Source organism: Nicotiana tabacum, chromosome 7, assembly GCF_000715075.1.
Source record: "Nicotiana tabacum cultivar K326 chromosome 7, ASM71507v2, whole genome shotgun sequence".
Lineage (NCBI taxonomy): Eukaryota > Viridiplantae > Streptophyta > Magnoliopsida > Solanales > Solanaceae > Nicotiana > Nicotiana tabacum.
This window is the reverse complement of record NC_134086.1, coordinates 155,545,256-155,617,344: the sequence shown is the minus strand read 5'-3', so window position 1 is coordinate 155,617,344 and position 72,089 is coordinate 155,545,256. Positions and strand designations below refer to the sequence as shown.

The 72,089-nt window shown below is 38.8% G+C and overlaps 2 protein-coding genes and 1 non-coding gene across 4 annotated transcripts in view; all 3 read left to right on the top strand.

Moving 5' to 3' along the window:
- Positions 1-15,733: 15,733 nt before the first annotated feature.
- Positions 15,734-37,766, top strand: LOC107825321 (CRS2-associated factor 1, mitochondrial). The gene is made up of 6 exons (XM_075217900.1): positions 15,734-16,386; positions 17,695-17,822; positions 18,041-18,266; positions 18,339-18,466; positions 36,947-37,266; positions 37,369-37,766. The coding sequence occupies exons 1-5, from the start codon at positions 15,819-15,821 to the stop codon at positions 37,157-37,159; spliced, it is 1,263 nt and encodes a 420-aa protein (XP_075074001.1). The 5' UTR covers positions 15,734-15,818; the 3' UTR covers positions 37,160-37,266; positions 37,369-37,766.
- On the top strand, positions 32,277-32,383 carry LOC142162530 (small nucleolar RNA R71). The gene has a single exon (XR_012693780.1). It is a non-coding gene; the product is annotated as a small nucleolar RNA R71 (small nucleolar RNA).
- Positions 37,767-52,616: 14,850 nt separating the features above from the next.
- LOC107825322 (lysophospholipid acyltransferase LPEAT2) overlaps positions 52,617-72,089 on the top strand; it is a 19,664-nt gene continuing 191 nt past the window's right edge. Inside the window, exons 1-14 of one of the 2 annotated variants that reach the window (XM_016652171.2) lie at positions 52,617-53,216; positions 54,241-54,421; positions 54,619-54,678; positions 55,579-55,742; positions 55,835-55,898; positions 57,169-57,237; positions 58,133-58,228; positions 58,913-58,957; positions 60,041-60,111; positions 67,994-68,060; positions 69,738-69,788; positions 71,079-71,189; positions 71,283-71,330; positions 71,773-72,089. The exon at positions 71,773-72,089 is cut by the window's right edge and continues 191 nt beyond it. In XM_016652171.2, the coding sequence (XP_016507657.1) occupies positions 52,738-53,216; positions 54,241-54,421; positions 54,619-54,678; positions 55,579-55,742; positions 55,835-55,898; positions 57,169-57,237; positions 58,133-58,228; positions 58,913-58,957; positions 60,041-60,111; positions 67,994-68,060; positions 69,738-69,788; positions 71,079-71,189; positions 71,283-71,330; positions 71,773-71,910 (1,644 nt within the window). In that variant the 5' untranslated portion in view covers positions 52,617-52,737 and the 3' untranslated portion in view covers positions 71,911-72,089. The remainder of the gene's footprint in view (positions 53,217-54,240; positions 54,422-54,618; positions 54,679-55,578; positions 55,743-55,834; positions 55,899-57,168; positions 57,238-58,132; positions 58,229-58,912; positions 58,958-60,040; positions 60,112-67,993; positions 68,061-69,737; positions 69,789-71,078; positions 71,190-71,282; positions 71,331-71,772) is intronic. The other variant, XM_016652172.2, reaches the window with a different exon arrangement.

Here is a 72,089-nt window from a genome sequence, read left to right as displayed (position 1 = left end):
GTCATTGCTCGCATGTACGTTGCCCCGGCATTCTTCAATCCGAACGGCATTACCCGATAGCAGTAAGTTCCCCATGGCGTAATAAATGTTGTCTTTTCCGCATCTTCCTCGTCCATTAGGATCTGATGATATCCCGCGTAGTAATCCACAAAGTATCCGATCTCGCGCCCAGCGCAATTATCGATCAGGATATGGATGTTGGGCAATGGAAAATTATCCTTGAGACTTGCTTTGTTGAGATTGCGGTAGTCGACGCACACCCTGATTTTCCCGTCCTTCTTCGGAACTGGTACCATATTGGCCAACCACTCGGGATATCGAGTGACCCGAATGACCTTCGCCTGCAGCTGCTTAATCACCTCTTCTTTGATCTTTTCACTCATTTCTGTTTTAAATTTCCTTAGCTTTTGCTTGACCGGAGGGTATGCCGGGTCAGTGGGCAATTTGTGAACCATTAAATTGGTGCTTAATCCCGGCATATCATCATATGACCATGCAAAAACATCTTTGAATTCCACGAGGGTTTTGATCAATTCTTCCCTGACATTTGGCTCAATGTGGATGCTGATTTTGGTTTCTCTGACATTATCCGCATCTCCTAGGTTTACAGCCTCAGTGTCATTTAGGTTAGACTTGGGTTTCTCTTCAAATTGGCACATTTCTCGGTTTATCTCTTCGAAGGCTTCATCTTCGTCATATTCAGAATCATTGTCACAAACGACCTCTTGTAGCATTAAGTCGGGCTCGGATTGATTTATTAGACTAGGTCGAAGATCCGTTGTGCATGCCATGTCATTAGAACCAGTAAAAAGAGAACTGTTCAGAAAGAAAAAAGAACAAAAACAAAATTAAAACGAGACAAAAGAAGAGAACTTTATTAAACTTGCGGGATAATAGGGTTCACACTTTTACAAAACAGAATGAAAATTGGGATTACACCCTGGAATAATCCGAACAAGAAAAGCATAAATCACAGCCTACTACCAAGACTCCCTCCGGATAGGAAGAGGAGTAACCGTCCAATTGTTGGTTTTAGCCTCAGGCCCCACAAACTGTATCTCCGCTCTGCTGGAACTTTCTCCAGCTTCTACCATACTGACATCCGCGAATAGCCTCTTGAAACTCTGATTCAAGTCCCCGTCCATACCAATCAATGGTCCTAGAATCTTTGGGACCGGCGACCCCTTGGCATTTGCTTTAACAAAAGATCTTGAGAGACGTGGCACCGGCTTGGGCAGAAGCCAAACTTTCTTCTTCATTTTTCGCGCTCGCTTCATATCTGCCGCAGTTGGTTTGAACCCCAAACCGAAGTTTTCCAAGTTCTTGGGCAGGGAGATAGGTTGGACAATCCCCTGAAGCTCAACCCCCAAGCCTTTTCCCGGCACAAACCCGTTGCCCATCATTTCCGAGACCATCATGATTGTTGCGGAAGCTACCCTAGGGCACCGGCTTTGTTCTTTTGGACTATTTTTTGAAAAAGTAAGTTGGGCCCGATGGGGGTTGCCTACGTATCTCACACCCCGCGATAATCAAACTGGCGTAGTTCGGGCAGAAAACATAAACCAAATTTTGGAAACAATATTTCTCATGGCAAACTATTTTTCCTCTTCTGTTTGAAAATAAGATAAAACAAAGACTTTTTTCTTTTTTTCTATTTTTCCTTTGCCTTTAATAAACCCACTAATAAGACACATTTTTCATTTTCTCCAAATTTCGGCAGAGTTTTGACCGTTTTTGGGCATTGGTTTTTTTTCAAAAATAAACAATTAATTCCCTAATCGTTATTTCTTTTTTTTTCTTTCCTCTCCTTTTCAATTTTACAACATTCCCGATATTCATAAGCCGGTCAGCATGCAAGTCTGAAACAAGTAACTGCATAAAGCAAACAGGATGTAGCAAGATGGTCATTTTCATTTTTTGGTACATCTGTCCTAGACAGACCCAACCCCTGTGTTGAGCCTCCAAAGTTAGATGCACGTGATGCAAATAAGCATTCCTACTAGGGATCCGGCATGATGCTTTGTTATGCTAAGTTTAAAACCTAGGTGTTTGTTCTAGACCTGGCTTACCCGAGCGGACAACTCGAGCCGAGGATGGGAGTTGTGTACCGGTAACCAAAAGGCCATCCAGTTTTGCAACTCCTCCGAATCCTCGTTCTATTTTGGTATATGACACTAACAGAAAGAAGTCACGACCAGCGTGCACTCCTCAAGAGAGAGAAGAGAGGGGTTCTGGCCCAGTTTATATATACAGTCCAAGTAATATCAAAGCGGAAAAACACATCATTTAGCACATTGAGCCCAAACATGTAACAAAATCAGATAAAACCAAATATGACAATTTATCTAAGCTCGAATTTCTAACCCTGAACAAGTGGTTCTGGGTTCATTCCCCAGCAGAGTCGCCAGAGCTGTCACACCTCCTTTTTCCATACTCGTGAAGGGTGAAGAGAGTTTTTTCCAATTAAAGGACAATCGAAACGGGATTTGTTTATTTATTTCAGAGTCGCCACTTGGGAGATTTTAGGGTGTCCCAAGTCACCAATTTAATCCCGAATCGAGGAAAAGAATGACTCCATATTACAGTCTGCGTACCAGAAATCCGGATAAGGAATTCTGTTAACCCGGGAGAAGGTGTTAGGCATTCCCGAGTTCCGTGGTTCTAGCACGGTCGCTCAACTGTTATATTCGGCTTGATTAATCTGATTTTATACAAATATGAACTTATGTGCAAATTTTAACTTTTTACTGCTTTCATAATTATTATTATTTTTTATAAGGACTTGCAACGTTGTGAAAACATGTATCGAACCACGTTACATCAATGCACCTGTGGTTATCGACATATCTCGACTCGGTTGAGATTTGGATTTGGGTCACATAAATGTGCACCCGAATTAAGAAAAATAAATTATTAAAGGCGCGCCTAAAGCAACCAGCGTATTGTTATTTTGGGGAAGGCCGTAAAATTCGCTAAATCGGTCTGTCCCGAATTCTAAGTATTTTAATATATACATTTAGAGGGCCCTGTAGCTTGTGCATTTTTTGTTCGTCGAGGCTCGTCTCATTCATTATTAAAAGGAATTTGCAACGTCATGGAAACGCGTCTCAAATCACGTCACAATCAATGTACCAGTGATTAGAGACACATTTCGATCCCGTTGAGATTTGGATTTGGGTCACATAAATGTGCACCTGAGTTTAAGGAGATAACATTATTAAATACGCGCCTAAAGCAACTAGCGTGTCATTATTCTGAGAAAGGCCGTGAAATTTTGCTAAAACGGTCCATCCCGAAGCCTAAGCAATTTTAAAGCAAATATTTACTGAGGGCCCCGCAATTTCGTATTTTTATTTGGTGAGGCTCATCTCATTTTTTATTTTTAAAAGATTTCTTAAAGCGACTATGTTCTTCTATTTTTGTCCGTCTCTAGAATGAAAGAGAGAAAAATATCCTAGTCCCATTACATACTTAAAGTTGTTGTAGTCGAATTCCAAACAAAAGACAAAATTTATGAGGTTCCAAATACAAGGGTATGTGTGGGCCATCCGTTGGCCAAAGCGTGGGCTTGGGTCCAACACATAGGGTATTATACTGGGCTTGGGCAGTCCTTATCCCGATATTAGCCTAATTGCTTATTTTTACGCCTATTTGTGAGTTTGCAAAACTGGAGGATAAAAATGATATTATTTCATTTAACAGTCTATTGTAAATTTAAAATAGGCTATCTGCTGTCATGAAAGAACTTTGAGATCAAGTTTTAGTCCTAATTCGAACCATTTGCATATTGAGATTAGACTGTTATGACAGTTAGAAGTCCATTTACGTGATTCAAGTCTAACATGCCTCTTTACAAATGACTGAAATAAGCAGGGTGATTTCTAGCATCATATCCCTCTAAGGACTTACCTAGGGAGTTCATAAGCTAAATTATACAGTTCCTTGGAAGGAATTACATATTGATAATACACAAAATGGCTTAAGTACAATCGATACAAAAAAAAATCAGTTTATAGCTTCAACTTCTTCATGTGTGTATTCATGCTTCAAATGTCAACTTCAAACATGGTATTACATCGACTTAGTATGTGTACCTGGATTCAGATAACAAGAACAAAAGAAGAGGAAGAGTGTCAGCAGCAAGCAACCAAGCAGCAGTCACACAGCAGTGCAAACAGCAACAATGTAACCTCTAGCTCAAGAACACCCAACAACAGTTCAATAACGATAACCCACAGGTGGTCGAGCACCACAAAACAAACCCAGAAACAGAGTTGCAACCAGCAGGAAAAACCCAGAATACTCAATGCAATAGCAACAACAACTCAATAATCACAAAAGCTCGGCAAATAACCAACAACAACTTCAAATAGCAATAAGACCAGAATCAGCTAGCAGCATATAGAAGCCCAGAATAGTAGTAATCCCACAGAGAAAATCAGAATATCCTAATGGAATAGTAACAACCCAATTAGAATAAATGACTTGGCAAAGACAGCTTGACCAACTTAATCTCTTATGCAGTTTTCAGACAGTGTTTGGTTACAATATTCTGAAATTTTCTTTCTATTTTTTCTTTCTGTTTTTTCCAACTTTTTTCCGTCCCCTTTTTAGCTAAAAATGGCTCTATTTATCATCTGAAAGAGACCCCCTAAGGTCTGCCTAGGATTTCACAGCCTCCAAGGCTGCCCATACCCTTCACTTCCCATGCCTAAGCATCTTCTTGGTGCAAGTTATTTGGTTCCCCATGCTTGGCCTATTGCTCTAATCAAGAGTCATGGGTTCATTTAAGTATTCATTTTAAACTCCCATGCTCTTATGTTTTGTCCCCACTAATACTAGATTAATAGTATTTTTGATTAAACAATTGATAGCCCATTAATCCTGAACATTTAATCAGTTTTTTACCCAACCAAAATTACCCAACAGGCCCTTGATCATTACTGCCTTGCCCCACCCTTTCACTCTATTGAATCTGCCAGTTATAATCATTCGAGAACTAGTTCGACCCCCCCCCCCCACAGCTAACAAACAAACCTATAATCAGTCCAATACAACCATTCAACAAAATCAGCCAGTAACAGTTAGGCCGCTTGTTATTTAATACTGTGAAACTAACGACAAACATGTGTCGAGTCGACTTTACGAGTTATAACGTATACTAATTAGTCGCTAATCAACTAAACTCAAAACAGAACAAACTGAGTGATTCAGACATTTTTCGGACAACAATGGAACTTTAAGACACTTAATTATTTGACGACGTTACTCAGGTCGACTATACGAACTATTATACGTAACAATTAATCGACTAACAACATAGACTAAACAGGGCACCAATTTATTTCAAAACTCGGGACATTTAACATGTAGTTTACGAAATTTAACTAGTCAACAGCATCAATCGAAGCGAATAGACATCTTATAACACTCAATTAACACTTAAGAAAAGAAATCGACCAAACAAAAGGGTCTTTGAAGATGGGGGGGGGGGTGACAGAAAAAATTAATCGAAAATCCAAAATAAATCCACAAACATATGCATAACACATAAACAAAAGGAAAGAAAAGAAAATTACACCGGAAACTTGCCTCAAAGCGAGCCAGGTTTGGTTTTCAAGGTTCTTGAACTCAGATTTGGGGTTCGCAGAGTTCTGCTTACATTTGACCGGAACCAAAGCTGATTAGGGTATGAAGGATGTTAGGGGAGTGACTAGGGTGAATTTGGGGTGGTTTGGTGTAGATCTGGGTTTGGTCTCGAATCTTCAAATCAAGATTCGAGATGGAGGGGGCTGATTCGAGGCAAGGGGGTAATAGATTTGGGTTTGGGGTGGTGAGCTGCATCAGGGGTGTTACTTTGGTGGTTACCGGTGTTGTTGCCGCCGGGTTTATGGTGAGAGCGTATGGGGGCGGCTAGGGTTCGGAGGGGTTCGTCTCTTGAGAGACGACGATGAACAGGAGGTGAGGGGGTATAGTTTGGATAGGGGGCGTGGGGTGTGATAGAGGGTTTATATACGGAAGGGGAAATTTAATCTGGGCCGTTAGATCAGATGATATCAACGGCTTGGATCCACTGGTGAGGGACAAGACGGGGTCGTTTGGTATAGAAACGGGGTCGTTTGGTTTAAGTGAAGGGTTGGGTTGACCCGAGCAAACAGGTCGGGTTATGGGTGTGAGTGTGGACCGTTGGATGAGTGTGACTGAACGGCTCAGATCAAACGCCTTATGCGACGTCGTTTTGGGGCATGCCTGATAGTTGACTAAATTGTACCGGGTATGGGGTTGCTTTGGGCCTATTTTTTTGTTTCATTTCTTGGCCCAACCGATTTTTCACCACTCTTTTCTTTTTCTTTAATTACAAAAACTCCTAAATAAATTGTAAAATAAAAATAAAGTTACACATCTATTATTAACACCTATAATAATCAACACACAATTTAAATGCATATATTTTGATTTTCATTTAACCAAATTATGGTTAATTAATTTCTAAACGTGTCCGTAATTCCTAAATGCACGCAACATGTATTTGTATTTTTGTTTACGGACAGAACGATTGTCAAAAATGTCACGCATATTCTCAAAATCGTACCCGAAGGTATCTTTTTAACTTTGAATTTTTGTGGGAGTAATTCTCATACAGAGCAAAAAATCTCGTGCTTACAACAGTGACGAGGAAGAACACAACTAGCCAGAGGAGAGATACAACAGTAGGTGAGGGGACCAGTAGGGTACCCCCAATATATGGGGCCCAGTCTGAGGCCCAGAGCGAGACTCCTACTCAGCCATTACCGGCTCCTCTACCACCTGAGAAGATTCCTAGGGATGCCGCACATCCAGCTCCCCATCCACTTCCATCAGATCAGGACTTGAGGAGTGCGATGCATTTGTTGACACGGTTGGTAGTTACCCAACAACAGGCTAGGGCATCAGCTAGTGCATGATCTTTTGAGGGGTCTAGGAGTTTAAGGGTCAGAGAGTTTATTGCTTTGAGTCCCCCAGATTTCACGGGGACAGATCAGAGGGAGGACCCACAAGATTTCATAGATCGGCTTCACAGGATATTTCGGATTATGCATGCCACGGAGAAAGAAGCAGTTGAGCTAGTATCTTTTCGACTCCGAGATATAGCCATTCTTTGGTACGAGGTATAGGAGAGGTCCAGGGGATGTGATACACCTCCAACTATTTGGGAAAAATTTTCAAATGCCTTTCTTGACCAGTACTTACTGTAAGAGATCTGACAGGCTCGAGTCGATCAGTTTCTAGCCCTCAAGCAGGGAAATATGAGTGTCCGAGAGTATAGTCTTCATTTTGAATCATTGGCCAGATATGCACCATCTATAGTTGCTACTATGCAGGACATGAATCACAGGTTTGTAGTAGGGTTGGCCCCAGAGTTGACCGAGGCATGTGCCATCGCTGCATTGTAGGATAGTATGGATATCTCCCGAATTCAGGCATTCGCCCAAAATATAGAAAGGGGTAGGCGCTGCCAGCAGGGTACAAAGAGGACTAAGCAAGAGCATTGTAAGAGGATGAGATTTCCCAGTTCTTAAGAGCAGTCTCAGGGTAGTTATAGGCCCCAATACTTCGGACGACCACCTAGGACTCCGCTACCTCAGTTACAAGGTTACAGGTATGACCGATATTCTCAGTCAGAACTAGGTGAGAGTTCACAGGCGTCGGGTTTGTATTGACAGCGAGATTCTGTGCAAACATGGTCATTTTTTCCGCAGTGTAACATCTGTGGTAGAGGACACTTGGGCTAATGCTGAGCAGGTTCTAATGCTTGTTATACATATGGGCGTCCGATGCATATGATGCGAGCTTGACCAAATAGAGATTCTGGGGGAATGGCACAACCATCGAGTTCAGCAATAGGATTATCTATGTATGTACATCCTTCAGGGCGCGAGTCTCAGTCTTCGACTGGTAGAGGTCGAGGAAGAGGTAGAGGTTCCAGTTCAAGTGGTAACCATAACCGTATCTATTCTTTAGCGGGTCGACAGGACTAGGAGTCTTCACCAGACGTTGTGACAGGTATATTGACCATTTTCTCTCATGATGCTTATACCTTGATAGACCCGGGATCTACTTTATCATATATTACCCCATTTGTCGCGGGGAAGTTTGGTATAGTGCCTGAAATACTAAGTGATTCTTTTGCTTTATCTACACCGGTCAGAGAATCGATTATTGCTAAATGGGTTTACCAAGGTTGTACGATGACAGTTTGTAATCGTCAGACCTCAACCGACCTAGTTGAGCTAGAGATGATGGATTTTGATGCTATTATAGGCATGGACTGGTTGGCAACTCGCTATGCCACAGTTGATTGCCGAGCAAAGGCAGCCAGATTTCATTTTCAAGGTGAGCCAGTCCTTGAATGGGTAGGTAATACAGCGTCACCCAGAGGTAGGTTTATTTCTTATCCAAAGGCGAGGAAAATGATCGCAAAAGGGTGCATTTATCATATTGTGCGAGTTAGAGATGCAGACGTTGAGATACTTATACTTCAGTCTATTCCCATAGTCAAAAAGTATACAGATGTGTTTCCAGATGAGCTTCCAGGTATTCCTCTAGAGCGAGAGATTGATTTTAGCATCGATTTGCTTCCAGGAACTCAACCAATATCCAACCCTCCGTATAGAATGGCACCTGCCGAATTGAAGGAGTTGAAGGAGCAGTTAAAGATTTGCTGGAGAAAGGTTTCATCAGGCCCAGTACCTCACCTTGGGGTGCACCGGTACTGTTTGTGCGGAAGAAAGACGGCTCATTGAGGATGTGTATCGATTATAGGCAGTTGAACAAGGTAGCTAGTAAGAATAAGTATCCACTTCTAAGGATTGATGACTTGTTTGATAAGTTGCAGGGTCTAAATGATTTTCAAAGATATATTTGAGGTCAGGGTACCACCAAGTCAGAGTTTGGGAGAAAGTCAGGACCCGATATGGCCACTTCGAGTTCCTTATCATGTCCTTCGAGTTGATGAATGCACCCGCCATATTTATGGACTTGATGAATAGCCTATTTCGACCATTTTTAGATCTGTTCGTGATAGTATTTATTGATGATATTCTAGTTTATTCACGTTTAGAGGATGAGCATGCGGACCACCTGCAAGCGGTACTCCAAACTCTCCGTAACCGTAAGTTGTATGCTAAGTTTTCTAAATGTCAGTTCTGGTTGAAGTCTGTAGCATTCTTGGGACATATTGTGTCATATGAAGGTATAAAGGTAAATACTCAGAAGATTGAAGTCGTGAAATATTGGCCTAGACCTACCACTCCAACAGAAGTTCGTAGCTTTCTAGGCTTAGCAGGATACTACCGGAGGTTCGTAGAGGGTTTTTCTTCCATTTCGGCACCATTGACGAGGTTGACGCAAAAATCAACTAAGTTTCAATGGACGGAGGCTGGCGAGCAAAGTTTCCAGGAGCTTAAGAATAGGTTGACCTCAACGCCAGTTCTAACACTTCCAGAGGGTCCAAAGGGTTATGCCGTGTATTCTGATGCCTCAGGTGTCAGGTTAGAATGTGTCCTGATGCAACATGAGAAGGTAATTGCGTATGCTTCAAGGCAGTTGAGGAAGCACGAGAGGAATTATCCAACCCACGACCTCGAGTAAGCTGCGGTTATCCATGCACTTAAGATATTTCGGCATTATTTATATGGTGTTAATGTTGATGTATTTACAGATCATAAAACCTACAATATATCTTCAAGCAGAAAGATTTGAATTTGCGACAGAGGTGATGGCTTGAGTTATTGAAAGATTATAATGTTAACATTCTCTACCATCCAGGGAAAGTTGATGTTGTAGCAGATGCCTTGAGTCATCAATCTATGGGTAGCTTAGCACATGTAGAGGTCGAGAAAAGACAATTAACTAGAGAGATTTGTCAATTGGCTTGTTTGGGGGTTCGGTTAGTAGATTCTGGCGATGGTGGAGTTGTACTCCAAAACACTGCAAAATCATTTCTCATAGCTAAAGTCAAGGAAAGACAGTACGAGGACCCAGAGTTGGTCGAGTTGAGAGAGCGAGTTCTGCAGCATAAGAGGCTGTTGTTAGAGCTCAAGGGAGGTGGTGGGTTCTCAGATACATGGGTCTTCTATGTGTTCCATATATAGCAGGGCTATGAGACAAGATTATGTCATAGGCACATTATTCCTGGTACTCCATTCATCCTGGGAGACGAAGATGTATCATGACAATAAGGATGTGTACTGGTGGAACGATCTAAATAAGAACATTGCTGAGTTTGTCGCCAGTGTCCTAATTGCCAGCAGGTGAAGGTAGAGGACCAGAAACCCAGAGGGCTAATGTAGACTATAGAGATCCCCACGTGGAAATGGGAGGCGATAAACATGGACTTTGTCACGGGTTTACCTCGTTCTCATCATAAGTTCGATTCTATATGGGTGATAGTCGATAGGCTCACGAAATAATCTCATTTCCTACCGATCAGATCTACATATACAATAGAAGATTATGCAAAGTTATATATTAAGGAGACAGTGCGGCTACACGGAGTGCCAATATCTATTATATCTGACCATGAGACCCAGTTTACAACACATTTTTAGAGGTCGTTTCAGAGAGGTCTAGGGACTCAGGTGAATCTCAGCACAACTTTTCATCCACAGACCAATGGACAAGCCGAGCGCACAATTCAGATGCTTGAGGATATGTTACGAGCATGTGTGTTGGATTTTAAAAGAAGTTGGGATAAACATCTACCTCTTATCAAGTTTGCATATAATAATAGTTACCACTCCAGTATCCAGATGGCTCCGTACGAGGCTTTGTATAGGCGTAAGTGCATATCTCCTATAGAGTGGTTTGAGGTTGGAGAATCTGGTTACACGGGCCAGACCTGGTTCAGCAGGACATAGAGAAAGTAAAGCTTATCCGGGAGCGACTGTTGACAGCTCAAAGTCGTCAGAAGTCATATTTTGACGTGCGACGATGAGACTTAGAGTTCAGGGTTACCGATTGGATATTCTTAAAGGTATCACCTATGAATGGAGTGATGAGGTTTGGCAAGAAAGGCAAGCTTAGCCCATGGTATATTGGGCCTTATAGGATCATTCATAGAGTGGGCCAAGTATCATATGATTTAGAGTTGCCCTCAGAATTGGAGTCTGTCTATTCGGTTTTTCACGTATCTATGCTACGAAAATACATTGGCGATCCTATCCAAGTGGTGCCCGTGGATGATGTATAGATTACGGAGGACTTGTCATACTCGACAAATCTGTAAGCTATGAAATAAGGAGGTAGCCTACGTGAAGGTTTTATGGAGAAGTAAGAATATGGAAGAGACCACGTGGGAAGTAGAGGAAGAAATGAAGTCTAAATACCCCCACCTATTTCAAACTGAAGATATAGCTCGAGATAGGATGCTACAACACAGCTCTATTCAATCCAGTAGGTCATCAGGTAAGCTCTTATTTTTTACTTTCAGTATTTATGATTTACGGCTATGTGAGGCAAAGTGTTGCTATTTAAAGACATTGGCCATGTGTGGCATGCATAGTATGTTTTCTGGTTGCGTGCATGTCAGTTTTAGTCTAGTGTACGGAGGAGAATCTGGGAAAAAATTTATCAAGTCTCTTAGAGTAAACATTTGAGGACGAATGTTCCTAAGGGGGAAATGATGTTACACCCCATATTTTCGTACGTAAAAGTGCATCGTAAGCAAACTAATATAGGACTAAAAATAAGATAATATTTGAAAGTATATAAAGTAAGTTAATCATGTTACCTCAGAGGTTACAAATATTGAAGATCATGAACAACAAGTGCAAAGAGAGTTGGAAGGTTTAGAAGCTAAAGGAATTGAAGAAAATAATATTTCGTCGAAAGTCGACAAGATGTGAATGTTATAACATGTACTTTTGGGGTGAGACTAGGGTGATTAATATGTTAAGGAGGTTATGTTATGAATTAGTTTAGTCGTATGATAGTCGTGTGTTATGTTTTGAAGTCAAGCGAGTTGTGGAACAAAAGTCGACGAAAGTTATCACAAGTTGCATTTATAAGTTTTATTGAAACTTTGGGTCAAATGTAGCTGCGATTTTCTCCCAATATACTTAGAGTTATGGGGTGTTCCACCCATAAAATTGAAGATCTATGAGTCTATTTTCTAACGCATTAAACCGTTTGTCAATATGACATTGGAGTATAAAGATATATACATTTTTTGCGAGGCTGCGCAGACTGCCAGGTGACAAGTAGGTGTGTCACCTACTTGGTTAAATAAGAGTCCAAAAAGAGGTAATTTCAGGTCAGCCAAAGAGCCCATTTAAGGGGTTATCTCCTAAAATATAATCCTCATTATATATCACAAATAGCCAGACCTAAACCCCTGCAATCTTCCTCCCAAAAATTACCCACAAATCCTAGTTGATTTTCTCTCCCTTTCAAGTTCTAATTGGAAGTAAAACCTAGAGTTTGAAGAACCAAGACAAGAGCTGAGTTATCCAACAAATAAGGTAAGTTTACTGCTCTCTTTCATCCATTTTTTATGTTGTAAATTCATGGTAAGTCGTTCTATAGTTATAAGAACTCATGGGACGGTGATTGGAAGCCATGAGTTCTAGTTATTCACTTGTAGCAGATTATTTTGTGGACTGTTTTGTATTGTTGTTGGGCTGCGTGTTTTACTACTGTTTTATTGAGTTTTGTAGGAGGAAAGGTGTGTATAAACACCATATAGATGTAGTTGGTGGTCTGGTCATTCGTCGTAATATTTCTGGGTCGTTTGACACTACTACGGTGGTCGTTTTGTGTATGAAGAGATTATAGTGTGTTGGGCTATTTTGTAGTATTTTATGGTGTATATAAGTCTGAAAAATAATGTATATATATATTGTTGTTGTTGTGTTCTTGTGTTGTTGGTGTTATCTTGAATTTTGAGGAAGTAAGGATTATAAGGAAGATGTTGCTCATTTTTACACAAAATAAGCTTGTCGTTCGTTGTGCGATAGTTGTACCTTTCGTAAATTAACGATAGTATTATTATCATTGTTGTAGATTAAAGTGCGAAAAGGCGAATTCAACTTGGTGATTTGAAAGATTGTGATAAGGTATGTTAAGGCTAAGCTGTTCCTTCATTTTGGCATGATCTCGTAATTACATGTGTTTGATAACAAGGCATAAAGAGAAATTCATACTCCCGAATTTTTATACACTACCCTAGTCTCATAAATTACAGTATTCTCTCTTCTCGGGACTTTATATTCAATTGAGTATTGTCTTCTTCCAGTCAAGAGAGCATATGGTCTATATATATACAGTATTATATTATTTTCACCACCATCGAGCTATAATCGATGGGCAGGCCCCTATTGGGTAACCCCTGATCAGATGGTAAGTTATATACCGAGCCTACTATGGTCGGGTGCCTATGAGCGAGCCCAGAATGGCTGAGATACAGAGCCTAGTATGGTCGAGCGCCTACAAGCGAGACTACTATGGCAGAGCAGTTACATGTTCCGAGCATTATAGGGCCGGACATTTATTTTACTTACTGTAGTGAGAGAGTTGAGTCAGTATCAGCAGGTAAGTATATCTCCGGATCATCTTTGACTCCCAGTTGCTTTCAGTTATCATAATATCAGTTTAGTTTCAGCTTTCGATTATTTTATTGCCTTACATACTCGGTACATTATTTCGTACCGACGTCCCTTTTTCTGGGGGCGCTGCATTTCATGCGTGCAGGTTCAGACAGACAGACGGGTAGACCTCCTCATTAGGTGTTCCCCCAGTTCAGCTTGATCGGTAAGCTCCACGTCCTTCGGAGTTGCTGGGTCTAGAGTTTTGTGTATATACGTATATATGTTATAGGTAAGTCGGGGCCCTGTTCCAATCACAGTACATCCATCACTAGAGGCTTGTAGATATATCATATTAGTTAGTGCAGTATGTTGGGCTTGTAGGCCTTGAATGTATATTTTGATGAGTTGTTAGGTGTAATAGTTATGACGGCCTTGTCAGCCCAACTTTATATTGATGTTTAGTCAGCGCTAATTTCCGTTTAATTTTATATTTTTTATTCGCAAATTGTCTTGCAATGTGGCCCCATGGCCAAAGTATGACATTATATGTTTAGAGCCCCTTAGTCGCAAGTTGGTACGCAAGGTTAGGCGAGACACCGGGTACCGGTCTCGGCCCCCAGGTTCGGGGCATGACAAGTCATTTTTTTCAATTTCCATTGTTGTAATATTCTTCATCTCTAGCTCATAATTTGACAATATCCAGTCCCAAACAACATAAACTCACAAATTTATTTCATCCTTCTAGCAATCATACCATCAATTGGCAAAATATTCAAGACACATTTTTTCCCCATAAAGTACTTAAGCTTGTATTTATCCCAGAGTCCACATAAAATCCCAAATGTTCTAGGAAAAAAGTGGAGAATAGATTGAGCATTATTGACTCTTTCCTTGTTATCTATTAGTAGTGCCTTTACGAGATGATATTTCGATATAATCTCGTATATTTTTAATTTTTATAATGTCAAATTAGTCTATTGGTTGTGTCAATTATTAAAATCAGAATGGACTAAATGGTACTTAACGTCATGAGAGCAAAAGAGTCTGTCAAATTCATATTGAATCTTTATCAATCTTTTTATCGATGAGGTGGGTCGCCATTAAATTCATATTTTTACAATAATAAGCTTTGAACTAGACGGGAACCATTCAAATTAGGAATCCGAAGAATTTTTTCACACACTTATAGCCTGTTTGGCCAAGCTTCTCAAAAGGCCAAAAGTGTTTTTTCCCCCAAAAGCACTTTTTTCCGAGCTTGAGGTGTTTGGCCAAGCTTATTTGGGGAAGAAAAAGTACTTTGGGGAAGAAGCAAAAGCAGTTTCAGAGAAACAGAAAAAAGTAGCTTCTTTCCAAAAGCAGAAGTAGAAATAGTTTTGGCTTTTCTTCTTACCTAAAATACCCTAAACAAAATAAAGTATATACCAAAATAACCCTTAAACCTAATACTTAGGATATTAATTTATAAATATTTCTTCTTATTTTTAGGAAAACTTTCTAATATATAGTGACTTCAGGGGTGAATACTTTTATATTTATTGAAAGAATTTTAATATATTTAACTTATGTTAAAAGAATTAAGTACTTTTTAATTTTATTTTCATATTTTACTTAAATAAAATGATATTTTTTTAATTATTGCATGTAATAACAAAATTTTGAGATTATTTATTTACTTATAATATTAATTATTAAGTAAATCTATTCATGTCCTTATTCGTAATTTGACACTTAAAAGCACTTTCTAAAAAGCTTGGTCAAACACAAATTATTTCTCAAAAGTACTTTTTAGGCTGATTAGCCAAACACAAACTGTTTCTCTCCAAAAGTACTTTTTTCAAAAGCACTTTTGAAAAAAATACTTCTCAAAATAAGCTGATTTCTCCAACTTGGCCAAACAAACTATTACTCTACTCCGTTGGAGACCCTCCATCTTATCCTTTCTTTGTCTTGATTTAATCAAAAGTGTCAAACTTTTATAAACATAAAGGACTTTTTATGTTTACAATAATGGATAAAGGACCAAAATTGAACTTGATCCGTTGGAGACCCTCCATCTTATCCTTTCTTTGTCTTGATTTAATCAAAAGTGTCAAACTTTTATAAACATAAAGGACTTTTTATGTTTACAATAATGGATAAAGGACCAAAATTGAACTTGATCCTACACACAAGGGACCGTTTTGATTTTTACCGCTCAAATCTCCTCATTTATATTAGGAGAGGAATTAACCCGAATGCCTCTGCCCCGGCACAATGCTCCACTTCTTCTCCCGCCAGAAAAAGCAAATTCTCCTACTCTCAGTCACGCGCCACCTCTTCTCCACTGCCGCCCCCGCGGCGACAACCACCACCGCTTCTTCAAATCTCTACTCAAAATACTCCTTCGTACCCCCACCTTCCCTTAAACCCCAAAACCCTAATTCCACTCAACCCCACTCTCAATCACCATCCAAAAAGCAGCCCAAACCCCGATACCGTCCGCCGTCATCACTGGACCGGACCGGCGAGAAACCGGTTCAGTCCAGGTTGCCATTCGACTTCCGTTTCAGTTACACAGAGAGCAGTACGGAGGTGCGGCCCATTGGGCTTCGAGAGCCTAAGTACTCACCTTTTGGGCCTGGAAAGTTGGATAGGGTGTGGACTGGAGTTTGTGCGCCTGTGGTTGACCCAAAAGTAGGGTCTGCTGAAGATGAGAAAACTGTGGAGGAGAAGAGGCGGGTTATGAGAGAGAGAATTCAAGGAGAGCCTTTGACGAATGCTGAGAGAAAAGCTCTTGCGGAAACATGCCAGAGGCATAAAACCAAGCGCCAAGTCAATTTGGGTATTCACTTTTTTATATAAAAAACATTTCTTTTGTGATTCCACAGAACGATTGTAGAAGATTCATATAGGTGACCCAAATGCATAGTTGATTGATTGATAATCATTTATTTTTTGATTAGACAAATTATATAATACCTGCATTGGAAAGAAATGGGTCTAACGTAGTTGAATGACTACTGACTAGAACTAGTTTAGTATTGAAGCATAATATTGATTGGGTTGATCATTTCTTTTCTGATTAGACTCAAAGTTAAGGTACTATATTGGATGAGGCAAGTTTTGATTTATTGTCTTTTACTGTTATTATGTAATATCTGATTTGCAAAATTATTTAAGTGGAGTTGAGAAGGTAAATATAGGTACTTTACCTTGGCACTTACTTGCTATGCCACGGGATAGATGTCAAAGACCATTATGGTCTTGGTTTACATCATTGCATATTCTAATTGCATTAAATGGAAGTGGTGAAATTCTGCACACAGATTGGGGTGGTTTGCTGACTTAAAGGTGGTACTCAGCTGGGTTTGGTATTAACTTCTTATTGCAGTGGCATGGTTGCGCGTGTACGGCTTGAAAATTAGTATCATTTCGTAATTCCGTTGGAAAATTTGACAATTTAAACTGCATTAAACTTGTTTGCCAAGCATACATGATTAGATTATTCAAAGAAATCAATGTTGATATTCTGATGGCTTTGGTATGGCTGCCATCTAGATGCATATAGAAATGCTTTACATAGGAATCAACTCACCGTGTATCTTGAAGAAAGGGAGTTGAGAACAGGATGAATCAAATGTGTTATTAGGGCTAAATTTTAATCCTATATGGTTGAAGATTTTTAAACAATAATCACTAAAGTATTTTCTGAGTAATGGCTTTTAGGAAAAACTCAGGGAGGCTCTGAAAAGTGGTGCGTTGCCTAATATTTGGAGAGGGAATTTGGTGAAACAATTTAGTAATTAAGGCACTATGCATATTCTTATCAGTAACTCAGTCGTCATATGCTCTTGTAAAAACTGCTTGCTACACATAACACCTTCGTGTTCTTTTATAATACAAACCACGCTTGAGTTCTGCTATTTGCATTTATATTTTCTGTCATACACTGGGAAATTTAGTGATGTGATGTGCTCCATTTGGCATTAGGATCTTAGCCTTGTAATGACAATGGCATCAAACACTTCTTTCCTTCTCTACTTTATTGAGAGACGAAGTTGAATATCACTGGATGTAAGTTTCTATAGCGGGATTATGATAGCACATGATTGGAATACCTGTTTGCTGATTTTTCATCTTTGTTCTGCAGGGAGAGATGGCTTAACACATAACATGTTGAATGATATTCATAACAACTGGAAACATGCTGAAGCTGTAAGAATAAAATGTATGGGCGTGCCTACAGTTGATATGAAGAATGTTTGCACTCAGTTGGAGGTATCTCCGTCCTTCAAATTCAATGACATCCACTTTCTTTGCTTCTTCATCCCTTCATGTTATTGTTCTTCTTCTGAATTAAGTTGCTTGAACAGGTATCTGTTTACTTTGTTTATGGGGTTTATTCTCCAAAAAATATGGTTCTCTCAACTTAGAATCTCCTTTTTATGTTGTGCTGTGCCTTTGATTAGTAATGTGGATTCTTGTATGTCTCCTAGGATAAGACATTTGGTAAAATCATCCACAGACATGGTGGTTTACTTGTGCTCTATAGAGGAAGGAATTATCATCCCAAGAAGAGGCCTGTTATCCCCTTAATGCTGTGGAAACCTCATGAGCCTGTATATCCTAGGCTTATAAAAACTACTATTGATGGCTTGAGCATCGAGGAAACCAAGGAAATGAGAAAAAATGGATTAGCTGTTCCGGCATTAACAAAACTTGGTATGCTTTCTTGTCAACTGTGTTTGATGAGGCCATCTAGATTTGGTATGTGAAATGTATGCTACTATGCAGCCAAAAATGGTTACTATGGCAGTCTTGTACCGATGGTACGCGATGCTTTTCTCACCGAGGAGCTGGTTCGGATAGATTGTAAAGGCCTCCCAAAGAGTGATTACAAGAAAATAGGCTGCAAACTGAGGGTAAGAATTTCCCCCTTCTATTTTGTGTTGGACTTGTACTTGTTCATGCTATAGTTTTTCTTGTATCTTTCTTGTGGAGTACTATGATTTACGAGAAGAGGTGTAGTTTCTGTTATTCTTTTAAATACAAGTTATTTTCAATGATAATTTATTTGTTGAAATCTAGACTCCCTGGTTTGCCAATAAGGTGCTCCAAACCTTATTGACCCAATTGTTTAATAGAGGATGGCCTGAGGTTTGGGTTTTATGTGGCGGGGTATGGGGCTTATTTATCGTTGCAGGAAGAGAAAACCCGGGTTAGTATCCATTGGGGTTCGACTGCTGAGATTTGAATTTTAAATCTCCACCCAGAGATAGTCTGAACATGCGGGTCTCTTTTATTGGCAATTCATGAAAAGAGCCCTTCCCCGTGCTTCTTGGGTCAAGCAGAGGCATTTGCTTTATTGTATCTTTTCCAGTGACATTGCTGGCTGCTGCAATAGGCAAAGCTGATCTAGAAGGAATTTGTGAGCATATGGGGCATGATTCCGCCCAAACAGGGATGGCCCATATAGATCCCCCGATTTCGATATCGACAAATTTGAGGATTTTATGAGGGGAGATTCAACTTGGATCCTGGCCCATTCAACAAAGCTTCAGTCACTGTTTGCAGTGGTCAATGGCTGTGACTAGGGGTGTTCATGGTTCGGTTTGGATCGTTTTTTCCCTAAAAAGAAACCAAACCAAGTAAGTCGGTTTTTCAAATATTAGAACCAAACCAAACCAATTAAGTCGGTTTTTTCTTGATTCGGTTTATGTCGGTTTTTTGTTTTTTTCGGTTATTTATCGGTTTTTTCTTAAATATAAGACATACACTACCAAACACATATTTCGGCGACCACATTTACAACGTAACACTATCAAATCAATTGCCCTTTGAGAAATCTATTATTTACCAAGATATATTGATGATAATTGAATCAAATAGTGATAAATAATTTAAGGACTCAATTAAAAATATACTATTTTTAACATGAAATAGATTCTTACACTTAACAAAAGAAAACTATCAATCAAACTAGAATGTAAAGGTAAAGACCTGTACTAAAAGTGCAAACAATTAACATTTACTATAATTTTTTTGAAACTTTGTATAAAAGTATACATATATATAGGTGTAATAATAAATTTAAAATAACTACTCCTATATTCGGTTTGGTTCGTTTTTTTTATTAAAACCAAAACCAAACCAAATTTGATCGGTTTTTAAATTTCAAAACCAAAACTAAACCAAACCAAAAAGTATTGGTTTTTTTGGTCGGTTTGGTTTGGATTTTTATGAACACCTCTAGTTGTGACCCCCTCCCCCCCCCAAAGAAATTTCTGGACCAGATATGAAGAGGAACACCACTGAATTTGATCCAAGTGTTGTTTTCTGTCCAATTCTACTGTGATTTTCCAATTTCATCTAAAGAGAGTGGGGCTGTTATAGGGTTGTAGGTTAGGAGATAGGCGAGTCTTACTTTACTTCGTACCTTTGTGAAACTAGTCTGGTAGGGGCTTTGAGTAAGATAGCTAGTGACAATGTTGTGTCTTACTATTTCACTTTTCAATGCAGGACATATTTACTAGCTAACGCTTTTGCTTTGCATCTTTCTTCTGGATTTCATGTTGTTCCTATTTTTCCTATGATTTCTGTAGTGATACTAATATTGTCTCCTTTTGTCCTTTTGTTTTCTTGAGCCGAGGTTCTTTCGGAAACAACCTCTCTACTCATTCGGGGTAGGGATAAGGTCTGTGTACACACTATCCTCCCCAGACCCCACTAGTGGGATTTTACTGGGTTGTTGTTGTATACATGTAGAGCGGGGCTTTATAGGGAAACTCCCAACTAAACATCTCGAGATATAGTTGTCTAGACTTAGTAGACCTTCTATATTAAAGCCTATTTTGAGTGAAGCTCCAAACATAAGAGATTACTGATCACACCCAACTATGCCTTATAAAAAAGACAAAGCGGTCCCTGCAAATATATTCCGGTTAACAAGTCCGGAGTCGAATCCCACAGGGAATTAACCTATCAATCACAGCTATTGGACTCACAGAAATTCACGTATTCAATCTTCAGGGATATTTAAGTAACATATTGGGCGTTTACTAACTAAATATTACGAAATGAAAATACAGTAATTAAGAACTAACTATGAACGGTTTGTAAACAAGAATTGGAACGATCTAAGGTTCTGATTTCCCCTGTTGTCGGACTCCTTTCCCCTATGTTTGCTATAAATTCATCTAAGTCTTCTCTATCGATCATGAGCACTGTGATTGTCGTAACTCTCTCCCGAGTAATTACAACAATATACTAGACATATTCTCCCGAATTACGCTAGCTATCTTTTAAGTACAACTCACTTAGATCGCACCCAAGGTTTCGTTATCCCTAATCCCATCTTTAAACGCTTCGTATTGATCCCTCATATACGTTAGGAGTGATGATGTTCAACAACTACTTAAATATGAACTCTCTCCCGAGTAATCCACACTAAATAGGAACAGTTAATTGAGGGCCCATCAATCAACAACAATAACCATGTAGTTGAACAAATAGATATAATACTATGGCAAATTTATATTAACATAACGAGAAAATCATCCTTCAACAAGTTCCATCAAAACCCTAGATTAGGAATTTAGCTACTCATACTCATAGTAACAATTTCCCAAATAATTTGCATAACTAAATTACAAAGCAAAAATGAAAGAATGAAGAATTCGATGCTAATCTCCTTCGAAAATTGCTCCAAACTTTTTCTCCCTTCCGAAATAGTTTCCCTAGGTTTAAGATATGTCAAAAGTCCTCAAAACAACATTTTTATATGTATTTATACCAAGTAGGGTCGAGCCCAGACGAAACACCCTTTCCTGCGCGAAATAGGACTTGGCTCTGTAAAAAATGTACAGCTGCGCCGCACCATGCGCCGCGCTAATGGACTTTGTCTGCAGCCTCTCACTTTTCTTGTCAGGCAGCCTTTTACACTGTTGCGTCTCACCTTGCAGCGCCCCATGCGGCGCGACAGTGTAATTTCCTCGAAGTGAACTTATTTTATCCTCGTTTAACATCCAGACTTGGTACACGACCTCCGAACACGATCCCGACTTAATGTATTGGGCTTTTACTCAGACTTCAAAGCTCTGGATTGATTAATTTAGCTCCAAATTAACTTTTGAGCTCAGGATCACCTCCTGCAAGGCATAAAACACGTACTAAGTGTAATTCAGTATCATTTGATCTCAAACATACGCAAAAATGCAGTAATTGGAATGTAATACTATGGCTAAAACACGAGCTTCTAGCCTAACATCAACACCCCACACTTAGACCATTGCTCGTCGTAGAGCATTTGAACTACACTACACCTAAGGGTAGCCTTTCATCAAACAACCTCCCTGATACACCATGCCAAGAATAATTAAAGTAGACTGAGCACCTTATCATAATATCCCACCCTCAAGATTCGACTCAAAAATACCATGCATTAGTCACTCGCCCACTTACTCTAACACAGAGGTCAATGGCATTACCTTCCTTCATAAATCATGTGCCCTCACACAACAAAAGAGTGTAGTTCCATACACAATAAAATTTAAGAACAATTAGGAACTCAAAATAGAAAGAATTCACTCACTCTCAGAAATAATATTCATATGCCACAAAAGATGCACCATAGGCTTGCCTGTAGTGTACTACTCTACTAATCGAGCTCATTCAGTCTAGGATGAAGTAGGACTTTATTTGGTTGTAATGTAGGCTGAGGGGCGGTAGGATACATTTAGATATAAGAGTGGCTACACCTCCCTAAGCACTTTAATACATACATTTTAACATTCAATCCCATACTTATGTCAAACCATAACTCCGCCTTCACATCAATGTATATTACCCCATACTTCTTTAAGCACAATTACATTAAGACTCATGACTTATCAAGGAATATATACCTTTTTTTTTTCACAGCAATACAACTATTTTTCCTTTCTTTTTTTTCTCTTTTCAATTCAAGTAACTCTTACTTTTTCAAAACAATGCATCTTTCTCCCTATTTCATTAGCTCAACTCAAAAGCCAAACCAGTCACCCCACACTTTAATCCTTTCAAGGTTCATTACAATTCAAGTGCTCATGAGAGGTAAAAGGGTTCAAATATATAGTCAATTCAAACAATTGGGTAAGACTTGTAATGTGGTTGCTAAAAAAACAGGATTACAGGTTCAAAAGGGTTAACTACGTTACATAATATTAGGCAGGTAAAATATACATATCTGGTTCAACAAAGAAACGCCTATATCATTTCCAAGACTGAACAAAACTACTATTTCGCTTTGCAAATACACGGGGCAAGTTCTAGACATCAAATGCAATGCACCGAATAATACAAAATCTTACACACATATGACACATAACTCACTCAAGATCGGACTCATCAAGACACTCTAGCCAAAACCGTTAAGCACAGTTATAATTACACAATTTAAGGCACTTATTTAATAGTCAAGAATTGAGCCTAGGTGTCACAATTAAGGCGCTTACCACTCTCAAGGCATATGTAGTTAAGGGAAATTGATCCTTTAAATTAGCTTCATGAGTAAAGATTCTTAATTCTTAAAATAAAAAGATCTAACTACACCCGGTTCAAGCAAAACCCTTGGAAAAGAACCGCGGCACAAAGAAAAACCAAGGGGGAATTGTTACATTACCTAAAAAGAAACTAAAATAAAAGACATATTTTTGAATTTTCACACACACACACACACACATTTTGCTAGCCTACTACATGGTTGTAGTAGGTTAGCATTGTATACATATTTGATTTGCCCAAATTAACCTTGCCATTTCTTCTAAGTTCTTTGGTATGTCATATGTAATTGTGTCATTTTATCAAAACAAAATAAGAAAATTGCAGACAACTCCTTGTTATCATCCAAAAGCCCCCCCTCTCGATCTCTCTCTCGACACAGTAGCGCAAGGCAGCTTCAGCTATCTCTTGAAAGAGAAAAGTTGAGTGACTGAATAAGAAAACTAAAAATAATTATTTTTCTGCATCTCTCAAAAATTCGCCCAAAAAAAAAAAACAGCAATTGTTCAAGATGGTTTAGATGGAGAAGCATTTTTTCGGGGTTATCTTCATATTTTTTTGCATTTTAAAAATAAAATTACGTTGGAATCTCAACCTTGCAACAGAGCAATCAACTAAAGATGCTCATTCTAACAAAACGAAATGCAATTAGAAGTTTGGAACTGATCAACCTTGAAGCCTTAATTATGTGTTCAATTCTCAAATTTGATCTTCATATTTCAGACATTTTTGCGGTATCAAATTTTGAGGAACATGAAAATTAGGGCAATTTAGGTGAAATTTCATGGAAGATTTAGTTGGGCTTGCAAATCTAACGTTGAAAGTAAAACACGAAGCTCAGAATTTTCTTCGACTTCATCTTTGCAAATATACATGACTCCATTTCCCTGATTTCTTCTTCAACTATGGATAGATAGAGGAGAGAAGAGAGGTGAAGGGGTTATGGGAAAGAATTCTGGAAATTTGGGATTTATTTTTGGAAAATGTAGAGATGAAATGTGAATTTTTTTTTGTAAAAGGACAAAATGCCCTTAAGTTTAATGTAGTGACAGTAAATAATGGGGGCATTTTGGGCAAATCAAATATGTATACAATGCTAACCTACTACAACCATGTAGTAAGTTAGCAAAACCCTATATATATATATATATATATATATATTTTTTTTTTCTTCTTTTGACTCATCTCCCTCAAGAAACCAATCGACGAAATTCATCGTCGGGAAGAGTCGACTAAACACTTAATTACTAGTTATTACATACCAATAGAATTTAGAATTATAGTTTACAGACCACAATATCTATGAAAGCAAGAAACAAATCAAACAAAACCAATTGGCAAAATAAAAAAAACAAGTACAATCAAATAGGAGCACCCCACCCCACACTTAAGAGATTGCATTGTCCCCAATGCAAAACAGACAAATCAAGAGTGAAAAGAAGGTGACTCCGTGAGGCCCAAGGCCTAATCATCAGCACCCTCGAAGGTGCTCAAATACTCCTCATCATCTGAGGGAATGGAGTTCACATCCTCATCGGGTGGCAGCTGTCCTCCTCTCGTCAACCCCAACCACTGTTGAGTGATAGCAGAAAGAGGGTGATCTTGCTGCAAGAGTTTGATTTGGAGATCCGTGACCGAAAGGGAACGAAGAACCAAGTAGCTGACCATTTATTCAGGCTGGAAGGAGTTGAAAAGAAGGTTGAGGTAGAAGAGATTCTGGAAACTTTTCCAGATGAACAACTACTAACCATGAGTCTCGAGGAAGCGCCATGGTATGCAGACATTGCAAACTACCTGGCGAGCGATATTTTTCCTTATGACCTTTCCTCTGTTCAAAAGAAAAAGTTCTTTCGTGATTGTCGCATGTATTATTGGGATGAGCCTTATCTGTTCAGGATTTGTGTTGATAACATGATCCGGAGATGTATCCCCGAGATAGACCAGTTTTTTATTTTGCAGGCTTGTCATGCATCACCATATGGTGGGCACTTGGGGGAGTGAGGACAACTGCGAAAGTCTTGGAGTCGGGGTTCTATTGGCCAACACTGTTCAAAGATGCACATCTATGGATAAAGGGGTGTGATGAATGCCAACGAACCGGGAACATTTCCCATAGACATGTTCAAGCATGATTTTACCAAGATCGAACCGCATCCGAGTTAACAGGGCATAGATCAAACACACTTTCAGTCGGGGACATCAGTGTCACTTTGAGTGGGTGTGATCTTGGCATTAATCAACCGCAAAACAACCCTGGCTGGCCGCTGTAATGTTGCCTTCTTCATGTCCTTGTGGAATTCATTCACATCCTGTGTCCATGCGGCAGAAGAGTTAGCGCCACATAACAGGCGGCGGATAGTCGGATAGTCTGGCCAACTCTCTAAAAGAGCTTGTGGGAATGCTCTGTGAATCCCATAATCCGATTGGTCACCCGGGAGGAGAATGAAATCACTTTACCCCTTACCTGCACTTCATAAACTGCATCCAGGCTGGCTTCAGGTTGCCAGTTAGCATATAATTCTTTGACTAGGTTCACGTTCACCGCATCACCCGGATGGAACAGACTGCCGAAACCCAAAGCCCGAATGTTGTTGTATATTTCACCATATTTGCGGGGCAACTTCCCATCGTCAATAGCAACGTCAGGGTTCGGGTTCACCGATGGGACAAATGTCTGAAACCAGTGTCGAGCATGGGTGGGGACAACCCATATACCATATTTGCATGCTGGCACCTCATCCGCATCAAGGTCAATGCGCTCCTCTTCTTCCTCTACTGGGGCGAGGGGAGATGCACGTCTCCCACCACGACGGCTACTAGAAGCAACCTCAAAAGAAGCAGTGTTAGAGCGTTTGCTCGAGCGGCGAGACATTATACCTGCACAAGACTGAACAATATTAGCCACAACACGAAAACCAAAACAAGACCAAACGGGGTAACCACCCGTCCACCCCACACTTATGTTATTGGCATGTTCACAAGTAAATGTATATCAGGGACTCAGATTACCCCATTGGAAGTGCGCCACAAGCAATCAACAATCCCCCAACCGCCAACATAATAGTACAACCACAAAAGCATGGACTATACTATCTGAAAATACAAAATTAAGAAGCTAATCTAGTAACTATGAAGAGAAAGAAAAGAAGTTATACTAATGCACTACTAACAAACTTTAGAAAGTACAATACAACACTACACAAGCACATAGAATGAATCGAACATTCCAATTGCACCTAGCACCACCTTATCTCATAACAATTATCCTTTACTAAGCTACAATGTCACCTTCTGTTTCATTGAGGCATTTAATCAAACACATGGTATTCACCAAAGTTACTTCATAATTTCAACTTTAATTCTTCCAAGATTACTACACAACCATACCAATCAACCATCTTACAACCACCACAATGTAACAAGGGCACAAAGTGCTCCAAATTTGCACAAATATTCCACATATTTTCGGCCATAAGGCACCTTCACCCAACTTCACCATCAAACCATTCTATAAGCCTCAAGACATAAAAACTCTTCCACAATTAGAAGCACAATGGAAACCCCACAAGTTAAGCACCACGCATGGCCAAAATAAGCAAAGAAATTAAACAAAAGAAAAAATTTAGCACAACTACACTACCTAGGGCTTAGTTCAAAATAAACTAATACTACTCAGCTACAATAAATTACTCAAAGAAAAGAGATGAGAGTAGAGAAACTTACCTTGAGGATGAATGGAAAGGGTGAGAGGTGTGTGTGGGAAAGGAATTGAAGAAGAAAAGAGATTGGGAAATTGGGGGAAGGTCTGTAGCGTTTGGTTTGGGTAAAGAAAGAGAAAAGATAAAAAAAAAAGGGTGGGGTGGGGTTTATCTGAACGGGTTAGTAGGGAAAACTAAAAAAGAAAAAATTATTTTTTAAAATTTTTTATTATTATGTACTATCGCGTCGCAGGGTGAGGCGCCCCATGCGTCACGGCAGTGTAAATTATCAGACCCATGCACTTTTGTTTCTCAGACCCGGTTGGCCTAGCGCGGCGCATGGCACGGTGCCCCATGTCGCGTGTTAGGCCATTTTTCACAGAGTTCACTTTATTTTCGACATTTAGCTTACGGGTTGCACCCCAACTCTATTAAGTACTTATTTTATGTCCAATTCATGCTTGTACCTACCCAATCAAGTCACAACTCCTAAATTCTAATAATCTTAAACTACAATTATGGGTTAGTGAGGTTAAAAATTGGGTTGCCTCCTAACAAGCGCCTGATTTAATGTCGCGGCACGGCGTAGGTAAGCGCATTTAAGGTACGCTCAATATCGGAGGCTCTGTCATATGGTCTCGGACACTCCTTTTGCCTCATCCATGCCCACATAATGTTTCAACCTGTGCCCATTGACTCTGAATGTGCAAGAGTCATTTTTCGCAGCAATTTCTATGGCACCAGTGGAGTGAATTTCAACCACACGAAATGGCCTTGACCATCATGATTTCAATTTGCCCGGAAATAACCTTAGTCTTGAGTTGTATAGCAATACCGTATCTCCGGGTTTGAAATTCTGCTCAATAATATTTCTATCATGTATCATCTTCATTCTATCCTTATACAATCTTGTGCTCTCAAAGGCGTGATATCTGAACTCATCTAGCTCGTGCAACTCCGTTACTCTACTTGTGCCCACAGCTTCAATATCAAGATTTAACTGCCTCAACGCCCACCAAGCTCTATGCTCCAACTCTACGGGTAAATGACACGACTTCCCAACACCAACTTTTATGGCGGCGACATGCCAATTGGAGTTTTGAAAGCGGTTCGATACGTCCAAAGTGCATCATCTAACTTCTTTGCCCAATCTGTTCTAGTTGCATTCACAATTTTAGTCAGCACATTTTTTATTTCTCTATTCGAGACTTCTACTTGCCCGCTTGTTTGTGGATGATATGGGGTGACCACCTTGTGGCGTACATCATACTTCTCCAACAACTTTGTAAAGGCTCGATTGCAAAAGTGAGTGCGTCTGTCACTGATTATTGCCCTTGGGGTGCCAAATCGGGTGAAAATATTCTTTCTCAGAAAACCAATTACCCCCTTTACATCATTTGTAGGGAGTACTGCAGCTTCTACCCATTTGGATACGTAGTCCACGGCGACGAGTATGTACTTGTTGCCATATGAGCTGACGAATGGCCCCATGAAGTCGATCCCCCATACATCAAATACTTTTACCTCTTGAATTGGGTTCATGGGCATCTCATGTCTGCGGGAAATGTTCCCGGTTCGTTGGCATTCATCACACCCCTTTATCCATAAATGTGCATCTTTGAACAGTATTGGCCAATAGAACCCCGATTCCAAGACTTTCGCAGCTGTCCTCACTCCCCCGAAGTGCCCAACATATGGTGACACGTGACAAGCCTGCAAAATAGAAGACTAGCCTATCTCGAGGATACATCTCCGGATCATGTTATCAACACAAATCCTGAACAGATAAGGCTCATCCCAATAATACATGCGACAATCACGAAAGAACTTTTTCTTTTGAACAGAGGAAAGGTCATAAGGAACAATACCGCTCGCCAGGTAATTTGCAATGTCTGCATACCATGGCGCTTCCGCGAGACTCATGGTTAGTAGTTCATCTAGAAAAGTTTCCAGAATCTCTTCTACCTCAACCTTCTTTTCAGCTCCTTCCAGCCTGGATAAATGGTCAGCTACTTGGTTCTCCGTTCCCTTTCGGTCACGGATCTCCAAATCAAACTCTTGCAGCAATAGCACCCATCGAATCGGGCGCGGTTTTGACTCCTTCTTTTTAATTAAGTACCTGAGAGCAGCATGGTCAGGATAAATAATTACCTTTGAGCCTATCAGGTAAGACCTGAACTTGTCAAATGCGAACACCACTGCCAGCATCTCCTTTTCGATCACAGTGTAATTTAGTTGGGCTCCACTCAACGTCCTGCTTGCGTAGTATATTTTATGCATGATTTTATCTTTTCGCTTCCTAAGCACTGCTCCCACAGCGTAGTCACTCGCATCACACATCAGCTCAAACGGTTGCTCCCAGTTGAGGGCAACTATGATAGGTGTTGTCACTAGTCTCTTCTTTAATTCCTCAAAAGCTACCCTGCAGTCATCAGAAAACACAAAAGGGTGATCGTTTTCAAGCAATTTACACAAAAGGGTTAGCAATTTTGGAAAAATCTTTTATAAATCTCCTATAGAAACCGGCGTGCCCAAGAAAACTTGTGATTGCTTTGACGGAGGTGGGTGGTGGAAGCTTTTCTATCACATCAACTTTTGCACGATCCACCTCAATACCTTTACTTGACACTAGGTGCCCCAAGACTATACCTTCCTGTACCATGAAACAACACTTTTCCCAGTTGAGTACCAGATTAGTCTCGATACACCTTTTCAACACTCGCCTCAAGTTCACAAGGCAATCATCGAATGAAATCCCCACCACTGAGAAGTCATCCATGAAAACCTCCATTATCTCCTCTACCATATCTGTGAAGATGGTCATCATGCACCTTTGGAATGTGGCGGGTGCATTGCATAGGCCAAACGGCATTTGCCGAAAAGCATAGATTCCGTAAGGGCAGGTGAACGACGTTTTCTCTCTATCCTCTGGGGCAATGAAAATCTGATTATACTCTGAGTACCCATCTAGGAAGCAAAAATGAGACCTCCCTGCCAATCTATCTAGCATCTGATGAATGGCAGTTGGAAGTGGTCCTTCCTGGTGGCTAAGTTCAACTTCCTGTAGTCCATACAAATTCGCCAACTTGTGACTGTTTGTGTAGAGATCAACTCATTCTTCTCGTTTTTCACTATCGTCATACCTCCTTTTTTTGGTACACACTGCACTGGGCTGACCCAATTGCTGTCAGAGATAGGGAATATGATTCCCGCATCTAACCATTCAATCACTTCCTTTTTCACCACTTATTTCATGTTGGGGTTCAGCCTTCTTTGATGTTCTCTGGAAGGTTTGTGCCCGTCTTCCAGCAGAATCTTATGCGTACAGAAGGCCGGGCTGATCCCAATGTCTGCAATGGTCCATCCAATTGCAGTCTTGCACTCAGTTAGTATCTGCAAAAGTTGTTTTGCCTGTACATCTAACAAACTGGATGAGATAATACAGGTGGAGTTGAGTTAGGTCCTAAGAATGCATGCTTGAGATGATGGCAATGACTTCAGTTCCAGCTTTGGTGGCTCTTCTATTGACGATTTAGCTGGAGGAGTTTTTCTTTCCTCCAAGTGCAAAGGCTCAAATTCAAGCTCCCTTTTCCAAAAACCCTGGCCTTCAAGAGCAAGTACCCACTCTGCCAAGTCTTCACCATTAGCTTCGTCTAAGTTCATGAGACAGGCTGCTAGAGGGTCTTTAATGTTCAATGCTGCATCGTCCTCCTCCAACACTACATCCACCGCATCTATTAGAGAGCAATTGGCAAATTCACTGGGTCTGCGCATAGATTTCTGCACGTTGAATGTTATTTCTTCTATCGTTTAATCTCATTTTTAGCTCTCCAGTTTCGCAATCAATTAGAGCTCTCCTAGTGGCCAAGAATGGTGTTCCCAAAATTATAGGAATTTTCTCGTCAACCTGACAGTCAAGGATGACAAAATCTGCTGGAAACACAAACTTCCCAACCTGCACCAATACATCATCTAGAATCCCGGAGGGCCTTTTCATAGTTTGGCCAACCAGTTATAGTAGCATAGACGTGGGTCTAGCTCTTCCAATGCCTATCCTTTTGTAGATAGCTAGGGGCATAAGGTTTATGCTTGCTCCCAGATCACATAGTGCCTTAGCAAATGCAAAGTTGCCTATTGTGCAAGGGATTGTGAAACTCCCTGGGTCAGACAACTTCTCAGCTATGGGTCTCGTTACACCAGCACTACAGGTCTGAGTCGGTGTAACCGTGGCCAAGTCTTGGAAGTCGAACTTGCGGGACATCAAGTCCTTCATCATCTTTGCATACCCAGGCATTTCCTTTAAAGCATCAATTAATGGAATGTTTACTTGAATCTGCTTCAATATCTCCAAGAATTTCTTGTACTGCTCATCTTTTTTATACTTAACCAATCTCTGTGGGAATGGTGCTGGAGGTCGCTTCTTCCCTGTAATTTGGTTTTTCTCTTATTCGGGCACTGCTTCTACTGTTGGTTCCGGTGAAGCTTCAGTCTCTTTCTCAACCACCTCTTCGTTGTTGGTGTTTTCTTGCGCATTTGGTACCGTCACCTTAGTTAAACTTGCTGAATCATTTATCTCAATGGGTACTGGCACCAATGTCTCAGTCGGCCTACTTTTGGGAGCAATTTCTTGCTCCAGATCTAAGTCCCTACCATTTCAGAGACTCACTGCCATCAGCTGCTTCAGGCCCTGCTCTTTTGGATTGATTTGGGTGTCCCATGAGGACGATTATTTAGGGCCATGAAAATCTATCCTAACTAGATCTCAATATTCTTAATCGCTGACTCATGTGAGTCTACTCTGTCAGCTAGTTTTTCGGTGGTCCCAATCACTTGTTGCATCATACCCTCGAGTTTAGCAAACCCATCTTGATGTCTCACAATATGTTGTTGTTGAGGTTGTTGATAAGCCTGTTGCTGATTTTGCTGGTTGTATCCTTGTTGCCTTTGGTAAGGCACCATTTGCCCCTCTAGTCGCATAGCCCTATGATTATTGTTGTTATTGTACTGCTGCTGAGCTTGTCTGTATTGTTGATTTTGCTGACCCCAATTCTGACCACCTGGTCTGGGTCCCCCGTAGTTGGCCACATAATTCATGTTCTCCTGATATTGTTGACTATCACCTTCAACACTCCATGAGCAGACATATGGTTGGTTAATGCATAATGTACATAGACCCCCATTGGTTGCATCAACTATGTGTACCTGCCGCTTTTGGCCTGATTCTTCAACCTTTTTGGTGAGGATGCTCATTTGTGTCATTAGAGTAGCCATATTTTCAGCTATGGAGTTAGCTCAGTCTAGAGCCACCGAGTGAACCACAAGAGTGATGGAAACGTTCCTTGTTGTCCATCCTGAGTTTTGTGCCATCTTGTCAAGCAAGATCTTGCTCTCTGTGAATGTCTTGCTAAAAAATGCTCCACCTGCCGAAGCATCAACATTAGCTTTCAAAGTATCTGCTAAACCCATGTAAAATCTCTGCCCCAACACCTGCTCTGGAATGCCATGATGTGGACATGTAACCAAGAGACCCTTGAATCTCTCCCACGTTTCATGCAGCGTCTCAGTGGGTCTCTGTTTGAAGCTCAATATCTCATCAATTTGTTGAGAAGTCTTGTTGGGTGGATGAAATTTGCTCAAATATTGCTTGACTAATTCCTCTCAAGTAGTGATGGAGTTGATAGGGAGTGAATTAAGCCAAGTCTGGGCTGCTCCTGTCACTGAGAATGGAAACAACAACTAACGTATTGCTTCCGGTGTCACATTGTGTTGTCTCTGTGTGGCACAGATTGAGAAGAAGTTCTTTAGATGTTGCTGAGGATCTTCAACGTATGACTCAGAGAGTAGTCCCTTGTTCTGCAACAGATGTAGCATGTTATTTGTGATCTGGAATGAATCTGCTTGTATCTGAGGGACTACAATAGCAGTTGCTAAGTTGTCAGTTGTGGGTTGTGCCCAGTCATATAGTGCTGCTTCTGGCACAAGAGGTGCCACACCTCGATCGATTGGATCATTTGCGTTGTTTCTGCTATTTGGGTCATTCACGTTGTCCCTGTTGTTTAGATTATCGTCTTCCATGTCTGGTTCAATTCTTTCGGTCGAGTTCTGTTGTTGTTTGCCTTTCCTGTTTGCATGGTTCAATGCCTTGAACACCTTCTCAGGATTTGATAATGCTTCGAATAATTCTCTAGTTCTTGAGGAGTTTCTAGGCATGCACCTGTAACAACCACGACTACAAACGTTAGAATTTCAATAATCAGTTTAAATTGAAGAAAATTGACTACACTAAGAATTTTTGCACTTCTTTTTAACTGCAATCAATAACATCGTTAATTCCCCGACAACGGCGCCAAAATTTGATCACGCCCAACTATGCCTTATAAAAAAAACAAAGCGGTCGCTGCAAATATATTCCGGTTAACAAGTCTGGAGTCGAATCCCACAGGGAATTAACCTATCAATCACAGTTGGACTCACAGAAATTCACGTATTCAATCTTCGGGGACATTTAAGTAACATTGTTTACTAACTAAATATTACGAAATGAAAATGCAGTAATTAAGAACTAACTATGAACGGTTTGGAAGCAAGAATTGGAAGGATTTAAGGTGCTGATTTCCCCTTTTGTCGGAATCCTTTCCGCTATGCTTGCTATAAATTCGCCTAAGTTTTCTCTATCGATCATGAACACTCTAACTGTCGTAACTCTCTCCCGAGTAATTACAACAATATATTAGACATATTCTCCCGAATTACGCTAGCTAGCTTTTAAGTACAACTCACTTAGATCGCATCCAAGGTTTCATTATCCCTAATCCCACCTTTAAACCCTTTCGTATTGATCCCTCATATACGTTAGGAGTGTTGATGTTCAACAACTACCTAAATATGAACTATCTCCCGAGTAATCCACACTAAATAGGAACAGTTAATTGAGGGCCTTTTCAATCAACAACTATAAGCATGTAGTTGAACAAATAGAGATAATACTATGGCAAATTTATATTAACATAATGAGAAAATCATCCTTCAACATGTTCCATCAAAACCCTAGATTAGAAATTTAGCTACCCATACTCATAGTAACAATTTCCGAAATAATTTGCATAATTAAATTACAAAATAAAGATGAAGGAATGAAGAATTCGATGCTAATCTCCTCCGGAAATTGCTCCAAATGTTTTCTCCCTTCCAAAATAGTCTCCCTAGATCTAAGATATGTCAAAAGTCCACAAAATAGCGTTTTTATATGTATTTATATCAAGTAGGGTCGGGCCCATACGAAACACCCTTTCCTGCGCAAAATAAGACTTGGCTCTGTAAAAAATGTACAGTTGCGTCGCACCATGCACCGCGCTAAAGGACTTTGTCTGCAGCCTCTCACTTTTCTTGTCAGGCAGCCTTTTACACTGCAGCGTCGCACCTTGCGGCGCGGCAGTGTAATTTCCTCGGAGTGAACTTATTTCGTCCTCGTTTAACGTCCAGACTTGGTACACGATCCCGGCTTAATGTATAGGGCTTTTAATCAGACTTCAAAGCTCCATATTGATCAATTTAGCTCTAATTTAACTTTTGAGCTCAGGATCACCTCCTGCAAGGCATAAACCACTTACTAAATGTAATTCACTATCATTTGAGCTCAAACATACGTAAAAATGCAGTAATTGGAATGTAATACTATGGCTAAAACACGGGTTTCTAGCCTAACATCAATTACCTTTGGCATTTTTCCTCGGAAGGATATGAGTTCTGTTGGGATGGATTAAATTTTCAGTACTTTTAAGAACTTGGAGGACTATCAGTGGTTATCTTGTATGTTATAGACCATTTTGATCGAACCCAAACTGCAGGGACTATTTTAGGATTTTTCTTGAAAAAAAGCCTGTCAAGGAAAAAACTCTTGTACTCTTCCTCTTTTAATCTCTCGCTAGTCTTATAATTGCGCGTGTACACTATCTCAATAAGAAAGAACTATAAAATACTGTATAAATAATATATTAAAATATTATGTTTGAGTGATAAATAAAAGTTTATTTTTCCTAAAATGATGAATCTTCATACAAGTTCTCAATCATTAGTCAATATGTTTAACTAAAAATTTATTAATTCAATCATTTTAAATTCATAAGTTATCATGCTTCTTTTTCAATTTCAGCAATCACATATAATCCTTAAAAACATAAGAATTTTTTGAATTTTTTTTTTGAAAAGTTATTCCCTAGTTCATTTTAGAAGACTCAAACAGGAATAACAAATTGATAGAAAATAATAATTTTGTTTTCAAAAAAAAAGAATGCAACCGATTTAATTTTTTAATTAATAATAAATACTATATGAATTATTTTAAACAAATTAGAAAATGAATAAATTCCCAGACCCCTCCTGCTGGGATCAAACTGGGTTTGTTGTTGTTATAGAAAATGAATAAATTATTGTAGCTCATTGTATAATCAAATTACATAACTTATACGAAGAAAAGGTGTTCTGAAAAAGAAAAAGAAAATAAATAACACTAAACCTAAAACTTTTAAAAAAGAAAAAAATAGAGCACGTCAAGGACTCTTAAACAAAAAATTTCACAACAAAAAGATAATTATATGATTTCTCATATCAAAGTCCTAAATTTTGGGCTATTAATTAAATGTTTGTCCCTAATATTAGAAAAATAATTAATGACAATTCCTGCATATAAGGAAAATAACTAAAATTACTACTCTGTCCAATATAAAATATATTCTTGAAGGGTAAAAAAGGCGAACGACATTTCGCTAAGGGCTTTCGTTCTTTTAATATAGTATAGATATAGATAGATAGATATAGATATAGATATTCCTGTTTGCTCAAAAAAAAAACTTCTGTTTTGTTAGTTTTCGTTGGCCTGTTGGCCTCTTTTCTTTTATATGAACCACCTAAAAATCATATTTTTTGAGAATTCGTGAATATTATGAGAATCAAAATTTTTATTTACCCATAACCTATACGTGAAAGAAACTTAAAAGTAAGATGTTATTACTTGGCCTAATTTATAGAAAATTGCGAGGTAAAATCTTACTCAATCTCTAATTCCTAATAATTAGGAGTTCTGCGTAGATTAACTAAGAAAAAATTTAATAAGAAAAAAATTATTTGATTACCCAAATATTAAAAAAATAGTTAAATTACTATCTTGTCCAATGTGAACCCTATTTTTAAAGGGCAAAAAAGGCAAACGACATTTCGCTAAGGGCCTTCGTGCTTTTAATATAGTATAGATAATGATCATAAACTATTTCGGACTATGAATACCTACCAAGTATCCAGTACGATACACGGAGAACTTGATATGGAGACAGGTTTTCGATTCGTGGACCGTATGTCCACCTGGCTAATCCAGTCTTGAGTTCAGGAAAAACAGCCATTTTTTTCTTGAATCAACAAATACATTGGTTGATAAATTCTTTTCCAATAATGAAGTAAATAAATCAAGAATTAATAAGAAATATTCACTTTAATTCAACTATAGAATAGTCACATTTATTGTATGCTGGTAAAAAAAGAAGTTTCATATTTTGTTGGCAGACTCAAGCTGGTAACAGTACTCATTTTGTACCTGTGCTATGTCGCTATTAATGTCTCTTCTGTTTCTTTTCATTTTTTTCCCCTCTTCGAACAATTGATCTTTGCCCTAATTTATTTATCTTCATCGTTAACCAGCGGTGGTTGCTCTAGTGGTGAGAGTTCTTTAGGAGTCTGAATCACCAAGGAAGAAAGTGGTGAAAACCACTCTTGGCCCCTGGGAATGGGGGTTTAGAGGGGTGAATTTACCAAATCAGAAAAAACGGATGAAACAATCATGGTCATCACTCATCTTCTACTTGTTTACTTTTAGAGTTCTTTGCCTTGATTTAGTGGTGTGTTAATATTCCTAGAACTGCAGTTAATTGCATATTAGTTTGGTTGTCTACCTCCTTCAGTTTACTTGCTTTGCTACTTGAAATAAAGACCTCAACTTAGAAGGGCCAGATATTTGGAAGAATGCTGTGATATCCATTTGGAAAGCATAGTGATTGGCATGCTTTTAAGACCAAAATTTAATTGATGTTCAAAGAATGTTCTGATATCCATGTGGATGATATAGTGATAGCTTGCTACTAAGACTATGTTTGAGTGGATTACCTTATGTCATGGCAGGATTTGGTCCCTTGTATACTCGTAACGTTCGATAAAGAGCAGATCGTGGTATGGAGGGGTAAAAACTACGAACCTTCTGCGAATGGGTTCTTCCTTACAGAAAGAGAACCATTTGATGACTCAAATAATGATTCTGATAATCGTGAGGAAGAAAACGAAAGCAGAAAAGGAATTCCTGGTGACAGTGATTATGATTCTGGCGATAGTGATTAGATCTTCCATTGATAAATTATCTAAATGTTGTTGGCTTCAAGCAGTTATATTTACTGCAAGTCAAGCCAAAGGAAGTAACAATATACAATACAACGACCAAATGCAAGGTAATGGTTTATATATTCTTTTTTTAATAAGGAATAGTTAGATGTCCATCTTTATATTCTTGTCTAAAGATGTATCTGACTACGTTTTGATATTATTTACAGAGAACACTTGCAGATCTTAGGGAAGAATCAAGATATGCATGATTAAAAAAATTCACTTCGCTGTCATTCATTGTATATAGATAACATGTATTTTTGTTAGGTGAGAGTCTCATGTGTGGCAACACATCTCAAGTGTTGGCTCTTCAAAAACTTGGAAAATTACCAGCCCCTGCATCCCTCAAAAGGTAGGGATTGGCAACTTGGAATAGGTGTAGATATATTGACTCGCACATGGTTTTGCCAGGAGTTCATAATGTCACACTTGCTTGCTACTTTATGGTGATTATTTAAGTCCCAATTCCTGCCAATGTAGGTGGAAGTTTTTCCTGCAGTATTATACTAACCTGACAAATGTTCTTGGTGGATCTCAATGCAATCAGATCCTAAAATCACTATCTTATATGCACATCCCGATGTTACCCTTATGTCTCAGGAATAATGTTTGTCTTGATTTTACATCAAACTATATTAACTTATTATGTTAATGTGATTAAAGAATGTGAGAATTCTCCCACCTACTGTTATTTCCCGGGGAAACCTTGTTCTTGCTCTTTTGGCCAAAAATTTCATTCACCGCCCTTTGTATCTGAAAGTTGTTAACCAAGATTCAGTGTGGCAGTTTCCTTGCTTCTACCATAACTTTTTTTTAAACGAAGAAAGTTTCCTTTTACAAATAAATTTGTCTGGTTTTGAATAATTCAAGTAAATCAATTGCTTTACGTGTGGGGTTTCTCTTTGCTAAAAAAATTGCCACGCGAAAAATGGTAACGTCGAAGGGGTTAACAGATTATGTGAGCTGGTAGGTTAACGTTGACATGTTGATAAAAGTAGGACTATGAACTTCTGATTAACGTTTGAGGGTGCCACACGTACAAAAATTGTATCTTTCATTTAGTCATTTCAATTATTATGTCGTATATCCCAATAACAACCACCCAGTATAATTTCACTAGTGGGGTCTGGGAGGGTAGTGTGTACGCAGACCTTACCCCTACCCTGGGGTAGAGAGACTGTTTCCAAATAGACCTTTGGCATTCTTCCCTCCAAGAACTCTCCACCTTGCTCTTGGGGTGACTCGAACTTACAGCATCTTGGTTGGAAGTGGAGGTTGCTTACCATCAAAGCAATCCCTCTCGTCTAGCAAGATAACCTTATGTCGTATAACGCCTCTACCATAAATGAACTTTCGTTGAACACGATAACTAACCTTTATCTAGCAAGATAACCTTATTTTGGTCACAGTTGTGTCATTTCAATTTTGTATCATAGACTCTACTAGATAGCGACTTGCAGAAGCTAGGATTCTGAATTTAAATTGAATAGGTTCAACATTGTAATTTTTCTTAGATATATGCGTAAAAGTTAATGCAATATCATACAGTGATCAAATTATGGAAAACAACTGAAGATATCCGTGGCATTTCAAACAATAGAAGCATTTTAACATATTTTTTTTCAAATCAACATTTATCAAATTATTAAATTTGGCACTTGGAACCAAGCTGATTAGCTGAATTGTATTAGTTTTCCGAAACTATCAACTTTTACATGTAAATTATCAGAGAGTTGATTGTATGTTGGTCATGTTTTTCTAACGCGTGTAATTTTTCTATGGTAACAATTACTCTTGGAGGGTGTTTATTTGAACTAACAAAATATTGCTTTCTGTACGACATATTTTCTTGGTCCATGTAGTTTAATTATTAGTGCTATTATTGTATACGGCAAAAATCGGCGGTCCGATATTACGGTCACCAAGGCGCCTCGAAGAAACTACCTCCCTAAGGCTCGAGGCTATGGTCGAGATTCATCCCCGAGGGCTATCGACGCCCGACCTCGGGGCAGTATAGATCAACGGTTATGGTGAAAAAGTGGGAAGTTCCCAAGGCGCGTAGCTAGAGCCAACAAAGTATGTCATGCTAGTCTAAGCCCGCATCATGGCATTAATTGGTTGTACCATCTCCATATTTTTGTAATAAATGTATTTGTACTATGTTGTGATTCTCCCTCATATATAAAGGGGATCCTTATCATTTTGTAGGGGTCGGATGCTCAATATTGAATACACAAGAACATTCTCTGCTCTAAAACATATTCTCTTGGTCTCATTACTTCCATTTATTGCGTATATTCGTTGTGTTCTATTTATTGCTTATCACTGATCATAAAGAGCCACCACCGTAGCTCTCATAATTGTTAATCTCCGCTCGGTCGCCTGAAGTTGGCCACCCGACTCGACCCCGAGGCCTCATACACGACAGCTCGAGGCCCCGATCTCCAGCCGTCTGGTTTAATTATCACATCGTTTTTAAGCTATAATTTTGCCTTCTAATCTTTTTCCTTAGCATTCATTGCCTAACAACTATCATAAAAATAGATCACGTATTTTTAGAACCACAAGATCAAATTTAATTGTTATTACCATTTTTACGGTAAACAGTTTGGCGCCCACCGTGGGGCTAAAAGTAATAGTGATTGTTTTCTTATTGGTTTAACTACATAACGCAGGTTACCTTTCACACTTTTTTCTTATCCAAGATCTTTGATTTCAGGTCAAAAATATCTAACTCAGTAAACAACAATCTTGAGAACCATGGGGAGAATGGTGTGGATGTTCCAGGTGTTGGCGTACCGCCACGAAACCCTGACTCCCTGAGAATGCACCAGAACCTATTCCCGTGAACGCGGTCTCACGCGATGCCCAACACGTCATTATAAGCTCCCACACTAACAGTAGCGTACATCAAGGAGATCAAAAAGAAGTCCAAAAATCCCAACTAGGGAAGAACGAGAGGTTAGCCTTCACGTTATTTTTGAAATGTTAGAGGCACAATAGCTGGCGATTGCTCAGCTGCAAAATCACCAGAAAACTCCCAGCACGGTAGCACTGGGGACGGCTCCCTCAGCCGAGCAGGTACCAGAGAGATCAACAACGGGTCAGAAGCCGAACCCGCCATCGTAAAGATGCTCGAGGACCTCACAAAGAGGATTGAGTCGGGAAAGAAGAAGATATAAGCCAATGACAAGAAGGTAGAGACCTACAATTCCAGGGTCGATCAATTTCTAGGCGCACCCCCGATTCTGAAAGGTGTAGATTCGAACAAATTTGTGCAAAAGTCATTCCCGCAAGAAGCGGCCCCAAAACCCATTCCAAAGAAGTTCAGAATACCCGAGCTTCCGAAGTACAACGGAACCTCAGACCCCAACGAGCACGTCACTGCCTACACTTGTGTAGTGAAGGGCAACGACCTAAGGGACGACGAGATCGAGTCCGTCCTGCTAAAGAAGTTTGGGGAACCACTCTCGAAAGGGGCCATGATGTGGTATCACAAACTAGCTCCTAATTCTATAGACTTATTTGCAATGCAGGCAAATTCTTTCATAAAGGCAGATGTCGGTGCCATCAAAGTAGTAACAAGGAAATCCGACGTCTTCAAGATCAAGCAGTAGGGAGAATGAGATGCTACGAGAGTTCGTATCTCGCTTTCAAATGGAACGAATGGAACTACCACCAGTCTCTGACGACTGGACAGTGCATGCATTCACTCAAGGTTTGAATGAACGAAGCTCGGTGGCTTCAAAGCAGCTGAAACAGAATCTGGTTGAATACCCTGCCATGACTTAGTCGGACGTCCACAACTGATACCAATCAAAGATCGGGGTCGAGGACGAACAATTAGGAGCCCACTCGGGCTCGGTATACCCAAACATGCTTCTGGCGAATGAGTCGAAGCCGAATAAAGAGAGATACCAACCATACACCAAAGATAGAAGAAACACCCCGAGGCATAACATACCCCGGAATGATCAATGAACAGACCTAGGACAGAACCCTCGGGGACTCGTCAGCAGAGCCGGGTTTGATAGGCACGTAGGGTCGGCGAAGGTACCGCACTTGTCGGAGTACAACTTTAACGTCGATATTTTAGATATCGTGTTCGCCATCAGTAAGATCAGAGACGCCAGGTGGCCGAGGCCTGTACAGTCAGATCCTTCGCAAATGAACCATAACTTAACATGTGAATTTCATGGCACACACGGTCACATGACCGAGGATTGCCACTAGCTCCGGGAAGAAGTAGCCCGACTACTCAGCAAAGGTCACCTCCGAGAATTCCTCAGCGATCGGGCCAAAAATTAGTTCCGGGAAAGAGAGGCGACCAAGAAGAACGAAACAAATGAGCCACAACATGTCATCCACATGATTTGGGAGGCATCGATGCCCCATAAGAACCCATGATCAGAAGAACAAAAATATCCATCACCAGAGAAAAGCGAACTCGGGGTTACATACCCGAGGATGCTCTCACATTCAACGACGAGGACACCGAGACCTTGTCTCATCCTCACAACGACGCACTGGTAATATCTTTCCTTGTAAATATATTTCAAATTAAATGTGTACTTGTGGATTCAGGTAGCTCGGCCAACATTATCAGGTCGAGGGTGGTAGAACAGCTCGGACTGCTTGACCAAATTATGCTCGCCTCTCGAGTCCTCAACGGATTCAACATGGCGAGCGAAATAACGAAAGAGGAAATCACCCTCCCAGTCAACGTAGCCGGCACAACCCAAAATACCAAATTTTATGTCATCGAAGGAGACATGAGATACAATGCCTTGCCGGAAGGCCATGGATACACTGCATGAGAGCAGTACCATCAACCCTTCATCAAATGATGAAGTTCCCAACAAAGGACGGAATAAAAATCGTGTACGGGGAAAAACATGCAGCAATGGAGATATTCGCAGTACACGACATGGCGCCGACACCAGTACCTCCACCTTCGAAGGAGCCAAAAGATAAGCAAATAGTAAAATAGCAATAAAGCTACACTCTCGGCTACCCCCGACTAAACAAAACAAAGGACCGTACCGAGTCCTCATAATAAACAATTGAATAACATCGAGATCCGAAGCGCCATCAGCACTAAGGTATGGTCGTCTCCCTTTCTTGGCTACATTTTATACTAACCTGAATGCAGGTATCCGATTGAAACGGCCGAAGCGCTTCCCAACTCGAAGGCCTTAGGTTTCAAAATCATGCATTGCACTCTTTTCCTTCGACCGGTTTTTTATCCCAATAAGGGTTTTACCGGCAAGGTTTTTAATGAGACAACATCTATATGCTACCTAAGGAAGACCCAACAAGTATTCAAGGCTTCTTTTGCAATCAATCTCAAATACTAGGGGGCACCCCCCGGAATGTCACCTACTCGGAGAAGCCAAATTGCACTAAATAGGGTCTCGGAGAAGCCAAGATGCACTAAGTGGGGTCTCTAGGAAAATATTGTACTGGGCCAAATGGTCGAACGAATCGTGTCCGCATAGAAAACTGAGCCCGTAACAACAAAAATGTGTATACTTATACCAATTAATCAAAGAACACTTTCCCCTTCATCAAAGTATCTCGCGTTTCAAGGAAGCTCGATATTTTTTACAAAAAACGACCCCAGAGCAAAAAAATGTCCCGAATACTCGGGGACTGGCGTCAATAACTCAAAATCGTATGGCCCCTAGGTCGGAGCTTTAAATTCGTATGCCCTCAATGAGGCAACATCAAGTTCACAAAATGGCTCCAGAGTCGAAAACGTCTCGAACACTCGGGGACTGGTGTCGAAAACTCTAGGCCACATGACCTCCGAGTCAGAAACCCCGAAATCATCAGCCCTCAATGAGGCAATACCAAGTTTACAAGTAATGGCTACGACTTATCAAAACCCGAGGCCACAAGACCACATGTGGGCAGCCTCAGTCTTGTAAGACCTATATAAGGCAATATTTGTAACACCTCAAATAAGGCATGAACCACACTTGTACCATGTGACAATATTTGTAAGACCTCAAGCAAGGCATGGACCGTACTTGTCCAAGTAGCCAAACTGTGAGACCTCAAGGGCATGTAAAACTTGTAAGACCTTACTAAAGGCATAATTCCGATCTTAAAGTTAAGGCTATATATCGAACTTGTAAGACCCCTAAAAAGACATACCCTCGATATAGATGCCGAAACTACTTCACTTGGGGACTGAAAGGCTCCGGCCAAACACAAATGACTACGGTCACAAGGCTATACCAGCCAAACTAACGCGACTCGGGGACGCCCGACCGTCGCTATAAAATCACAGACCTTCATTTACTTCGAAAAGAACTGGTTAAACAGGATACCCTAGACATAGGCAAAAGAGCTTCGACTATGTCAACTCCAAACTATAGGCTTCGAGATACTCAGCCACCGAGCCAAACCTCTCGAGGTGCTCGATCATCGCCATATAATGACTCACAATCGAGGTTTTAATCGAACCGTCGAAGAGTTAGGCAAACACAATTTTAAAAAGTCCTTAACGAGGGAAAAATAAAGCCTGTATAAAAGGTCGTACCGACCCAATGCGTAAGAGCTACTGTTGCCAGCCCATACAAAGATTGTACCGACCCAATGCGTAAGAGCCACTATCGCCAGCCCATACAAAAGGTCATACCGACCCAATGCATAAGAGCCATTGTCGCCCGCCCATACAAAAGGTTGTATCGAACCAACGCGTAAGAGCCCAAGGACCATCCTTAAATTCAAAAACTTGAGGGTCGAATGAGCTCGAGTCGAAACCCGATTTGGAGACTAAACCCAAAACAGTTAACTAGATATGACTAAGAGCAAGAGCATAAGAGCTCAAACGTCGGCTCACACTAAAAGATCATACCGACCAAGCACGTAAGAGCCTACGGGCTAGCCCAATAAGCCCAGGGCCATACCATGAACCTGAGGATTCCTTTTAACTCGAAGACCAGTTCACCTGGCTAAAATCAAGGCAAAAGGAAATGCATGAAAAATAAAAACCGCGAGGCTTCCTTTTATACATATATGTGAGGGAATACAAGCTTCATTTACAAAGTTCTCTGAAAGCACTCTACGCGAAACATGAAAGGAAATGCCTAATTTGATCTACGTCCCCTTGGGGGACTATGGTCCATCAACTTCTTTCTCGCTATCTTCGGCATCAGACAGAAAGAACTTAACATCATATTCTTCCGCCTTCACCTGTTTTATGTCTTCCGAGAGATCGAAGCCCCTGGCATGAATTTCCTCGAGGGTTTCCTTCCAAGATTTGCACCTCGCGTACTCTTTATTCCTACTCTCCTGGTCGAGAGCCCCCCTTAGCTCAGCACAAGCATCAACAACTTCCTTCAAATAGGCAGCCACATTCTTATCAACCTTAGCTCGGATTATTCTGGCTTCAGCCCGCGCATTCACAACTTCGGCCTTCATCTTCAGGAGCTCGGGCTTAAGTCTTGGAATCATGTCCATTCGGACCAAGCTGTTCTCGCGAGCATTGCGAAGTTGCACTTCAAGGGCGGAAGCCTTGGCCAAAGCATCTTTTTTAGCCGATATCTGGGTGTCCACCCAAGCCTTTAGCCCATCACGCTCGAACTTGGCTTGACCAACTTCGTTCCTAAGGCGTTCCAGGTCCTTCGTCTTTTTCTTCAGCTAATGTAAATGAAACATTAGCCTCGGATGATAGAAGAAGAAACGTGCACTCCCATGAAACATAAATTACTTGTTCCTCGAGGTAGCTTTCGTAGTTCAGACTGTGACTCACCTCATGCCGCAAGTGTGCCAACTCGTCTTCCCTTTCATCACAAAGAAACCTGAGGGATTTCTCCCTATCTATGACTTTTCGCAATCTGGCCTTACGATGAAGCAACTCTGATTTGAGCTTGTTAAAAGCATGTGGAAGAGAAACGTGGTAAGAAAGCGAACATTACAAAAGTATAAAACCAGTACGAACGGCCAAAATCTACCTCCGAGTAAAGTCGTTGAGCTTCCTCGAGAGTTGAGCGTACATCTACTGGTCTGTCTCCATCTACCCCGGTAGAACCGCCTCAATTTGGGACACGATCACCCAATATACACGCCCCTTGGCATCGAACATCCCCCGAAGTGCCTTCGACGGGAGAAGAAGCCATCAGTAGAGAACCCTCGTTCCTCGAAGTACCTTTGACGGTAAAGGAAGATGGCAGCGGAGGAGGGACCATTTTTCTAATACAAGAAACCTCGAGTGCCGCATGTTCGGTTGATACACCCTCTCTGAGCCTCCGGGCCGGACTCGTCTTGCTACAATCATTGTCGCCCTGCAAAGGTCTTTTTTGCTTATTGTTATTATTATCCCTCGGTCCTAAAGTCGACGATCCTTCTCTCTCTCCTAGAGGGCATGATCCGGCTTCAAAAAACTCCCCAATGTCTGCGATAGTAGAGTTAGTGTGCAGAAAGAAAAAGCGCCCTTCCAAAAAGGGGGAAGGGGTGCAAATCACATAGCACGTCCTGTGGTGTTTTGTCGCCCACCTATCCTTAGACAAAGCTCGCCACTTACGCTCATTATAAGTCGAGTGGGTCACCAACTTCTGAGCCCAATCTGGCAGGTCAGGGACCTCGCACGACATCCATGAAATTGCTGCAAAAAGGGAAATGAAGGCGCATTTACAGAGCCCGCCTTCGCCATAATTAAATAACTACAAAGGCACGAGTATACCACTTATGTGTAAAATTCTACCCCTCAGGAAATGGCAGAAACTCCACATAGATAATATCGACAGTCTGTACTCGGACGAATTAGCTCATCCACCCCCGATCTCCGTCTTCTCCATCATAAACAACAAAAACCGTGGTGGATCGGCATCACAGGGTTATCATACCTCGATGGTAAAAAGGCCGGTACAACTTGATGAGATGGCTAAGAGTAAATTCAAGCCCTGCTTTCTCAGCAAAGAACCTCATCATCAATACTATCCGCCAAAATGACGGATAAATCTGCGCCAAGGTAACCTGGTACTTTCGACAAAAGTCGAGCACAGCCCTATCAAGGAGACCCGGCGTAAAAGGATATGTGTACACGTTCAAAAAACCCTCGGCACGGTCCATGATGCTCTCTTCCGAGGAAGGTACCCGCAATACTACCTCTTCCCCCCATCCACAATCCTTCCTCGCCGATTTAAGAAGATCTCCCCTCGAAACAAAATGCCCAGAGGCGGAACTCCTTTCTCCTTGCCGAGTGGACCCTGACATAACAGCCATAACTGTGGTAAAACTAGGGGATTGGAGCAGGAATTTGAGCAAAGGCGTCAAAATTAAAATGATGGAGGACCTAACACAGGAAACGAAAACTCTGCGAAAGAGGATAACTACTCAGAATAGCGGAATCTTCAAAAGGGCGAAGACAACCCTATATATGGAAAAAGCGGCGACTATCCGCCAACCTCAAAGGCCGATTATAAAACTGGCTAAAGCTTTTATCGCTTTGGGAAGATGTGCCGGCGGGATCGCCTCAGTCATTTCGTAACCATGTCATATACCTGACGCCGCCATACGATGTTTTGGGGTCGGAGACCCCCACATCAATTAAGCCTCAAGATGGTACCCGATCTCGAAGGCCTCCGCCAAAAAGAAGAAAGGCTCTAAGGAGCCATCAATATCATTGCAAGTCCCGAGATGGTACCCGATCTCGAGGACCTCCACCAAGAAGAAGACAGGCTCCAGGAAGCCAATGGCATCACTACACGTCCCAAGATGGTACCCGATCTCGAGGATCTCCACTAAGAAGAAGGTATGCTCTAAGGAGCCATCGATATCATCCTAAGACTCGAAATGGTACCTGATATCGAGGTCCTTTGTCAATAAGAAGATAAGCCCTAAAAACCTACTCATATGGGCTTGGCCTAGAGGTGCCATCTAAACTCGGGTAATCCCTCATCCAGAATATATCTGCAATGCCTTAAGGCTATCTACACTGAGTTCGGAACAAGTTTCCAGGTCGCCCGAGCTTGAGCGAACCCCCATTCGGGGACTGCTCTCAAAGGCCTAGAGGCTATCATTATTCTCAGGCATCCGAGCAAATTTCCCCTCGAGGACTATCACGGGGTCTAAAAGGCTAAGTCTCGTACTGAAAGTTCGAAACCCTACTCTCATTCAACTCGAAGTCGGGGATCCCGACGACCCGAGTTTATCAATCCAATTCGGGGTCGGTCCAAGGAACGACAAAGGGTTCTACGGGGAATCGTGTTAATCAATCAAGGGCTAGAAGAAATACTTTCACCCGGGCTCGATATTCGCACCAATAGGTGGAGTCATGCATTTAGATTCTCCACAAGCGCAGATAAAAAGAAATATAGCATAAATCATAGACAAATTGAAGAAACATCTTTGTATTCATGAGCACATGATTACAAAAGCCAACGAAGGGTCCTTGTATATGATTATAAAAGCCCATGAGAGGTCCCTACTTAGAAATAAAGAAGCAAAAAAATACATATATAATAAAAGCCAAGAGTCTAATCTATTCTTGGGGGTGCATCCTTGGCGGCAGTATCTTTGAGCACCGCCTCCTCGGGGGCCTTGTCTCGATCTTCCAAAAAGGCATCTTCAAGGGAGAAGATGGAGAAGAGGAAAGTGACGTAGAAGAAGCAGAAAAGGATGAAGAAGTGGCTGGGTGAAAAATCTGGCTAGTATGAATTTCGCCAGCACTACTATTGTGAAGCCATTTTTTGAGACGTTACACAGGTGCGAGATGCAACATTTAGTAGATAGTACCACCTCACTCCGCGGAAAGCAAAATGAGTGAGGCGCCGCACCGGTAGTTAAGAGAGATGAGTAGAAGTTCATAGTCCTCATATCCTCTAATGCGAGGATAATTTGAGATTTCTCTCTCATCACCTTGGGTCAACAACAACAACAATAACAACAATAAATCAGTACAATCTCGCTCAGTAAGGAAAAGCCATGGAAAAAGGCCATGGCGTAACTGATGAGAATGCCGCCATGTAACCTTAAGGCCATAGGCCTCAAACATGGGAAATAACAATGGATGAGGATGGAGAGAAGAAAGGGTTGAAAGTCTGTTGAAGAACATTTGAATGCAGAATTGGTTCCAGGAGGCTCCCATTAATAGAAAGGGTGGCAGCGTAACCGACGACGCCATCAACGTCTTTGAATGACGTATCGGCAGGCGCAAGCAATGCGTTTTTGGGAGCTGGACCGGCAGTGACATTATCACTTTGAAGAATAAGAATCGGCAGTGCATTGAATGATTCTGGAAAGATGAACCAACGGAACGCCTCGGTTATCGCAAAGGCTCACATCATAAGTATGACATCGTCACGAGAAGTTCGAAGAGACGGATATCAAATATATTTCTTATCGTTTCACTCTAAGAAACGTGGGGACTATCTATATACGGTGAAAATCAGCGGTCCGATTTTACGGTCACCAAGGTGCCTCGAAGAAACTACCTCCTGAAGGCTCGAGGCTATTGTCGAGATTCATCCCCGAGGGGCTATCGACGCCCGACCTTGGGGCAGTATAGATCAGCGGTTATGGTGAAAAAGTGAAAAGTTTCCAAGTCGCGTAGCTAGAGCCGACAAAGTCTGTCAGGCTAGTCTAAGCCCGCATCATGACATTAATTGGCTGTACCATCTCCATATTTTTTTGATAAATGTATTTGTACTATGTTGGGATTCCCCCTCATATATAAAGGGGATCCTTATCATTTTGTAGGGTGGATGCTCAATATTGAATAACAAGAACATTCTCTCTGCTCTCTAACATATTCTCTTGGTCTCATTATTTCCATTTATTGCTTATATTCGTTGTGTTCTATTTATTGTTATTCATTGTTGCTTATCATTGATCATAAAGAGCCACCACCGTAGCTCTCATAATTGTTAATCTCCCCTCAGCCGCCCTAAGCCGTCCACCCAACTCGACCTCGAGGCCTCATACACGACAGCTCGAGGCCCCGATCTCCAGCTGTCTGGTTTAACTATCACATCGTTTTTAAGCTATAATCTTGCCTTCTAATCTTTTTCCTTAACATTCATTGCCTAACAACTAACATAAAAATAGATCACGTATTTTTAGAACCACAAAGTCAAATTTAATTGTTATTACCATTTTTACGGCAAACAAATAAAAGGATCTTCAAACGTTATAACATTAGTATCAATTTAATTACGACTGATGAAGCAGGTACGCTATGGGTGTGTTTGATATGAAGGAAAATATTTTCTGAAAAATATTTTTCAATTTTTTCATGTTTGGTTGGTTTAAATATTTTGGAAAATATTTTCCTTATCAACTCATTTTCCTCCAATATTTTCCTTATCAAGAGAAGGGAAAATATTTTCCAAAACTCCTTCTCAATCCCACCAACCCCCACTAACCCACCCACACCCCACCCTACCCCAACACCACACTACCCCTACCTACCCACCCCACCCCTACCTACCCACCCCACCCCATCCTATATAAAAATACTATTAATAGTATTTCTTTTCATGTTTAGATAATTTTTTTTTTTCATTTCAACAAATAAGTATTTTTTTCTGGAAAATATTTTCCACTCATCAATCAAACAAAGAAAAATAAGTGATAAAATTACTCATTTTCCATAAAAATATTTTCCTTCATGGAAAACATTTTCCTTCGTAACAAACACACCCTATAAGTCCTTTTAAAAATTTCTCTACGACCATGTGGTTATGTTTTTAAAATAGGACTGCTTTTAGTACACTTTAATTGAAAAGCGTGAGCTGAATATTCACCAGATTGGATCCAACATGATATATTATTTTTTTTTAAGGTTCAAGATCTTGCATAAGATTCTTGACAATCAACAGGGGCGAAGCTTATTTCTAGCCATTGACTAAGTTCTCATAAAAGTACTTTAGGTTGATTTAGGACCTGTTTGTCCATCTTCTTTTTCGATTTAAAAAAAAAACGTGTTTGTCCCTAAAATTTTGCAAGTTTTTAGAGATTTTTTGAAAATGAGTTTTTCAAAAATTAAAAAGTAATTTTAATCATTTTCTCAAAATTTTCAAAATTTTTTTGTTCCCCCACTGACATTCACAAAACTGCAACATTTTTTAAGTGAAATGCATGTTCAAACATAATTTCAAATATTATTTTTTAGCTTAACTCCAAATACTATTTTTTTCAAAAATTTATAATTTTTTTATGTCCAAACGCATGTTTAGTTATATTCAATATTAAAATTCCAATAATACACATACGGAGGAACCATGTAACCTAGAATGTGTCTATGTGTGTGTAGTTTCTGAAGTATAATTAGAGTAGTTTATTTCATGAATCGTAATTAAAGTTGCAACTATTTGTTAATAATACGCTTATTAAACATGTATTTAAATTTCTCACCTCTTTTATTATAAACGTTTCAAGTTTTGATTGTTACTAAAAAAGGTTGTCTAAATTGTGATCTAACGTTCATTTAAAGGATAAATAGTGAATTATTTTAAAATCTTATTATAATATCTACATTAATTTAATATTATTAGTATTTGTTGGTATTACATGCAATGAATATACATTTAAAATTGTATAGGGTAAAATTTGTTTATATTAAATGACTAAATGGCGGCGTGACACGTGGAATCGGAGACATGCGGAAAGACAAATAAGAATCAAGCCCGCAGACAACAGTTGCGCTTGGTATCGGATAGAACCTGAAGGGAGCATAACCAACGGGAGCGGGTCAAATTTTTGTCACCGGATGACATTTAATGGAGAATATTCTCTAGTACTAAATAGGCATGTGTTGCAGAGAATTTTGACATTCATGGCATGCCATTACATATTCATCAATGGCCTCCTTTATTGTTATTTAAGAGGAGCTTGATCCTAAGATCTTGTTTCCTAAGTAAAACTATAAATAGTAGATCCAACAACCATTGTAGAGACACGAAATCACTGAAAAAACTTATGCGACATTCTGTTCTCAAGTTAAATAATATCACTTTACTTTTTCTTGCATATTGTTCTTATTTCTGTCCTCGGATACGTTGCTCTCGGAGCCAAGCATACCATTTTCTTTGATTTTAACACTAAATCTTACCTTTAATCTTATTTATTTATTAATTTTGGATTAAATCAATTCGTTTGTCTATAAACCACGTAACAAATTCAGCTGTACCATTTTATGGGTAAACAAAGATATTCTCGTTCTTCTTGTTTCGATCACGTAATAGAGTTTTGTGCAGTGAACTTATATGCTTGATTACCCTTAAACTTTATTTTTACTTCTAACATAATATTGATTTGTTCTAATTCCTATGGGTAAGTCTCTAACATATGTTTTAAGAAATGGAGAAAGAGATCATTATACAAAGGTTGGTGATCTAGAAGATAAATATTTAAAAAACACTTTAAGAAAAATGAAGTTTATGGTGCTATATGCAACTTTTCCGTAGTACATTATATTGCTATTAGGAAGGAACCAAATAGCTGATCTACTAACATAGTATAAGAAATTAAAAGGAAATTTCATATGAAGTTGTCTTATATTGCCTAGGCACGAGAGAGCTGCATGGAACATTCACAACTTTTCATATTCTAATAATTCTTAATTAAGTCTTAGAAGAAACCTACATTCCGTAATTTTTTGTTACTTTTAGAAGAAACCTACACACAAGCACATAACAATATACTTGCCTATTCTATGTATCATCACTCTTTTATCAAATTGGTTCGAGCAATTTCGTATTAGTCTGATTCACAAGGTATACTGTTCTTATGAGAAGAATTTGTGGTCAAAAGAATTGGATTTATCTTGGAAAACCATTTTTACAATTACATATTTTTAATTAATCAAAAAACATATGTTAAGTAAGTTTCTAAATTAAAATATAGAACAAACTATGCCATTTGATAAACATATATTCCCTTCGTTTGCTTTTAATTGTCCATTTTGAACTTTTCATGCCTCTTAAAAAACAACAACAATATACCCAGTATAATTTTACGGGTGAGGTGTGGGAAGGGTAGTTGTACGCAAACCTTATTCCTATCTAGAAAGATAGAGATGTTGCTTCTGATAAATCCTCGGTTCAAGAGTACGAGAGAAGAAGAGGAAAGAAGGGGGAGAAAGAATGAAGAAGGAGGCAAAAGACCATAAGTAAAGAGACCTCTTAAAAAAATAATAAATAAAATATATATTTTATAATTTTATTTAAAATAATGATAATATTTTCAAAAGCCTCGGGTATGATTTAGGGAATAAGTAACTAATAATAAGGATAAAATAGGGAAAAAATATTATTTTTTGATTGTATAATGAATAAATAGTAAAAGTAAAAATATTTTTTAAGTTTATCCACCGTAAAATCCAAATGAACAAATGAAGTTACCCATCTGTCCGACTTTGTCGCGTAATATTTGTCTGATAGGTTAAAAAAGAAAGATTTATAGCCACAGAAAATCGTTATTTGTCGGAGAGAGTGTTTTCCCCTCTGACCTTTTCACTCTCCATTTCTCTTCTCTTTCTCTCTCTGTACGCTCCGCTTCCGGCCACCGGCAATCGTTTCCCGGCAATGTCGGACCACACTGTATCCGCTCCTCTTTTACCTTTCTCCACCCACCTCTCAGACTCCGATCACGATCAGGCGCCTGAGCCGCACGTGATCGTTACTGTTGACGACGATGATGGGGTCCACCAGCTACCCAACGGCGATGATCATCAATTGGTTACTCATATTTCGGAGGTGGATGATAACCCATATGCGTTTCTTGGAGCGAAACGGTTCGACATGCCTGGATCCACTACCGTTGACCCGTTCAGGAACAATACACCTAGAATCGAAGGGGTCTATGAATGGTTCAAGATTGTCGTGTGTTTGCCACTTGCTTTGGTGAGGTTGTTGCTTTTTGGGTTGTCTTTGATGGTCGGTTACGTGGCGACACGTGTTGCTTTGTACGGGTGGAAAGATAAACACAATCCTATGCCTAAATGGAGGTCCAGATTGATGTGTGTTACCCGGTCTAGTGCCAGAACCATCCTTTTCTCTTTCGGGTATTTATTCAAACAACGACCTTTTTTGGCTTTCAACTATTTGCTTGCAAATTTGGCCAGTCAAAGAATATTAATAGTACTTTTGTTTAATTAAAGGAGTCGGATTTCTTGAGTTTGTGTCGATACAGATTGCTTCTTTCGCAAGATTGCTTTCTTGTGAAAGGGTGAAGGAGAATTTTTTTTTTGGTTACTTGTGTTTAAAGGTGAAAAATAATAATTTATACGCCTTTTTTCTCAAAGAGAGGTGCTATTAAGTTAACTTCATTGAGCTTTCATTTGTTGCATCGACCCATCATATGCATTGAGCCCTTGACACACCCGTTGGGGACGGGTGTGATTTGAGTTTGAGTCTTTCATGTGGATCCTTCAAAATACATAAACTTAACAAAAGAGCTAGATGTACTTGCATTGGATACTTATACACACCTGTATTGGAAACTGATTCATCTAGCAGGAGAGTGATTAAATGAAGCAACAATCACAGTAACCTTGAGATTTTGACGGAGTGGATAAAAAAACCTGTTTACTATGTAGGTTGGAGCTCTTGGGAAATTTAGTGGCTTCTTTACGTTATTAATGAAGACCTCTGGCCTTGTTCATGCCACTAAATAAGCTTACCTGTTCAAATATTTCTTTTATTGTTAATTATACCCTTATGTATCCTACTATTATAGTATTATTCCTTTCCCAAGTATTTAAGTTTTCTGTTATTCCTTTGTATCTTGTAGCAATATTTAGTTGTCATGAATTGACAAGATTAATGGTTTCATCTTGTATATCAGAGGGGTATAGAACATGCCAATAATTGTGAATTCAATGTGGACAGTAACTTGTTAATTGAAAGTCATGCAGTTTGTGCTGTCAAAGCGAAACAGGTCTTTCCATGAAAAGAGGTCATGTCATACTCCTATTAGTATGCAAACTGCTGTCCGAGTTCAAGGAATTTGTTTCATTAGATTTGCTTTCCGATCATTGCGTCCGACAAAATATCTTTTTTTCATTCCTTTCCTATTTACTGTTCCAGGTACCAATGGATAAGACGAAAAGGAAAACCTGCACCAAGGGAGATAGCTCCCGTTGTTGTATCTAATCATGTCTCTTACATAGACCCTATCTTCTTTTTCTATGAGTTATTTCCTACCATTGTTGCTTCCGAGTCCCATGATTCCATGCCTTTCGTCGGAACCATTATCAGAGCTATGCAGGTATTTGTCACACAACAACATTATCTCAAATTTTATGTGTACTTGTTCTAGTACGTTATGTGTTGTCTTTTTCTGGCAGACTTCATTTGATTCTAGCTTCGAATTCTGGAATCCAGTTTATTCTGCCTCAAAATGCCTGGTATATATATCTGTACTTAAGACATTAAACTTGCTTATGCCTTCTCCCGTTTTTGCAGGTGATATATGTTAATAGATTCTCTCCCACTTCAAGGAAGCATGCTGTTAGTGAAATAAAGGTAAATAGTATCTGTCTTTGGTCTCTTGTTTATTCTATTGATACTTTGGATGGCAGGCATTTTTTTGTTATTATGTTAGTGCATATCATTCTGAGTTTATTTAAATCTACTTCTTACACTTAGGCTCATGGTCGCTTGTTCGTAGTTGTATGTATGTTTTCAAGATGTGCTGTTGAGGTTTGCCCTAGAGCACATGAAATGTTTTGTGCCATCCCAGGCAGAGCTTGCTCCTTTAATTCCATGTTTGGGATCTAGGGTTGAGCTCTATACTCCATATAGATGCAGATCAGTTGAAGTCTGGGGGTAGTTTCCGAGCAAATTTTGCTCGTTCAACTGCTTGCCAACAAGTGCAAAGAATTATAGAAGACCGGGAAATTAATATGTGTGGTCCATAGGAGACTCTTGATCCTTTTCATCAACAAGCATTTTGCCATTTCTAAACTTCCTATTAATATATTAATAATCTACCCATTTCTCTTTTGTCTCCTGATTGCCATCTGGGTAATGACTTATTATTATTCATTTGATATGAAGTAAATATTTGTTTAGAATAAAGCTGACACATGAGAAGGTACCACTAAAAGAAAAGAAATGTTAGCAAATTTTTTATCTCCGGAATTCTATGAAGTCCATGTACTCTCTTAATCAGTTAAATAAGGCCCGAAGAAGTACCATCTATTACACTCCCTTCATGGGGAGTATTTGGTGCCACATGTATATGCAGAATATATACAAAAGTTTTACTTTGTATTCCGCTAGTGCATAAGAGAATTAGAAATAATGAACAGCTCGGTCCACAAATTGTAAGTAGATTACATTCTTTCCTGAATGTATAAATATAAAGTGTTTAGCAATATAGCTATTTGATACAGAAATATGCTTTCAAGGATCTGAAAACAGAGAAAGGCTTCTTGCAATCAATTTCCCCGAGTGCTTTTATTTCCTGAAGGGACTACAACCAACGGAAGAGCTATTATTTCCTTTCAACTTGGTGCATTTATCCCAGGATATCCTATCCAGCCTGTTATTGTGCGGTATCCCCACGTACACTTTGACCAATCATGGTATACTCTTCCTTCTCAGCAAGTTCTTTTGGGCTGATATGATTGTTTATTTATTTATTATCGCCCTCATGTGGGGTTTCATTGTCGTGCAGGGGGAATGTTTCCCTTGGAATGCTGATGTTTAGAATGTTCACTCAGTTCCACAATTTCATGGAGGTATGTATGACTCACAGTAAGAAAAGAAGTGACTAAATGTTCATTGACGTGTATGCACTCTTCAATGTGTGACTGCTCCTCCAATGTCAAGTTTCAAATCTATTATCTGCTTTTCTGCTATGTGTCATATATCTAGAACTCTGCTCCTTTCCATCCGAAAGTCTGTGCTCTTTTACATGTATATGCATTCCTGTTTGGGCTCAGTTCGTGATGGTAATATGACTGCTAGCTGTTCATGGAAACTGTGACTCTTCTTCAGGTCCTTTTTAATTTGTGGAGTGATCTGTTGAATGTTGCTTAACTTTGGTGCACTGATATTTTTTGATTGTTGTAGATCTGTGTCTGATAGAAAAACTTATCTTCATTATGCTTAATTGAGAAACCTGCTGCTGTTTTCTCTGGTTGTGTTGTAGGCCCATCTGCTCTATTTCATTAGCTTTAAATATTTTACATTATGTTCTTGTTTGTTTTAGAAGCTGTAGGCCTATTTGATTCATTAGTTGTTAAATTTAATGGGGATCATGTTATTATGTGCTTTCAATCAATAGTGTGCTTGTTTCATACTCTCTTATTTAAACTGTGCTAATATATTCTTTAAAATTATAAATATTTCACAAAATATGTCTTACAAGGGAACTCCAGAAGTCTTAACTTCTAAAACTTTGGGATTCCATAAAACTTCCACTCCCCTAAAACTTTTTGGAGTTTTGCTTCAATTACTATTCTAGCTTCATATGCTTAGAATATTCCGGCAACCGTGGATAATTTCGTGTATTCGTGTTTTATTCTCTTTTCTCTAAATCATAATTACACAATCTAGTACAACAACAACAACAACAACCCCCAGTATAATCCCACTTAGTGGGGTCTGGGGAGGGTAGTGTGTACGCAGACCTTACCCCTACCCTGGGGTAGAGAGGCTGTTTCCAAATAGACCCCCGGCATCCTTCCCTCCAAGAACTTCCCACCTTGCTCTTGGGGAGACTCGAACTCACAACCTCTTGGTTGGAAGTGGAGGTTGCTTACCATCAGAGCAACCTCTCTAGTAATAAAATTAATTTGCACCCGAAATTTGTCCATGGTTTTTCTCATTAACTTTCAATTTTCTTCTCCTTCTTTTTCGCTTCCTGTGTATGGTGGTCATTATTGGGCTGGGGAGTGGATTTGGTGACATATGTGATTATTACCCTTGGAAATACTTAACATATTCTTTTGCTGGTGTCGATATTACTGTTGAAACTATTATCTCACTTTGTTTAGTAATGTGCAGGTTGAGTACCTTCCTGTTGTATCACCTCATGAGAATCAGAAAGAAAATGCTGTACGGTTTGCTCAAAGGGTGAGTCGAGTCTAATAACAGAACTTATTCCTCTGCTGACTGGACAAGATTTTATTTTTCATGTGTTGTATGTGTTGTGTACAAAAACTTCTTGAATGAAAAAATATGCAGAGTTCATGCTTTTTCTCCAGCTTGTTTTAATTCACGTGCTTGTTCTTCCCATTGTAGAAATCCGACCTGGTAAATTGCTGGAGATTTCATGATATGTAGATTTTGTGCTTTTGTTATGTTACATGGATTCTTCGTTAGCCTTTTAAAGTCAATAAATGCTACACCAAGATGGTGGCAAAAATATGTGCAATGAAAAAGGAGTGGATTAACCACATGTAGCCCACAAGTTGTTCCAATAAAAAAAGAATGATATACAACATCTCTTTACAAGCTGTTCATGTCCCTCTCACTAGACTGGACTTGTCTTCTTTTAACTTCCATTCACACTGTAAAATGAATGAACACAATGGCGTTGTTCTTAAGGAGTTGGGGGGTGACATGGGTGTGAGTAATTCATACCGGATTCTTCAATTACACTAGAATAGCCGCATAGCTGCATTATGAGGTCAGTGTAAAGGGATAAGGGACAATGCTTGTTGAAGTTGGGTGACTGTTTTTACAGTTACAAGGCCAAATTCATCTAAATTTTCTCCTTGCAGCTTCTGTAGCGGTTCAGATTTTAGTGATGAATAAGTTATGTTTGTTATATTTGAGACTCTTGTAGTGACTTGACACACACACAAAAACAAAAGAACAAATTTTGTGTGCTTGTGCAGTTGAATGTCATTTTGTGGATAACGTGTGTAAGTAAATGTTACTAAAAGTGTGAGCTTGTCTAGTCAGCTATCATCCTTTATTCATCCTATTTACGGAAGCTTGATCCTTAAATTTTCTATCAATACAGACTGGCCATGCTGTTGCAACTGCCCTTAATGTTGTACAAACATCTCATTCTTATGGCGATGTACTGCTTCTCGCTAAGGCATTGGAGGCCAATCAGGTATATGGTTCTTTTCAATATTTGCTAACTAAATCACATTCAAATTGCTTATATTTATGTATCAACTTTCTTTTCTTCCTCTTGGGGTGGGCCCTGCCTTATTCTTAGCAATATTTTTGAAAGATTTTCTTCCTAAAGAGCACATATAGCTTATCCGAGACTAATATAAACCTCATATGCTATTAGACTGTCAGCAAATACACGTGGATGCATGTACAGCTGCTTATAGTACTCCACATGTCACCAATCTGCTACATATCTGGTCCAAAGTGCTGTATATTTAACTCCAAGTGTGCCCTCTTGATACTGTAATAACATTTTTATTATCTGGGTTACTGTCAGCACTATGGGACTTATGAACTGGAAGCGTGCCAATTTTCCCTGCATTTGGAAATTCTTGTGGACTTAAATTTAGTGCCGTTTTAACAAGGAATTTTCATATTTGACGGTGGAGAAAGAGTTTAAGTTCAGTCTAAAAGAAAGGCTGCTTCTTTCCCATGCTGGTGTGCAATGTTGAATCATTCAGTATAGGTGCAATCCCTTGGAGTTTTTTCTATGTTTTTTTTTGCTGAGGAAATGATGAATACTTTCTACTTGCTGATCAAATTTGATATCTATTTTGCTTGTACAAGGATTTCAGTTGAGTGTATCACTCTGGAGTAATGTCTTTTTATCCGTTTCCAGGAAAATCCATCACTCTATTTTGTTGAGATGGCAGCGGTTGAAGCGGTGAGTTTACTTTCTTTACTTCTCCTGAAGAAAGCAAATTCACCTTTCTTAGCTATTTGCTTAGAGTATGACAATTTTGAGACATGATGTGTTTATCAGTTAATTGTGAGACAAAGCTTGGCATGGAAAAGTACCATCATCATTTCTCAAAATGCAGAACTTTTAGCCTCATTGCCCCTTTTATTTGTGTTAATGCTCAAATATAACTTTTACTTTTGCCCCATAAGTTTAAAGTAGACCCAGTTGGTACTTTTCTATAGTTGATTCGGATACTACGAGGAAGTTAGGTGTACAGTAGCTCAAATGGAGTCCACTGTTTTTTATTTACTTTTAGAGTACAGAGAGGATTGCGATCGATATAGGTATCGGATGACTTTTATGGAGAACAATACTATTGTATACATTTTCTATACTGGGATTTTCCCCTTTTGCTGCCAATGAGAACATCAACAAAATATCATTGCTTTGGGTCTGAGCGGATCTAGTTTTTGTATTTAGTTTTAGTACATCTATTTTAGCATTGCTTTGGTTGAGGATAATTGCATTTTCGTTGTGATGTGATATAATGTTGATTGTTGTTACAGATTGATGTTGGGGAAGGGTAGAACAAGGGATCTGAATGATGTAGAGAGAAGTTTGGAAAAATGAGTTGACTTTTGTGTGCGTAGTGTTACAAAACAGAGAACATCATAGTATCACAGGCACTCGTTGTCTCCAAGCTAATATTACCTGTAGTAATTGGTAAAATGATCTGGTTCAAGAAATAATTGGTTAGTCTTTCTCGATTCCATTCAACCATAACTTGCAAATACAACAAAATTGTGTAATTATGTACTCTATTATTGATTAACAACAAAAGAAAAAAAGGTATTCTTCCCATGAATGAACTACCATTTTTCTGAAGAAGCAGTCCAAAACTTGTACTGACTGACAAAGTTATTCAGTGGCTTATTAAGATAGTTGAAGCATATTATAACCTAATATGCAGATTTTTGTGCCTTTGCAGCAATGTCCTTTTCCAAAATGTGGACTTAACGTGATAATTGAAAGGATATATGATCCTTCTCGTTTTCTTGTTTTTAGGCATTTCATTTGAGCTCTTTGGAGGCTGTAGAGTTTCTGGATGTTTTCCTTTCAATGAACCCAGACTCCAAGTATGTCATTTTTCTCGTTTTCAAGCATTTCATTTGAGCTCTTTGGAGACTGTATATTTTCTGGATATTTTCCTTTCAATGAACCCAGACACCAGGTATGTTGTTTTGGCTTGTGGAAAGGGCATGGACTTTCTGTTACAAACAGTGTCCCCTTTCTGTCCGATACTGATTGGTTATTGTGAATTATTTGTCAAGGAATTTGACACGAGTTGAGGTTATGGACTTCCGGTAATTAAGTGGAAGAGAAATAATAATAGTAAGGGATAAAACTTATCCTTAACCATTGTGGCTTTCAATCAGGAGTGCATAGGTGGGCCACACTGCTTCAGTCCTCACAAGGCTATATAGGCTTTTTTTTTTAAAACATGAGAGCACGTGAAATGATAACTTTCTAGATCTAGTTTTTGGCATTTAACTTTTTAATACACGTAATATCCACACACAAATAACATGTAATATCCAAATATATTAAAATACAGAGATTGACAGAGTGATGGCTCTGGTAAATATTTCCCCCCGATGGCTCTGGTAAAATTAAGCTATTTGAAATGTTGGATTTCATTTTCGGTGTGTGTGTGTGTGTGTGTGTGTGTGTTCAAACCTATCATATACATGTCTTCATGTCACACAAGGGACTTCAAGCTGGATAAAATATCTGGGTACGGGCCTGGCAGCAAGGAAGCTGGTTGTCTGTATGCATGTATTTTGTTGACTAATAACTTTAGCCGTTAGGCGTTCTGGTACAAACTTGGTGAAATTTAGATCGCTGTCCTTTATTCTCTGTTCTATTCACATTGATCGTACGTAACGATTAATTACTTAAAAAAGTACCATCAGTGTTGGATATACTTTTCCTGACTTTATAAAGAGAAGGTTAACATGTCCTGACTTTGTGTGATCCGGACTTTTCTTTTTTGTTTGTTCGTGAACTGATTTAAGTCACATGTCTGCATCGCTTTGGTCAATTTCATTGGTTTTTCTTGTTAGATGACTATGTCTAAATGTAATTCTCTTTCTCACAATCTCTATTTATTGTGTGAGTTTCTCCCATTCTCATGTTATACGGGTGTTTTATTGAGATGTCATTATACCCTCCTCCCTACTTTATGTGGTCTCAATAGAAAATTTGAAAATATCCACAAAGTTGAGTTGGCCATCCAGATCTAGCTGTTTAGTACCTTTAAAGGTTGGCGGTAGTCCGCACGACCAGTAAAGATTCGAAATATACAAAAATTTTATTATAGCTTTAATGACTGTATGGAAGGATCTATCCTTTTACCCAAGCAAGGGGCCAGTCTACATCTAATACATACTCTTATTGAGCCCATGTGTCTAGTTGTTCTAACTGTGAAAGAGAACGCCCTTTTAACAACTTTAGCGGGCTTTAGTGTCACAGCTGGCTAGACGGAGCCACTAAGGCAAAGCTAATACGAGTAGTACTAGATTTGACTGTACCACCATCTTGGAACCAAGCCAAGAAGCTATATTAAAATTCTTTTATATTTTGATAGAGTCTGGATCTTTCATGGTTAATATGCAAGAGAAGTTAGACATTTAACATAGATATGAATCTGTTTAGCCGGACATAGTCACGGCTGGGGAGAGAAACGAAGTAATAATACTATAAAATAAATAAATACCTCTTAAGTCGGGATGCAAGGCCTGAAGATGCTGAACTTTAAATCTTTATTTACTTTAAATGCTTACAAAAGAGAGGGATTTACAGTAGAGAGAGATTAGAGAGAAGAGAGAGAGGTTTTTCTTCTGATGCCTCCTCAAAATGAGAGAAGGATCCTACTTATAGAAAGAAAAAAAAACATAAAGAATCTATACACAGTAAAGTGGGTCCCTTATCTGGGTCCCTTACACAGTGTATTTACTGTATATACAGTGTTTCTACTATGTAAACAGTGTTTCTACTGTTTGAATGGGGTCCTTAGCGGTTTTATTATTGATCACAACCCCCTTTTCTCTAATTCTTTCATCCGATGGAGGAAATCTTCCGCTTTGTCTATGGCTTTATCAGATAATATCTCTTCTGATTGCATTTGCTGGGAATCATCTTCTGCAGTATCATCGTTGCTTGTTTCACTTTTCATTGAAGTGTCAGATCTTTCATATTGATTAAGAGATTGAAGTAAATTTCTTTTTACTTCTTCCAAATATTGGTTGATCATTTCATTCTTATCTCCTTCTTGAACAGAGATTCTTCTAGCAATATGTTTGACTGAGTTATCATCAATCATTTTCTTTTGAGGAGTGGCTGAATATTCTTGGATTTTTGTTTTAATGGAATCTAAGAGTTCTTGACCGTATAACAATTTTGTTTTGGGATCCGTTTTCATCAATTTATCCTAGAAATTATTATAAAACACCCTATATAAGCAAGGAATTTGGTCCTCAGTGAATCCTAGTTCTGGGGTCCATTTATGAATCCATGGAATTGAGAATTCAATAAAGAAATATATTTGGTCAATTTTTTCCAAATAGCAGATATGATCTGTGTGGTATAACTCGTTCAAATCTGGCGAAACTTTAGCCCATTCTTTGTATAATGTAATAAAAGAGTCAGGCAAAATCTTTACCGTTGGACCATGGTATGACCACCAATTTAGGAACCAATTAGGAATGAGTCCTGCAAATATCTTTGAACATACTTTTATGAACCAAGTATGCTTATGTCTTTCATTATTATAATAAAACACTTTATCAAAGGCTTGGATATAATCCCAGTAGGTAAAATTCATAAGAGATTGTTGGGGCTTATCTGCCTTTTCTTCATTGTGGAAATCCCCATATAATCTGTTTAATAATAATTTTTGAGAAGTTATAAACATTCTTATTTGTGTTATAACCAGAAAAGTGTTGAAATTTTGCACTGCTTGTGCTGGTGAGAATAGTCCCATAATAAGAACGGGTTTTGTATGACTCACCTGGATAGTATAATCCATTAATCAAATACCTTTGGAATATCTTCCATGGCTCATTTTTCCTCTGAATCTCAGAGTTTTCTAAAAGAAATATCACTTATTTATTTGGTAGTTTTTCATAGGACTTGATATCATCAGTGTCCTCTTCTTTGGCAACCGAAGCAAATGTACCACTTTGCTTTTGGGCGGCCAAATATGCTTGCAGATGACCGTATAACAGACTGTCTTCTGGAATATTTTCCAGGTTAATAGAAGGGGTTGGCGAAGATTCGCCTTTGAGAGCTAATTTTGAAGAGTTTATCAAACTCCTTTTCCCATTTGTATTATTGGGGAATTGGATGACGATCCGTGAGAATATGATTTTCCTGGGGAGGATCTTCCCCCTTTCCCTTTGCCTCTACCTCTGGCCCACGAAGGGTCCATGCTGCACATACAACAATTCATTTTATTCAGAGAAATAATAATCTTGCATATCATCTCTAATTTCATCTGAGTAATCATGAATAGAGAATTCTTCGCTATAATTGAAAAGGGGGTTGTGATCAATAGTAAAACTGCTAAGGACCCCATTCAAACAGTAGAAACACTGTTTGCACAGTAGAAACACTGTATAAACAGTAAATACACTGTGTAAGGGACCCAGATAAGGGACCCACTTTAGTGTGTATAGATTCTTTATGTTTTTTTTTCTTTCTATAAGTAGGATCCTACTTGGACTTTAAATTCGGTTATATCCCCAAGTTAGATCACTAACGACTTGTCAAACAGTGAATTTTTGCATGTTACTCAAAATCCGGATGGTAGGATTTGTATTCAATTTGATGATAAGTCTACTATTTATAATAGTCATTCGTTTTCTAATCATAGACTCTTACCTGCTATTCAACATATTTCTCCTGTTGAACCAGTGTATGGTCCAGCCCGAAATCGTGCAGCCTCTTTACACACTATTTCTACCAAAATTAGTGATAAGCCGGTTGAAAGGGTTAAAGTTAACCCTCAAACAAATATTGTTCAGGATAATGATAATATTTCTGATAAGGATATTCCTTCTGTATCCGAAATGGATTTCGACCCCAATGTGATTTAATGATTCCACACCAAATTGATTTTAGCCCAGGGTCGCGGGCAAGAAAATATATTCAAAAAGAATTTTTTAGTGATAAATGGAACCAGTTTAAAACTTGTTTTTTCGAAACTTATAATAAAGATGGGAGTGGTAATATTGTTAAAGCTGTATACCCTCCCCAGGCACCTTTTATTTTACCTAATAATACTGGTATCACGTTTTCTGCCTTACAAAAATTTATTGATGAAAATGTTGCAGCAGTCAGCGTCGCAGAGATTAATAAATTAATTTCTCAAAACAATTATTTAGGGTTATATGTAAAAATTTTGGGTGAACATATCAGTTCTCTTGACAAAAAAACTTGATGTATTGACAATTTTGATAAAAGAAATGAGTACTAACAAAAAGACAATTGATATTGCCTCCACTTCAAGAAGCAAATCAAATGATCAAACTGTTCTTACTCATGTTCAAAGACCTCTTGAGATTTAGGATTTCAAATTTAAATCTTTCGATGATTTAGAAGAACTTCTTGATAAAAAGCTTTCTCGTTTAAATAATAAACCAATTGATTTATCGAAAAATTTTGCTGATAAAATTGAGACTATTTCTGATTATAAAAATGAAACTTGGTCAGAGTTTAATAAACTCAAGGGTTTAATTAAACCAAATAGTAAGTATGCTGACAAACCCAGAATGCAAACTTACTATTATCCCCGTCCTACTCCTCAAGATGTTTTGATAGAGGAACATGATTGGAATCAGACTAATACATCTTACAACGGTTTCGAAATATATGAATGGAATCTTGATGGTTTAACTGATAGGCAATTAACTATTCTTGTGCATAGAATGCTTATGTATGCAACTATCTGTAAAAGTGTAAAGAATACGGATAGAACTATTTGCAAAATCATTATTGCGGGATTTATTGGCCAACTTCGTGGTTGGTGGGATAACTATTTATCCACTGAGGAAAAAACTTTGATCATTAATGCAATAGCCACTGACGAGGGAGTTGATAACTTAGGCAGGACTCTAGTAAAAAATAGAGAAGATGCTGTTTATACCCTTGTCCTTACCATTCTGGAACACTTCAATGGTAGATTTATCAACCAGCATGAGACTGTTCGCACTCTTCTAAATGGTCTTAGATGTAGGACCCTTAGTGAATTTAGATGGTATAAAGATACCTTTATGAGTAGGGTTATGGAATTACCCGAAAATAAGTATGAACATTGGAAAGCTAAGTTTATAGATGACCTTCCCTCCTTATTTGTTGAGAGAGTAAGAAAAGCTTTAAGGGGTAGTTACGATGAAATTCCGTATAAGAATTATACCTATGGAAAACTAATAGGAGTTTGTACACAAGCAGGATTAAATTTGTGTAACGAGTTAAAATTATCCAGACAACTTAAGATAGATAAACTTAAAGGAAAAATCTCAATTAGGAGAATTTTGTACCCAGTTCGGTTTACCCGAAACTTCTACTCATAGTAAGAAAAAGAAAAATAGATATCATAGATATCTTAACCCTGATAGCCCTTATAAGAAAAAGAGATCTAGATATAGATCCAAAGAAGGGCGTGATTCTAGGAAAACCCATTGTAAGTCTACTAGATTTACGAAGAATAGGTCTAAGCGAGATCTTGCTGACATTAAGTGCTATAAATGCGGGAAATTTGGCCATATAGCTCCAAATTGTAAGCTTCAAAAGCTGAAACCTTAGAACTAGAAGACGAGTTACGTGATAAGGTTTGTAGTTTGTTATATACTTCTGGATCAGAATCTGATTATAATTCTGAGATAGATTCTGAAGCTGAAGTTGATTTACTTGATTTATCTGATAGTGATAAAAATATTGATAATACTTGTACAGCTTGCAAAGGTGATATATGTACTTGTGATGATGATGAATTTTATAAATTACAATCTCAATTTCAAGATTTGAACATAAAAACTATTACATCCGATAATGTAATAGAACTTCTAAAAGAAGTTACTGATGACAAACTTCGTGAAAAAATTATTGATTTGGCTGCAGGTTCTAGTTCTAGTGGCTCAAAATCTTTTGAAAAACAAAAGAACGAATTTGAATATTCTGCGCCTTATTCTTTGTCCGAGATTAATAAACGTCTTCATAAGAACAATGCGCCAACCAGAGATGCTTCTTTTGACGATTTAAAGGCCGAAATTGAAATTTGAAAAGAGATATTAAGTCTCTTAAACATAATCAAATGATTTGTGATCACCTAAGTTGCTCGGACTCGGTGCGGGTATCCGATACGGGGATGGATCCAAGTATCGGATTCGACAAAATCTAAACTTTAAGATTTGGGGATGCGGATCCGGATATGGATACGGGTGCGGGGATTCGGCTAATAAAAAATAGAGCTATAAAAATATTGTAAATTTTGAGAGATATTCTGTGAAAAATTTACATGAATATTGTAGAATTCAATCTTTCATTCTCCAAGATGGACATTATTCTTTCATTCTCCTAAATCTGTTTTATTTTTTATTTTGAGAAATCAAAATCTCAATTTTTCTCCAAAATTTGTCGATGGACTCCGGTCAAAGTGTCCGAAGTCAGTTGACCGTATCCGGGACGTATCCCGCTCCTGCTCCTGTCCCTGTCTCGTATCGGGACGGGGACGACACCAAAATCGAAGAGTCTGCGCATCTTAGGTGATCACAGGATTACTCAGATAGAGAAAAATAATTCCCTAGCTGATTTTTCAAATGACAATGAATTTTCAAATGACAAAAGTAAAGGAATTTCTAAAATCAATGATAGTGAAAAACCTAATATGTTTTTGGAATGATGCAAATTGTTACTGCTCATAAATGGTATATTAAATGTACTATTTTAATTGATAATAGTTTTTCCATAACTGATATTGCTATGATTGATAGTGGAGCTGATGTTAGCTGCATTCAAGAAGGGTTAGTACCTACTAAATATTTTCAAAAAATCACTCATATGGTTAAATTTGCATCTGGTCATGCTTTAGATATAAAGTATAAATTACCAAATACACGTATTTGTTAAAATAAAGTCTGCATTCCTCACTTCTTTTTCTTGGTTAAAAATCAGTTATACCCTCCAATTATACTTGGAACACCTTTTATCGAAGCTATTTATCCTTTTACTAGCATAGATTCTAAAGGATTTACAGCAACTTATAAAGATAAAAAAATAAGTTATTCTTTTGTTACAGATCCCGTAACTAGAGATATTAATACTCTGATTAATGTGAAGCAGAGACATATTGATTCTTTGCAATTAGAAATATTGAGTATGAATATATTCGATACTTTAAAATCTGCTAAAGTACAGGAAAAGATTAAGTTGATTGCTGAACAAATTGCTGTTGATATTTGTGCCGAGCATCCTAGTGCCTTTTGGAATCGGAAAAGACATATGGTTACTCTCCATTACGAAGATAATTTTTCTGAGGATGATATTCCTACTAAATCACGACCTTGTCAGATGAACGCTGAATTGATCGAATTCTGCAAATTTTTTTTAATAATTTGTTACAAAAGAGTTTGATAAAACCTTCAAAATATCCTTGGCCTTGCATTGCTTTTTATGTAAACAATGCTTCAGAAAAGGAACGTGGCGTTCCTAGATTGGTTATAAATTATAAACCTTTGAATAAATATTTGAAATGGATTAGATATCCTGTCCAATAGAAAATTTGAAAATTGTTGTTTTCATGTATATTTTTTTTTGAAAAAGGTAACAATTGTTTTCATGTATATTGATGTATCACATTTTTTCTCCTATCCTGACTAGACTTTTGGGATTTGTAGTTTTGCTTTCATGGAATTTTTTTATTGTAAATTGTACTTGCTGTAATATCCATTGTTTCTGCAGGGGACAGGTCGAGATTCAGGACTTCCTCAGGGTTTTAAGACTGAAACCCTGTACTCTTTCTGAAAAGGTAAAAAAATATATTAGTTCCAGTTGTCGTAGTTCAGAACTTTGAGCATTTGTTCTCTTGTTAGGGCTTTCATCACTCAGTCTTTTGCAGCTGTTTCCCTGATAATTATGGTTGTTAATTCTTTCATTGATAACTTAATTCTTTACCTTTTAGGAGTTACTTTCTTGGGCTTGTAAATGTCTTTTCTCACTGCATTGTGTGTTTCCTGTCATTTCTTATCGGCTTTTGCATAGACCACTCTACTTGGTACCCTTTTTTGTTTTACATGTCTTTTAACTTTATAAACAGGGTGGTAATCTTAGAAAAAAAGAAAATTTATAAACAGGGTGGTAATCTTATTAATAAAAAATTATAAACAGGGTGGTAGGTGGTATTTTGAATGCTAAGGCCTGGACTAAACTTATGAATGCCACGTTAGTTGATGTAGGATTATATCATCAGGTTGCGGGTTGGAGGAAGATTGCTATTCTGAATTAAAATCTCATGGGGTTAGATCCTGATAGACCACTTTGACCCTCAAACTTAAAATAAAAGGGTCAATTTCCATCGTTGTCAAAATATGTGCACCGCGGACCGCCTAATAAAAAAGCTTAAATTGTTGGAAAGGAATCATGAGTATTTAGTTTTATCTTAGGTGTGCGGCATACTTTTTCACGTGCTGGTCTATTTCTTTTCTTGCAAAGCATGTGGACAGCTGATGGGTGGCCGTGAGACCCAAGTACTAGGATCTTTGCTTACTTGATACCATGTTGAATTGTGTGATGGGTTATATAAAAGATTAAGTAGTTAGAGAGGGAATACTTTTACTAAAAACGCAAATCTGGTTTTCCTATCCTCACCCCCTCTTCCACTGCCATCCACCACTTCCAGTGTTCCTCATTGCTGCTGGCTCTACTTCGCTTGTCTTCTTCTCCAACTTCTTTTGACCGTGCATATAGTAAAAAAAAATCCTCTGGCAAAGAAAAGGAAAGAAGTAGAAATTTGCTGCAATCAATTCGCTGTTCCCTCCCTCTTGCTCTCACCAACCAACAAGGCATGTCTGTTTGTGGCTGCACTAATTTCATCTGGTTTATTTTTTGCTATTGTTTTTTATTCTTTTATTACATATTCGGTTGTTCTTTCTCTAAATAGTTTGTATCCCTTTTTTGTTTTGTTAGTTCATAGGTACCTTTTCTTTGGTCAGTGTGTGCTAGTTATTCTGTACCTATTTTCTTTGTACTTTTGCTTTGTCGATTTGATGGGTAAAATGTGGAGTTGATGAAGCGAGGTCCTATGAACTAACATAGCAGTAATGACATATTTAAGAGTGTGTCATCGCTAGTATATTAAACTTTTAGATGACAAGGCTGCATACGTTAACAATCATGATCAATTTGACATATCAAACCTGAGAATCTAAGTGCATTCTACAAATGATCACTTCATCACCATCTTATATACCTAGGATTCTCAGGATATCAAGCTTTCTACCAAATGAACGCATAAGAGTGAAAATTATTGTTTCTGAAAATCATCAGTTACCATAAGGTAATAGGAAGTTTAAGATGTCTGTGAGGTCAATTTTATTGGTGTAGTATAATAATTTGCTTTAAAAGAAGTCTATTTTGTTAAAGAAAATACTTATATAAGTATAATAACTTGCTTCATCTCCCTGAGCTATTCTTTCTTGTATCGCAGATGTTTGGCTTCACTGATATGCAGAAGAGCGGTAAAATGACATTCAAGCAGGTGCTCTTCCTCCACCAATTTCTTCTGAAATCAAGTCGTTATCTGCTTACTTGTTTTAGGAACTTGATTCAGATTTATGAACCTATAATCTGATCTACATTTTTTGTTTTCTCGTAGATATTGAAATTTATACACTGCAAGCATAATTGAATTATCTTTGCATCCCATTATTCATGTTGGTGATTGAGTTTTAATTCTTTTTTTTTGGGGGGGGGGATCACAGAAGTGTCAGAGGTAGATTTATTTCATAAAACATTTATCAAGGTAAAGAAAGATCTAATCTCTGAAGATATTGAAGACTAAACTTGAAATAACTTTACTTTGTAATCCATCATTGTCAATTTGAAAAGCTGACAGAGGATAACAAGGACATCATTGAATTCCATATGGCGATTGGCGAAAGATATATGTCAAATGACATTCATTAATTTTTATAGGGATCTTTGCATCATTAACGAGCTTCATATTTTACTTTTTGAAAATTATAATTTGATATCCAGGATTAAAGTATGATGATAAAAGAGGAAGTGAGATGTCTAGTGGAATTCTTTATCTTAAAATAAACAAAATTAGTAAAGATCTTCTCTCTTTGATGATAATGGAATTCCTTTTTTTTTTTTTTTGAATATGTTGCAGCTCGAGGACTCGTTTAAAAAATATCTAAGTTGCTCGGACTTGGGTGCGGGTATCCGATACGGGGACGGTATCCGAGTATCGGATTCGGCAAAATCTAAACTTTAAGATTCGGGGATGCGGATATGGATACGGGTGCGGGGATTCGGCTAATAAAAAATAGAGCTATAAAAATATTGTAAATTTTGAGAGATATTCTGTGAAAAATTTACATAAATATTGTAGAATTCAATCTTTCATTCTCCAAGATGGACATTATTCTTTCACTCCTAAATCTGTTTTATTTTTTATTTTGAGAAATCAAAATCTCAATTTTTCTCCAAAATTTGGACTCCGGTCAAAGTGTCCGAAGTCAGTTGACCATATCCGGGACTTATCCCGCTCCCGCTCCTGTCCCCGTCTCGTATCGGGACGGGGACGACACCAAAATCGAAGAGTTCGCGCAACTTAGAAAAATATTGAAAAGAAATTTCCATTTAGGCTTGAAAGCTTTGGTGGCTTTTCCTATGATAGTCATTTTGACTAAATAGGTATGCTTAGGTGTATGTTGCCACTATGGTTTTGGCAAGGGGGTTGGGTGGGGGTCGGGGAATGATTTTGTTTTATGAATGGAGTTATGGATGGAGAATTCATGATTGGTCTGTTTGTTGCCTTCAGTTTTTGGTTGGTTCAGCTCATATCTTGAAGCAGCCATTGTTTCATCAAGCCTGTGAATCAGCCTTTACTGCATGTGGCGACGATGGGAAGAACTACATTCTGGAGCAAGAGGTATTATCACCCTCATTCATTCTGTCTGATAGCTCTTATTATCAGCAAACTACAGATATGACTTGTCCCTATAACTTCCATGCGCTTTTGCAGTTTGGGTATTCTCTTATGCTATCACTTCCTGGTTTGAGTAACAATGAGTTGAGTTGTTTTTGGCTAGTCTTGGGAAACTCTAAGGCCACTCAAACATTGTTGTGTGAACTCGATGTAACTGTACTATTTTTGCATGTAACTAGGTCAATTCAAGTTTTACCACTCTGATAAGTGATATTGCTTTGTAAAATTGAGGGGTTTGTTTAACCTGTAAGAAATGTATAAAGATAGCACGTTGTGCATGAATGAACCTGTAAGAAATGTATAAAGATAGCACGTTGTGCATGAATGAACTTAAGTAGAGACTCATCAATTGGCTTGTCAATTGCTTGAGTGAGCGGATTACTTTCTGACCGAGAAAAAAAGAGTGGATTACTTTGCTTAAATAATACAGAGAATTTTTCTAGAAATTAGGTTCAAAGATTGTGAAAATTTTATGCTTGTTATTGCTATACATCTTATTTAAGTTTTTCTATCTTGACCATTGCAGATCCATGGACTCTTCACCTTGTTTGATACAGATCATGATGGGAAGATCAGCAAGGCCGATTTGATCGCCTGCTTAAGAAGATATCCTTTGTTGATTGCCCTTTTCTCACCTTGTTTATTGCAACAAACTTGCCCATAGCTGGTCTATTGTACGGAGAAGTGAACTAAGTTGATGGACATAGGCACCATTAATGGTAGAGAATCCTTTTTTGGCCTTCTACCAGTGTTGTGAACTACTAATATATCTCAGAAATTTTGTTGCTTAGATTAGTGTATTTATCCTTACAAACATGGCTTGGGTGTTAATATGCCATTTGA

What these genes read in the sequence shown, in the direction of transcription:
- LOC107825321 (XM_075217900.1), top strand. Translation starts at nt 15,819, where the DNA reads ATGCTCCACTTCTTCTCCCGCCAGAAAAAGCAAATTCTCCTACTCTCA. An exon ending in ATGTTTGCACTCAGTTGGAG is followed by an intron (nt 17,823 to 18,040) that starts GTATCTCCGTCC and finishes TATGTCTCCTAG; the next exon opens with GATAAGACATTTGGTAAAAT. An exon ending in AAATAGGCTGCAAACTGAGG is followed by an intron (nt 18,467 to 36,946) that starts GTAAGAATTTCC and finishes ATGTCATGGCAG; the next exon opens with GATTTGGTCCCTTGTATACT.